Source organism: Dromaius novaehollandiae, unplaced genomic scaffold (genome assembly GCF_036370855.1).
Source record: "Dromaius novaehollandiae isolate bDroNov1 unplaced genomic scaffold, bDroNov1.hap1 HAP1_SCAFFOLD_27, whole genome shotgun sequence".
Classification (NCBI taxonomy): Eukaryota; Metazoa; Chordata; class Aves; order Casuariiformes; family Dromaiidae; genus Dromaius; species Dromaius novaehollandiae.
In genome coordinates, this window is record NW_026991415.1 from 4,033,597 (window position 1) to 4,103,494 (window position 69,898).

Below are 69,898 nucleotides of genomic sequence, written 5' to 3' on the forward strand. Positions count from 1 at the left end.
AGGAGAGACCATCTTCCGTCCTGACAGTCCTTTGACTGTTTCTCTGTGTTGTGCTGCCACGCTGGGAGCGGCCCTCAAGAAAGGCACAGCTATCTCATAGCAACTCTGTGATACCTGAGAGACAAATGAAGAAGCTGCAGAGATGCTGAGAGTATGGAGATGATGGTGGGAGACTGTATATGGGCATCTGAAAAGAGCTCTGTGTGTCATTGCCTAGAAGGGGGGTGTGGAGACCTCCCTCAGGTGCCCTGAGAAAGGGTGAGAAGGTTGGAGACCTGCACTTTGAAAGTGGACTCCTCTGCACTCAGCAGGGACTGGTTTCTTTTTGGGGTAACACCATCCACCAGCTGAAATGAGACTAACAGACAGACCAGCTGTCCTCACTCTGCAACAAGGAACAGTGGATGCTTTCCTCTCACGACTCACAGTAGAAATGCCAAGGATTTCTACCTTTGAGGAACACTCCCCGGGGGTGACATCTAAAAGAAAATAAAATAGCTACAAAATCCCTAAAACTCTGTTCCTCAAGCCTCATCCTTTAGAATTGGGAGTGAAGACTCCGAAAAGCTCTTCTACATGGTGAGTGGATTTCACCTGACAGGAACTGTGAATGTCAGGGATAGTCAAACCCGTTTCCCCGTTCCCACTACTGTACAGCAGGACTGACTCCTCTGGAGCCCTCAGGAAGAGGCCCCTGCTCCTCACAGCAGCACACTCAGCCAGTGCTAAGTGGAGCTCAAGCAAGGGAGCTGCACAAAGATCCTCTCGGTAGAGAGAGAGGCAAAGTGGGGGGTAGTATGAGATCTGCAATATTTGGGTTTTTTTTTTTTTTTTTTGCTTGAAAAGTCTCTCCTAATTTCTCAATGTCTTTTCTTCTTTGGACAGTCCCCCATGCCCCAAGGGAGCAGAATGTCCAACAGCAGCTCCCTCAACGAGTTCCTCCTCCTGGCATTTGCAGACACACGGGAGCTGCAGCTCTTGCACTTCTTGCTCTTCCTGGGCATCTACCTGGCTGCCCTCCTGGGCAACGGCCTCATCATCACAGCCGTAGCCTGCGACCACCACCTCCACACCCCCATGTACTTCTTCCTCCTCAACCTCTCTGTCCTCGACCTTGGCTCCATCTCCACCACTGTCCCCAAATCCATGGCCAATTCCCTGTGGGACACCAGGGCCATTTCCTACTCAGGATGTGCTGCCCAGGTCTTCCTCATTTTCTTCTTATTAGGAGGAGAGTATTCTCTCCTCACAGTCATGGCCTATGACCGCTTTGTTGCCATCTGCAGACCCCTGCACTATGGGACCATCATGGGCAGCAGAGCCTGTGTCCAAATGGCAGCAGCTGCCTGGGCCAGTGGGTTTCTCAATGCTCTCCTGCACACTGGGAACACATTTTCAATACCACTCTGCCAAGGCAACACAGTGGACCAGTTCTTCTGTGAAATCCCCCAGATCCTCAAGCTCTCCTGCTCAGACTCCTACCTCAGGGAACTTGGGCTTCTTGTGGTTAGTACCTGTTTAGCTTTGGGGTGTTTCATTTTCGTTGTGCTGTCCTACATGCAGATCTTCACTGCTGTGCTGAGGATCCCCTCTGAGCAGGGCCGGCACAAAGCCTTTTCCATGTGCCTCCCTCACCTGGCCGTGGTCTCCCTGTTCATCATCACCGGCCTGTTTGCCTACCTGAAGCCCTCCTCCCTCTCCTCCCCAGCTTTGGATCTGGTGGTGACTGTTCTGTACTCGGTGGTGCCTCCAGCAGTGAACCCCCTCATCTACAGCATGAGGAACAAGGAGCTCCAAGATGCCCTGAGGAAGGTGATTTCATGGACCTTTTTCAGCAGTGGTAACATTGCCACTTCTCTTCACAAATGACTCCTACGGTATCCCATACCAGGACTGAGCATTTTGCTTTCACTTTTTATTGTTTCTATTGTTACTATCAGTAGTAGTATTCCTATTCCTGTTGCTGCACAAATGCTTGGGTTCATTCCACTTTTACTGAGACTGCTCTCTCTCACCTGGTGCCCATGTAAAATTGTGTCCAGCACTGGGTCAGACCTGACTGTCTCACAGTATCTCTGCAATAAAGTAGGTTCTTTCTGGTGCAGTGCTTGAAGGCTGTCTCTTCTTCCAAAGCTGGTGTCAAGAATAGGCCCAAGGAAATCATGACCAAAGGGGCTGCTGCTGATGGGGTTCTCCATGGGTTCAGGAGCAAAAAGCTCATAGTCCTGTAATGATCTCTTAGAGACCAAGGGCTGGATTTAGGACTCACCCATCAGTGTCCAGTGACAGTGGAGGGGATGAATGGTCACAGATTTACATACCTAGAGCTGTGCCACATGTTAAGGCCCAGTGTCAGATGCCTGTCCTTCTGGAGGGGAAGCTGGAGGTGCCAGGAGAGCCCAGGGGATCTACTGGGACAGCTTGTGCCTGGCATGGGCAGTGAATGGAGCCGCACAAAGTGAGAAAGCCTCCAAGATTAAGTCACTTAAAGATAAAGCACTCAACCCAGGTATCCATGGGCAAAGGAGGCCTCTGCAATCCCAGGAGAGGCAGTGGGGACCCAGCTGATGTGGGGAAGGCAGACTGGAGAGTGATTCATGTCATCATCAATGAAATACCATGTGCTGAATCTAGAGGCAAACCTGGACACAAGCAGTAGCTTTGGAAATATTCCATAGTTCCTCCAAGCACCTGCCACATCTGCAGTCCCCTGGAGGGATTAGAGGCCATGGTCCCCATTTGGTTGGATCTGCCTCTGATCCTGACCAGCATGGCCAGTGCAGAGTCACCCTGTGGCCCTGGAGCCTCACAGCTTGCTCGCTCTGCAGAGCAGCACCGTTAGCTCAGGGCCCTGCAGGAGAGCAGGGACAGGGGTGTGGGAGTGGCCAGTGAGATCAGAGGAGGGGTTGGGATAGATGAGAAAAAAATTGGAATTGGGCTTGAAAGTGTCTTGGAGATAAAAATGCTGACATTTAATCCAAGACAAAGTTCAGAGTGTGAGTACACTAAAGCAAGCTCACGGTGCAGAAGCAGAAGTCCTTGCTGTCCTAGCTGTCCACATGGCCTAGGAAGTGTCTGAAGAAGGACTGATGCCCTCCCAGCTCATAGTGCCGTCATCCCTCCTGAAGAGATGCACCAAAAGGAAGGCTGGGACTCTGTCAGAGCTTGCGTTGAAGGAAGCAGGACCCAGAAGCCACATCAGTTTGCTGCTGTCCCTCAGGCCCTGTGCCCAGCACGTCCTTCAGACAATCTCACCTGCCCTGTGTGCTGGTCCTCACCCCAAATGTCGCATCCAGAAAGGGGCCCGTGCCTAGCTGGAGGACTGTGTGTCCAGCTGTGACCCTTGGGAGGATGAAGGACCCTCTCCTGGGTCCTCTCCAGGGCTGGCAGGGAGCATACAGAGGAGGTCCTGGGCCTATCTTCTTGACCTATAGACCATCCTTCTCCCATGAGAGCCCTCAAGCAGGGTGCCTCAGGGCAAAGATGCAGCAGAGCTTGTTACTGCATGAACAGAGAGAAGAAGCTGTCCCCGGAAACTCCTCACACACCCAGTCCCTGCTACCAGCCATTTCCAGCACTGGCCATTCCCTGTGGTCCTGCTGAGGGGTGATCTTTGAATATGACCAGCTCCATCTGCCTGCTGGGCTCAGCACCTGTATGGGGGGGAATGGCTGCCTCACCTGGCCCCTCTCCCTGGGCCCAGATCCCAGCAGTCCCCAGAGCATGGCCTTCTGCTAAGCCCAGGGGGACAGGATCAGGGCTGGGCAGGGGCTGGGGACTGGTGGGAGGCTGCTGGGCAGGAGGGCCATGGTGGCCAGGGCACCGAGGGCTGTCGTGGGGACCATGCTGGGGGGATATTTCGCTACTCCTGAATGCACTTGGTCCTGTGCAGTGCCTGCACAGTGGGGCAGTGGGGCCACGTGCAGGGCAGCAGGGCTGGGCCAGTGGAGGGATGAGGTGCAGACGGGAGCCATCACACCCCAGGCAGGCTAGCAGGGTTGGGGGTCTCTCAGGGGCTGCAGCCGCCAGCACTGTCCACCAGTACTCCCAGACCCAGCACAGGTGGTCAGTGCCAAGCACCGCAGCTCACAGTGCCCCCCGTCCTGTGCCACCATCCTCTCTCAGGAGCACCGCCAAGTGTGTCACTCCCTTCCCAGGTGTGGAGAGCAGCTGCTGCAGGTCTTCTCTTCTCACTCCTGCTGGTCCCAGCTCCTCCCTGGTGTCAACTCACAGGCTCTGCCCTGGGTCACGTCATGTCTCCATACACTCTCCTCTGAGACCACAGAGGGACCTGCAGCACATAGCTCTGCTTGGAGCTGGCCACCACAGCCCACCTGCACAGGGCCCAGAGAACCCAGTAAGGCTGTACTTGGAGGGGAAGCTGTGATTGTCCTTGGTCAAAGTAGATGGGATGGTCTGGCTGGGGCCAAGGGGAGCAAAGGACAAGAGTTAACAAGAAGATTCAGTAAAGCAAATTTCACAAGAGTTTAACAAAAAAAAAAAAGAAATAACCATGATAGCTGAGCAGCACTGGGACAGGGGCCCAGAGATTTTTAAAAATTCTCCTAGAGAAAGCACTCACCAACCTGATCTGACTGTAAAGTTAGACCATCTCAGAGCAGACTGTGGTCCTGGAGACCTCCAGCAGTCCTTCCCAACCCAAATCTTCCATGAGGAAGGGGCTGGAAAGTAGAGTCCTGGGCAGGGGACACTGTTGTCCAGTTGAGGCCTTGCTACATTTGTACTGCCTGGTCAACCCTGTGCTCAGAGTCACACAGTGAGTGAGTTCATCCTCAAAAGGAGTCTCTGCTCCATGGCAACAGGAGTCAAACCAGTGCAGGGAGACTGCAGAAAAGTTCTCAGGAACACGCCAGGCATTCAGCCCCTTCGACTGCTGAGGTGTCCCCAGACTGGTGCTTTGCATCCTGGGTCTTGAGGGCTGAAAAATCTTTAGAGCCAGGGCAGATCGGAGTCCCACCTCCTGGGCCCACGGGTTACAGGACATCAGCAGGGCTGTACTGGCTGCAGGGAGGGAATCACTGCCCAGGGCAGGAGCAGATCCCCTTCTGCCCTCCCCTCTCTCTTCACACCACAGAACAGAGATTGTGTTTCCCATATTGACCCTCCCCGATTGTCTGTATTCCCAGCTGGGGGGAACACAGTCTTCAGACCAGGGAAATGTAGGAGAGCCCAGTCTGACCTAGAGGAGCGGGGTCCCACCACACCTGCTGGGTGGCCAGGGCTGCAGGCTGCAGACCCCACGCTGTTCCCTGCAGACCTCCTGCCTGGGGCTGGAGGGTGCCCAGCAGCAAGGCAGGCATGCCTGCGGTTCTGGTGCCTTTGGGGTGGTGGCCTTTGGACCAGCCTCTGTCCGTAAGGGGCTCAGGAGCTTCTCCACCTCCATGTTAGTGGCAGAGTTAGTGTCCCAGGTGGTTCTCTCTGGAAAGCTGAGGATTTAATTCTCTGGAGAAAGGCAGAAAAGGAAACCCTTCTGTCCAGGGGACTTATACTGCCTCGTCAACCTTCTCCTGCCTTCTCCTGCTGTATCACCCCCAAAATCCTTTGGCAGGAGCCTTTTTTGGTTTCTGACCCTCTCTCTGACCCTGCTGTGAGCATCTGGTGGAACTACAGGCCTCCTGTGCCCCCTTCAACCTGAATTATCCTAAAAGCCTGTGACCTCAGGCCCCATTTCAAGCACAGAGCAATGGGACAAGAGTCATTTGTGCTTTTATGTGACCATCTAAAAGAAGGCAGGTGAACACCTCCTCCTCCCCGTTGACTGTAAGGCAGGCTGGGAGGCACTGCCACAGGCATATCTGCATTACCCCTGAAATTGTTTGCATCCACCTTTAACCACATAGCAGTCCTGAATCCCCTGAGTGGTGGAGGAAGAAATGCAGGCTTTTCTGCAGTGTGAGTTCTCTAGCTCTGTAGTTGCACCTCTAAGTAGATGGTGCCATCTTCTCCTTTCTTTCTTTCTTCCCTGAAGGTCAGCCTGGATGGGGATGAGAATGTGGAGGTTGGCTGTCACTGCAGTGACCGTGAGATGGTGGAGAGCTAAGAGGAATAACAGAATCACTGCCCTGGACTGCAGCAGAGAGGATTTCATCTTGTTCAGGATGATCCTTGTCAGGATTCCAGGGGTGATTGCCCTGGAGGGCAGAGGAGCCATGGAGCCCTCTTGGAGCTTCAGGGACAATGTGCTCAAAGCACAGGAACAAAAGAAAGTCTGCAGGAAAGTCCAGCAGGGCCTGGTCTGAGGCTGGCAAGGATGAAGAGGGACTTTGCAATTTAGGACTTGAAAAGGCAGAAGGAAGTGCACAGAAGGTTGGAAGGGCAATGGGCTACCCAGGAAGAAGACAAGGACACTGCCTGTGTTGGAAGGGATGGAGTTAGGCAAGCCAAAGCTCAGCTGGAGGCCTGCTTGGGCACCAGGACCCTGGGAAACAAAGCCGCCTCTCACTGCCGGAATAGTGTTAATTAGGGGGGTCTGGACTATCTCCTCCTCATCAGGACCTTGAGAAACAAAGCCTCCTCTCACTGCTGGGGCAGTGTTAATTGCTGTAGTCTGGAATTACCACGTCCTCCTCAGGACCTTGAGAGACAACGGTGGGACCCGAGGAATGAAGACACATCCGTCAGCAGAAACAGCAACAGTAGAGATAAGGAAAGAAACAGCCTGCCTAGGGACAGCGATTGTTGGGGACCAAGATTGAATGATGCTGTGTAGGACAGCAGAGAATCTCTAAGGCAGAAAGTAGTGATCTGGTAACTATGATTTGTGGCCAGAATGTGTGCACGTGAGTTGCCAGTGGTCATGTGCCTTCCTGCCTGTGTCAGCAGTCATGGTGTGCCTTCCTGCCTACGTGTCAGCAGCTGCGGTGGGCCTGTCCTGCTGGACTGTCCTGCCCGCCTGCCAGGCATCAGAAGATGTCTTCCTACCTATCACAAGATGCCACAATGCCTAGAAGATACTTGGAGGAGTGGCTGAGCCTGATGGCTATATAACCAGCCATTGTGTTTTCAATAAAGGCTTTCTTGCACCATTCTTCTTGTGGTCCATGTCGTCATATGCCACAGACAGGGTCTGGCATGGGGTGAGATCAGCTTTCTCCCTCTTGTCCCCTAAACTGTAGTCGCACTTCACTGACTGTGCAGGGAATGTAAAGGGCGTGTGGCTAGATGTTTTAAGGACTCCTTTAAAAGGTCACAGTAACACAGATATGTTGAGATTCGTGCAAATTTGGCCATCCAAAAATAGATGAAGCTGGTCCCCCTGCTTTCCTCATCAGTTCAGAGAGCCCGACACCTCAGAGTGAGACATGGTCTGTGCAAAGAGTGAGGGGTGGCACAGACAGCCATGGGCAGGGGGTGGTTTTCTGAGCACCAGGCTCGATGTGAGACACAAAAATATCTTGTTTAATGGTGCAGGCCTGATTATAGCAGAAATGCTTAGAAAAAGACATTAAAAATGAAACAAGAAAGAAATTAAGACAAAGATTTAAAGCAAATAAATACATTGTTATACTTTCCAGCTTTTCTTTTTTGTGTGTGTCCTTATTGTCTTCCTTGATTTGTTCTGTTTCAGTATACTAGTCTTCTGGGGGTGATTATGCATTATCTTTTTTTCTGAAAAGGAAAGTGATTTTTCAGAACTGAGGTGTGATGCAGTCATAGGGTCATGGATGTCTGAGGCCACTTCAGGTGCCCTGGTCCCCTCTGCCCAGCCTCCCTCTGCAGCTCCCAGGGGCTCCGGTCTCCCGCAGGTCCCCTGCAAGACCTGCTAGGCCCAGGCAGGTGCCTCAGAGACACCGGGGCCTCTCCAAGTGCCACTGGGTGCTTGTGGTTGGACACCTGAGCTCTGCCTGGAAAGGGGAAGAACTGTTCTCAACATTAAAAAAAAGAAAAACATATGAGAACATTTTCACCAGCTGAAAGGAGTGAATAATTCTAATTAAACATCTCTGTTTTCCCATGAGGACGTAATGGAAATTTTGAGGAAGGGTGTGAATCTCAGGAGAGGAAATGTTGATCTGCCCCTTAACTTGTGTTACCACTACTCTCTCTCTTATGCTGTGGCTTTAACCTCACTAATCTTTCACATATTTCTACATGCCCTGATTAAATTGGTCATTTCTAAAGTCAACTTGGCATCAGATGATCTGGGCATATGCACTTTCCATAGTTTTCCAGTCTTCCTCCTCCCCTTGCTCTTTATCATTCAGATACTTCTCAACTCTCCAGTCGCTGCTTTAAGCATCTGGGAGTCTAAAGCTTGCCTCATCTTTCAGCAGTCTAATTGTCTCTTCAACCAGCCTTCCCTATCTATTTGTGAAGAACATTTCAAGGAAGGTTATTCCTTGTAGACTGTGAACCTCACTGGAGGCAACTTGGACTTGACATACAGTTGAGGAGTGTGTTTTATTTCTTATGACACTGGATCATGTTCATTTTTCTTTGATCACAATTAAGACAAATCCTTCTGTGTCTGTTTGTAGTTAGTTCGGTAGGGAAAGCAGGCAGAAACCGATGCACATGAGCAGTAAGTAACCTTCTGCTACAGCCTTGAGTGGAAAAAGGTTAGATGTTACTAAGAGTGCTCTAAGTCCCCAGTGGCTGATGAGAGAACTGGCAGGACTGGGGAGCTGGGGAGGAGTATTTCCCATGGATGTCTGACCTCAAGGATGCTGCTTTTCCTACATGTCCAGACATCATTAGGAGACACCGTGGATCAATATCAGTTGGGGAACGCGGATATCACTCTAGTTTGTAAGCTGAAAAATAAGGAAAACTTTAAAAGCAGAAATTGGATTTTTTTATTATTATTTTGATGCTCATTGAAATCTTCCGCTTGTAAATAGACTCCTGAAACCTCTCCAATTAGCCACAGAAGAATTGAAGAGCTGAAGAAAATTATGGAAAGAGCCATTGGTCCTTAGGGTTTTTGCAGTTTAATGAGCCCCATGGTGTATTTGGTGCATGAATCTCCAATGCTGAGAGGAGACTGAACAAACCTCTCAGGAAGCTGAAGTCAGAAGCCAAGTTTCCAAGTTTCTTGCAGCGTTAATGGGTCCCACTGAGGGCCATTAACAAGAAATCCCCCACAGGGGCTGATTAGAGCACAAAGTTGGAGGCCCTGATTGCAGGTAGGCAAAGTCAATGTGCAGGTGGCTGTGATGCCAGGTCAACCTTGATGTATTGTACAAGCAGAATGGCCAAGGCCCAAAGCCAGCCCCGGGGTAGGGTCATCCTTTGTCTCACACTTTGCTAAGGACTCTTCCTGGGGGCAGTGTCAGGGTGTGGGGGTGTGTGCAATGCCTGGTGCAGAACAGCGGTACAGCACCTCCTGGGCTCCGTGGAGGTGAGGAGTCAGCAAGGCCACAGTGCTGTAAGGAAATGCGATCTTCTCATAGGCCTCTGTGGCAGAAACACTAGCCATAGCAAAGGGGACAAAGACCTCAGTTCTTCTGGAGGCTTTCAGCCTTGACATTGCCCTTGGTCATCTCCACCACAGGCTGTCCTAAGTTGTCCCAAAGCTGCACCTGTTTCCCTGCAGCCTGTAGACACCCAACCTGCTTCCCCACCTTGCTTTCACTGCAGGATCTCCCCACCTTTACTGACGTCCCTCTGTCCTTGCTGGCTGCTCCTTGAAACACAAAGCCAGAGGCTGATCATGGAATGCCTCTGGGTGTCCTGGTGCACCACAGCACTACCCTACGAGTGACATTCTTGTTACCTGAAGGGCAGCTGGAAATTCTCCAGATGCAGTTTGTGGCTCTTTCCCCTTCTCATGCTGCTTCCCACTACCAAGAAAAGCTCCACCATCTCTGAAACCACCCTTCAAGCAGTCACAGGCGACTACTGTATTGGCCTTAGCCTCCCCTTCAGCAGGCTAAAGAAGCCCAGGTCTCTCAACCTCTCCATACAGGCCATGTGCTTCAGGCCCCCAACCCCATCTTGACAGACCTCCTCTGGACCCTCTCCAGTTGCTCCCCATTCCTCCAGCACTGGGCAGCCCACACTGGGACACACTGTTCCAGACGTGGCCACAGCAGTGCTGAGTCAAGGGGGATAAGAAGTGCCCTTGCCTGTGTGGCCATGCTCTTCCTAATGAAGTCCTGTATGCAGCTGGCCTCGTTTGTGGTGAGCACGCATCACTGGCTCATATGGCATCCCTCATAACCTCCACGCCCTTCTCCTCGGGGTCACTCCTCTGCCGGTCAGGTCTCTGCCTGTCTTGATGCAAGCGTTGTTGGAGCTCTTCATGTGCTCACACATCTGCCTCCAGCTCCTGCATGATCAGGTGAGGGAGCACAGAGAACCCCTTCACCAGCAACCAAGCGCTGTCCCTCAAACCTGCCTCTGCCTCGGCCCTCCCCCAACCTCTCCACCCTCCTGGGCTGCCCCTTACCCTTCACTTGAGCACCTCACCATGCCAGCCTGCTGCTCCTCACCAGGAAGCTTCCTGTAGCACAAATAACCTCACCACCTACAGCCCAGCCCTGACACCTGCACCTGCGGTTCCCCCTCACCTGCCTCTCCTCTCTCCTCTCATCTCCACGTGCTTTCACTCCAAGACCCCACAGGCCATGCCCTTCCTCTACCTCCTGGGGACCAAATGCCTTTGAGCTAGGCTTACCAGACAGCTGGATGGTTAGAGGCTTTGAGGGAGGAGCATAGGGCTTAGGTTTCAGGCATCAGCGGAGGGTCTGGGCTTTGCAGGTAGCAGGATTAGGGAAAGCTTTTGGATGCTGGTTCAGTGTTGGGTTTAGGGTTTTGAGTATGGGCTAGATTTGTGGCAGAGGGGTTTGGGATTGGTTGGGGGTGAGGGCAAGAGCCTGGTCTAGCACTTCAAGGCAAGGGATCAGGGCCAGGGCTTACCTTCAGACACAGGGTAAGAAGTCACTTTCCCGTGCAGAGCAGCTGGCCCTTGCTGCTCCCTGACAATACTCCTGCTCCCAGAGCGGCTGTCTGTCCTGGCCAGGGGCACCACAGAGGGATGCTGGAGAAAGTCACGTGGTCTTCTGCAACTGCTAGGTCAAGCCATAGGGATAAATGTGATGAAAGGACCAAAGAGGGCAAAAGGACCGGTACCACATCTCTATGCACAGAAATGCTCACAGCCTGGATACAATCCAGAGGAACCAGAGCTGTGTGTGTGACACAGAATGGCAATCTTGTTGGAATAACTGAGCTGTGGTGGGACAGCTCCCATAGCTGGCCTGCTGTGATGGACAGGCACAAGGTCTTCAGGAAAGACATGCAGGGAGGGCAAGAAGGGAGAGATTATCACCTCTGTGAAGGAGCAGCCTGGATGCAAGGTGCTCTTCTATGGGAGGCTGTTGGAGGGCTTGTGGGGCAAGATCTGAGGAGAGACCAATAAGGGGGCATGGTGGTGGGATCTGTTACAGACCATCCAAACAGGGTGAGGAAGTAGATGTGATCTTCTTTTGAAAAATCTGAGAAAGTCTCTGGATCACAGATCCCGGTTCTCATATTTCCCTGACACCTGCTAGAAGGCAACCCTGTGGAGTTGTCCCGTTCTGGGCTGCCCAGTATAAGAGAGAGAAGGAGCTACTGGAGTGGGTCCAGCGAAGGGCTATCAAGATGATTAAGGAACTAGGGCATCTCTCATATGAGGAAAGGCTCAGAGAGCTGGGACTGTTCAGCCTGGAGAAGAGAAGACTGAGAGGGGATCTTATCAATGTGTATAAATATCTGAAGGGAGAGTGTACAGAGGGTGGGGCCAGACTCTTTTCAGTGGTGCCCAGCAACAGGACAAGAGGCAACGGGCACAAACTGAAACACAGGAAGCTCTGTCTGAACATAAGGAATAGCTTTTTTTTTTTTTTTTTTCCCTCTGTGAGGGTGACTGAGCACTGGAAGAGGTTGCCCAATGAGGTTGTGGAGTTTCCATCCTTAGAGATATTCAAAAGCCATCTGGATAGAGTCCTAGGCAACATGCTCCAGGTGACCCTGCTTGAGCAGGGGAGTTGGACTGGATGATCTCCAGAGGTACCTTCCAAACGAAACCATTCTGTGATTCTATGGGGCTCAAGCAGGAGGAGCAAGAATTCATGGAGTCACAGAGGAGTTTTGGTGGGAAGGGACCTCTGGAGGTCTCCAATCAAGCCTCCTGCACAAAGCAGGGCTGGATGGAACCTTCCAGTCCCATCTGGCCATTGCCGCACTGTGCCTGACCCCAGTCACCATCCCAAAACTTGCTCTGCTCCGCTTGTCCAGGCACTGCAGGGTGGCACTTGCTGTCAGTGGGTCACTGCCCTGCCTGCCTTGCTGGCACCCTCAGCTCCTGGCTCCCCTTCCCATATGAAGCAGCCCTGCTCTTGCTGCTCCCCAAAACATCCTCTTTGTAGTAGGACCCCCGTCACAAATGGTGCATAAACAGTACAGCTGTGATATAGAAAAACCTGCTCTCCCAACTATGCATCATAAAATCAGACCCAAGTTGCTGCCCTTGCTTTTTCATCCAGCTAAGACCCCGTGTGATACCAGGGTAGGGGGTCCAAATCCCAAGCATGCCTTACACCTTTCAATCGGCTGTCATGCAGGGGTTGTTGTGGGGATATATGGCCACCTTTTGTACACAGCATCCCTTCCCAAGGCTTTCTTGACTGTAGTACAGAGGCAGGTTGTGGCGGACTGATGAATGAATTTTTTGCCTTAAACATTTCTTGGTGCATGGGGTGCAGGCAGGCCACAACGACTGAGCTGCTGCGACCCCTGAAAAGGTCTCCCTGCGACCACCCGGGACACACCGAGCCTGCACTGAACGAGACCGCAATCGGGCAGAGACTTTGGGATCTGGACTGTAAATTATTGTCCGTTTTTAGAACAACTTCTATAAAACCTGCTTGGCATGAGTGGCTAAATTTGCTGAAGCCTTAGGCCGCACTCCCTAGTACAGTGAGAAAGGGCCCAGAGCTGCTGCAGGCGGGAATGATAAGGGAGTTACCAGCAATTTGCATTCCTGTGCACTGCTGAAACAGTGCTAATTGCTGAAGTTATCACCTTCTTTGTCAGGACCTTGAGAGCTAATGGCTGGACCTAAGAATGGAGACACACCTGTCAGCAGAAACGGCAACAGTAAACGGCCTACCTAGGGACAGTGATGAGACCCAATAAGGAGCAGGAGACCCCAGACCCAAATATTACTATTGGTCTGAACTACCACGTGAGGGGTGGGAAAACTTAATTTGAAAAAGCTATAATTGCCGAGGGATTTCTTTGTTCCCCCCCCCCCCCATCTCCTTCTCACTCCCTCTCTCGGCCCTCGCTCCTCGTCCCTCGTCGGAGGCACCCAGCTTGAGCTGTGATTCGAGCGGAGTCAGCGGAACATCATCGGCCTCGGAGTGGTGGTAGCTAGCTTCCTCTCTCCTTTTCCAACTTTTCTCTATCTTTTCCCCTTACCCTTGTTCCCTTTTTCCCTTCGCCTCCCCTTCGCCTTCCCCCCCCCACACACACGCCTTTTCTCCCCAATTCGTGGAAAATAAAGGTAAAAGGTTGTACGATATTTGACCGGTTTTAGCGTCTTAATCTCGTCCTTGGGATCGTAACGAAACCCTCCCGATATTGGATCGGGACATCTAATTGGCGTCACGGACAGGATCCCTTGAGACGAGAGTGTCGTACAACCTTATGGTGTGCTGAGCGAGTGTGTGTGAACGAGACGTACGAACAAGTACGAAGCGAGTGCGGAGTTCCGATCCGCGGTTCCGCTCTCCCGCGAGGGAAGCGGCCGGAGACGAACGAAGCGTAAGGAAGGAGTGAATGGTGAGATTTTTAGTATACTGGTTTGTGGTTTGGCTTCCTGAGGGCGTATAGGGGAAAACTGGATTTTAAGGTGTGACCCCCTCAGGACGATATCCCTTTTGTAGGACATTTTTGTACTAGTATACGGTTTGGCCTCCTGAGGGTGTATAGGGGAAACTTGGATTTTAAGGTGTGACCCCCTCAGGATGATATCCCCTTTGTAGGACATTTTTTGTAGTAGCTTACGGTTTGGCCTCCCGGGAGCGTATAGGGGAAACTTGGACTCATTTAAGGTTTGGCCCTCCCGGGACGAAATCCCCTTTGTAGGATATGGCCGCCCAGAAGGCAGGCGACTTTTGTGGAGAAATCGAGAAACTATATGACCTTTTGGAAATACACTGTTCTCGCCCCTCGCCCTCAGGACGAGACTGGGCACGGAACCATTGGTCCCAATTGCAAAGTGTAGTGGACCGGATAGCGGTCTTGCAAAAAGAAGCTAAAGTTAAGAGAGGAAAAGGGAAAGCTATTGTTTGCGCTGTGCTAGGAGCGTGCCTAGCAGCTGCGGTGGAGGACAGGCAGCGGGCACCTTGTCAGGCGGAGGCTGCGAATGCCGCGCTGCAAGCGGCGGTAACAGCCCTGCAAGAACAATTATGGGAAACCAAGCGGGCGCTGGAGGAGGAGAAACACCAGGGTCTGATATTGAAAGAGGAGCTAAGAAACCAGCTCCTGAGGGAGACAGACACCCTTGCCGAAGGTGAGGTGCTGCCTGAAGGAAAAAGGGTACGCCAAATTTACCCCCAAAGGGACCTAAAAAGACTAAAGGAGGCCGTAGACGACCCCCCCCATATGTGCCCACTAGTCAAAACAGAATATATATACGAGGATGATAGCGACAACCGCCCCCAGGTTGTTACCAAAGAAATCCCTTTCACAGCTACCGAATTGGCCAAGCTGCGAAAGGATTTTGCCAGAACGGCTAGGGAATCCGAAACCGAATACGTGTGGAGGGTATCCCTGTCGGGGGGGGACGGAATCCTGCTATCTGAAAAGGAGGCAGAGGGATATTGGGGCCCAGGCGTGTTCCTGACAACCGGCGATCGCCGAGCCCCGTGGTCCCTGACTCAGAGGGCCGCGTATTGGGCGGGGGGGCTGAACCCTTTGGAAAGGGGGGATCCCCTAGCTATAACAGGTTCCGTCGATCAGTTGCTGGAAAGTGTACAAAAGGCAGCTTGTCTGCAAATGATGTATGATCGGGAACTCAAGCCAAACCTGAGCTCTCCGATGTTATCGCCAGTAGATCCCGAGAGGATGACACCCCTAATAAGGGGACTTCCTGATTCCCTGAAACCTATTGGGATCCAATTGCAGGGGAGAATCCAAAATGTACCCCGCGAGGAGAGAATTGCGGCTGCCCTGGAGGGGATGGTAACCCCCGAGCATCAGCGGCTGGGAAAAAGGGTGTGGACCTGGGGGGAGGTAGCCCAGGAACTGATCAATTATGGGAGGAAATATGGGCCAGTCGGCCGGACTTATCAAAAAGCAGAAACTAGGGCCGTGCGGGCGGCAGAGCCAGCAAACAAGCCGCTGGCATTCTCTGGGAGGAGCCCAGACTTGGCCAGAAGAGAAAGATCCCTGACCCGGCAGGGACTATGGCAATTGGGGCTGCAAAAAGGCGTGCCCCGAGACTTGATGGACGGGCTCTCAACCAAAAAACTAGAGCTTCTGGTGCGAAGGTGGTCCGGACAGGGACCCCCGCCCAGACCGAAACAACCCCCCGCACCAGCGTTAAACGTGGGGGAGGAGTTCGAGGAGGATGAAAGGGCGGTGGGAAAACTAGCTCCTCCGCCCCCTCAGGGTGTGGGGGGAGGCGGAGGGCGGATGTTTATAAGACAGCTCACCTGCAATAACAAAGGAGACTTGTTAATCACCCTAGCGGTGGGGCCGAAGAGAAGGCCTGTAACTTTTTTAATTGACACAGGGGCCCAAATTACAGCGTTAACACGGAGTGAGGCGGAACGGTGTGGCATCTCGGTCCCCTCCAAACACCTAATAGTTTTAAGTGCTCTGGGGAAGACCCAGACGGTGCCCATGACCCCGGTAACATTGTGGTTCCCAGGGGAAGAGAGTCCTGTGGACACTATGGTGGCTGTGGGGCCTTTTCAAATGAACCTCTTAGGCATAGACGTCCTGAAGGGGAAACAGTGGCGGGATTCCCAGGGGAATTCGTGGTCTTTCGGCGTTCCTCAGGTCAGAAGACTGACCGGAGATTTCGGTGTGGCAGTGCGCTCGCTGCAAGCGACGCCTCCCCTCCCCCCTTCCCGGCTGACTAATGTAAAACCCTATCCGTTACCTTTGGGAACGAGAGAGGGAATTAGCCCAGTATTGGAGGACCTGAAAAAACAGGGAGTTGTGATCCCAGCACAGTCCCCCTTCAATTCCCCTGTATGGCCAGTTCGAAAACCAAATAAGTGGAGACTAACTGTAGACTATTGGCAATTAAATAACAATACAGGCCCATTGATGGCAGCTGTGCCAAACATTGCTGAATTAATAGTGACTATCCAGGAGCAGTCCCACCCTGTGATGGCAACAACTGATGTCAAAGACATGTTTTTTATGGTCCCTTTGCAGCCTGAGGACCAAGAGCGTTTTGCCTTCACGTGGGAGGGACAGCAATACACGTTCACCCGACTACCTCAGGGGTACAAGCACTCCCCTACGCTAGCCCATCATGCGCTAGCACAAGAGCTTGAAACTGTCCCCATACAGGCAGGAGTCAAAATTTATCAATACATAGATGATGTGCTCGTGGGAGGGAGCCGGGTAGAGGACGTTGAGAAAACGCAGTGCGACATTATTGCCCACCTAGAGCGGATAGGGCTGACAATTCCGCCCGAAAAGATCCAAACTCCCTCCAGCGAGGTAAAATTTCTGGGAATTTGGTGGAGGGGAGGGATGACCTGCATTCCCCCGGATACCCTATCCTCATTGGACTCAATTAAAATGCCGGAGTCCAAGAAGGACTTGCAACATGCTTTAGGGCTGCTTGTGTTTTGGAGGAAGCACATTCCCGATTTTTCAATTATTGCTAGGCCATTATATGACTTACTACGGAAAAGGGCTCACTGGGAGTGGACCTTGGTCCACGATGAGGCGTTGCAGCTGCTGGTCTTTGAGGCAAATGCTTACCAGGCCTTGGGGCCAATCCACCCCACCGACCCTATCCAGATTGAATGGGGGTTTGCCCGGACCGGACTCTCTATCCACCTGTGGCAGAAGGGACCAGAGGGGCCTACACGGCCCATCGGGTTTTATTCACGTAGCTTCAAAGACGCTGAAAAGCGGTATACTACATGGGAGAAGGGGCTGTTTGTAGTCAGCCTTGCTCTAAGGGAGGCTGAACGAACTATTCGAAAACAACCCCTAGTTCTCCGAGGGCCATTTAAGGTGACCAAAGCAGTCCTGGCAGGGACCTCGCCCCCTGACAGGGTGGCTCAGAGAGCCTCTGTACGAAAATGGTATGCACAAATAAAGCATTATTGTAAAATCTTCTCCGTAACAGAGGGAGCCACTAAAGTATTAAATATACAAGATGAGGCAGACTTGAATAAAGAAACCCCCCAACTTCCCTCTGTAATTCAAGTAGCTCCCACATTTTCCGATCAGATCCTAAATGCATGGTTCACAGATGCTTCCTCAAAGTGGGAAGGGAAAACCTGGAGATACCGGGCTGTGGTGCTCCAAGTGGGGACTAAGGAGCAGATCATTACAGAGGGAAAGGGCAGTGCGCAGGTGGGAGAGCTGGCTGCAGTGTGGAGCGTATCCCAATGCAAAAGCCAGGCTACTTCCCCTGTACACATCTACACGGACTCACATATGGTGTTCAAAGGCTGCCTGAAATGGCTTCCTTTTTGGGAGCAAAATGCCTGGGAGGTTAATAGAATAATAAATATATTCGGAGAGCAAAAGATGCTAGTGGGAAAACCTACAAGATTCACACAAAATGGATTATTCCCTCCTCCTGACCCGAGGAGCGAGTTTGTTCTTATTTATGTTTTCAAAGGTGGTGGTGTGACCAAGATGCATCTACTGCTCTGGACCATCCAGATTCAAGGATGCATCCATGAGGGCGACGAACGACCACTCCCTCTACCTTCCCCCCACCCATTTAATCCCTTCGAGAACAACGAGTTCGTGTTGCTGGCGAAAGCAGTAAGCCAAACTTTCAATTTAAGCCACTGCTGGGGTTGCAGAGGACCGATAGGGTTATCAAGCTGGCCATGGATGTCCACACCCCTCACCCCAGACCAGATCGTAAGCAATTACAGCGAAACCGCGGATGACACGTGGAACGACGGTGGGACCTGGCCAATTCAGTTCCCAGCCATGGGACAATATTGTTTAAATTGTACCCAGGAGGGAGGGATTGAAGTGGGGGAAAGTCAATGGACACTCACTTGTAAACTGCTCGATAAAGACAGGAATCTCCAGCTATGGATGTGGCTCAATGAAACGGGGCACAATTGGGGACTTGGGGGATACTGGTCAAACAAAAATGAAACTGTAACTCACCAACGACCCAATTATCCCCCTTACAAGCGAACCTGGGAATGGAAAGACACTTCTGGGGCTTGGTATTGTACCGGCCGAATAGGTGATGGGGCAACCACATTTTTCAGCCCTCTGGGTGACAGAGACACAACTTACTTTCAATTCCCACCAGGGATAAATGGGCCATTTGCTCAGGGCATCGGAGCTAAGAAGGGGCATTATTGGATCTGTGGACACACAGCATATAAATTTTTACCCGCGGGGTGGTCGGGAATTTGTTACATAGGGATTATCAGACCATTGTTTTTCCTTTTACCAGAAACAGGCGGACCTCGGTTAGGCATAAAGGTATATGATAACCTCGGGGACAGAAGGGTTGCCCGTAAGACGCGATCCATTAAGGTAGATTTGGGTGGGATGCAAAAATGGGGAAATGAGTGGCCTCCTGAACAAATAATTCAACATTATGGGCCTGCAACCTGGGATCCTAATGAACTAATATCGGGGGTGAGAGAACCAATTTACAACCTAAAAGTGGCTCTAGAAATTATTACCAACAAAACCGCTGATGCAATAGATCTTTTAACTCTCCAGTCCCAACAGATGCACACGGCAATCCTTCAGCACCGCATGGTTTTAGACTATCTGTTAGCTGAAGAGGGAGGGGTGTGTGGGAAATTAAATATTTCCAACTGTTGTTTAGAAATAGATGATGTAGGCAAGGTAGTTCTCCAGTTAACCAAAGATATTAGAAAAATAGCCCACGTCCCCGTCCAAACCTGGAACGGCTGGAGTGGCAATTTGTGGTCCTGGTTACCAGAGGCACCATGGGTGAAACAGTTCATATTGTATTTGTTAGGTGCAATTGCCGCTTTAATGTTTTTTACCTTGTGTAATTCCTTGCTTTGTTCAATTAATCCGACATGTTGTGTCAAATATGCAATTTGTTCCTACCACACCCTGAAGGAGGAAATTGCATATTGACATCCATACCGCATTTGTCAGCTGTTATACCTGTTGTAACAATCACTTACCTTCGTTAACTCAATTTTGATGTCTATTCTGTGAAGTTAAATGTTGCTAAAATTGTTAAAGCATGAACTTGCATTGGGCAACACCTCTGTTTAATCACTGTTAAGCACCTTTTACCCGAACCTATATCCTTCCTTTTACTCTTCCCACGACGTGTTCTACACTTTCTATACTTCCTTCTGATCTCTATCTCATATCACCACTGTGAACAAAGGCTATGAAGACTTCAGGAAGGAGACATACCAATCAATGTTTAAGTCACGGGGTGGTGTGGCGGACTGATGAATGAATTTTTTGCCTTAAACATTTCTTGGTGCATGGGGTGCAGGCAGGCCACAACGACTGAGCTGCTGCGACCCCTGAAAAGGTCTCCCTGCGACCACCCGGGACACACCGAGCCTGCACTGAATGAGACCGCAATCGGGCAGAGACTTTGGGATCTGGACTGTAAATTATTGTCCGTTTTTAGAACAACTTCTATAAAACCTGCTTGGCATGAGTGGCTAAATTTGCTGAAGCCTTAGGCCGCACTCCCTAGTACAGTGAGAAAGGGCCCAGAGCTGCTGCAGGCGGGAATGATAAGGGAGTTACCAGCAATTTGCATTCCTGTGCACTGCTGAAACAGTGCTAATTGCTGAAGTTATCACCTTCTTTGTCAGGACCTTGAGAGCTAATGGCTGGACCTAAGAATGGAGACACACCTGTCAGCAGAAACGGCAACAGTAAACGGCCTACCTAGGGACAGTGATGAGACCCAATAAGGAGCAGGAGACCCCAGACCCAAATATTACTATTGGTCTGAACTACCACGTGAGGGGTGGGAAAACTTAATTTGAAAAAGCTATAATTGCCGAGGGATTTCTTTGTTCCCCCCCCCCCCATCTCCTTCTCACTCCCTCTCTCGGCCCTCGCTCCTCGTCCCTCGTCGGAGGCACCCAGCTTGAGCTGTGATTCGAGCGGAGTCAGCGGAACATCATCGGCCTCGGAGTGGTGGTAGCTAGCTTCCTCTCTCCTTTTCCAACTTTTCTCTATCTTTTCCCCTTACCCTTGTTCCCTTTTTCCCTTCGCCTCCCCTTCGCCTTCCCCCCCCCCCACACACGCCTTTTCTCCCCAATTCGTGGAAAATAAAGGTAAAAGGTTGTACGATATTTGACCGGTTTTAGCGTCTTAATCTCGTCCTTGGGATCGTAACGAAACCCTCCCGATATTGGATCGGGACACAGGTCAGCAGGACAGGGACAGGGTCAGGTCAGGACCCAAGAGGTGCAGGGCCAGCCACAGCCATGTCCACAGTGTAGTTCAGGCACAGCCCAAGGACAAGGGCAGCAGCTCCCTGGCAAGGGCATGAGGCCCCACAATGAGGCCAGTCACTCTCTGTCTCCCCTGCTCTTGTGCCCAGCAGATCCCCCTCCCTGTCTGCCTGCAGCCCCTCCATGCCCACCCCACTGCCCAGCACAGCACCAGAGCCCTGGCCCTGCAGCCCCTCCAGCAGCTCCTGCTGCCCCAGGGACAGAGCAGCCTGCCCTGAGGTGGTGACCAGAGAAACCTGGTTCTCCTCGTTTCCTCTCTCTGAATGCTGCCCTGCTTTTCTCCTGGGACATCCCCGCTTCCCAGAGAGCCTTTCCCCAGGTCAGTGTGTCAAATCACACTGGGACTCTGAGGCTGTTCCCTGGAGCCTATGGAGTTCACAAGCAGAAGAGCAGGCCCTTTTGTAGTCAAATCCCTTGGGTGTATTTTTGGCTCGAGCTTCAGAAGAAAGGCCAGACTTCATCAATGTCACTGATGAGCCCCCCTTTTATTATAGGAAATGTTATTCTGGAGGCCAGGTCTGGCACAAGAGTGTCCATTGTCAGGTCCTGCCTGTACTCACAGGATGCATGCACATGGAAATACAACCATATCACCACTGCATTGCAAGAACACTTAGGCCATATACCTGCACCAGATCAAGGCAGGACGGTGTGACAACGAGGAGAACAGCCCAGAGAAGAGAAACGCTACCGCTGTTGGTGGCTGTGTCTCCAAGAAAGCTGTAGCCACCCACACAAAGGCTACAGTGAGGAAGTGCCTGCTGGGCAGGCAGTCCTGAGGAGCAGAGGGTCTGTCTCCAAAGACTACATCCAAATTCTCCTCCCTTCCACTCCCACTCCACTTTGAGTGTTGAAGCACTGTAGAGAGAAGGACCAACCCACGTTGACAGGCAACAGCCACCCTTGCAGGAGAGGGCTGCGAGATCACACCCAGACTGTGGCTAGGAGAGCTGAGCTCTCCTAATGGACACCGGACTCATGGTCTCACCCTGTCAATACTCATCTGAGCCTGACTCTGTGCCCTTGAGCTCCCTTGGTGTCAGTGCCAAAAGAGACACTGCAAAGGGAAACTCTCATTGCACTAAGGGCATCTGAGGGAGCTCAGACTAGCAGGCTCTGAGGCTCCCCCACCTCTGCTGAAGAAGGGGGAAGCCTGGCTTCCTGCTTCAACACAGTCTCTGGGTCAGATTTAAATGAGAGATTTCTGAGAAGATGTGACATGAACAGGATATTTTTCTTTGTTTTTTAATGTAGATGTAAAGGAGAAAAGTAAGAAAGAAATAAATGCACATCTCACAGCCTTGATGCCAGATATCCTGGCAAGTGAATGAATGTGGGACAGTTATTGGTGCTGACCATGTACACGTTGGATCAGTTTCTTCAGTGCCTCCTTCAGCTCCTTGTTCCTCATGCTGTAGATGAGGGGGTTCACTGCTGGAGGCACCACTGCATATAGAACAGCCACCACCAGATCCAGAGATGGGGAGGAGAGGGAGGGGGGCTTCAGGTGTGCAAACGTGCCAGTGCCAACAAAGAGGGAGACCACGGCCAGGTGCGGGAGGCACATGGAAAAGGCTTTGTGTCGTCCCTGCTCAGAGGGGATCCTCAGCACAGCAGTGAAGATCTGCATGTAGGACACCACAATGAAAATGAAACACCCAAAGACTAAACAAAGACTAACCAGAAGAAGGCCAACTTCCCTGAGGTAGGCATCTGAGCAGGAGAGCTTGAGGATCTGGGGAACTTCACAGAAGAACTGGTCCACTGTGTTGCCTTGGCAGAGTGGTATTGAAAATGTGTTCCCAGTGTGCAGCAGAGCATTGAGAAAACTACTGGCCCAGGCAGCTGCTGCCATTTGGACACAGGCTCTGCTGCCCATTAGGTTCCCGTAGTGCAGGGGTCTGCAGATGGCAACATAGCGGTCATAGGCCATGACTGTGAGGAGAGAAAACTCAGTTGAACATAAGAAAAAGAAGAAAAAGACCTGGGCAGCACATCCCGAGTAGGAAATGGCCCTGGTGTCCCACAGGGAATTGGCCATGGATTTGGGGACAGTGACAGAGATGGAGCCGAGGTCGAGGAGGGAGAGGTTGAGGAGGAAGAAGTACATGGGGGTGTGGAGGTGGTGGTCGCAGGCTATGGCTGTGATGATGAGGCCGTTGCCCAGGAGGGCAGCCAGGTAGATGCCCAGGAACAGCACGTAGTGCAAGAGCTGCAGCTCCTGTGTGTCTGCAAACGCCAGTAGGAGGAACTCGTTGAGGGAGCTTCCGTTGGCCATTTGGTCCCACTGGGCTTTGGGGACTGTCTAAGGAGGAAAAGACATTGGCAAGGTAGGAGAGACCTTCCTAGGAAAAAAAAATAACATTTCTCTTTGAAAACACCAAGTTGCCTCTCTCTTTTTTGGGGAAGATCGTTGGGCAGGTAGGTACCCTGCTTGAGCTCTGGTTTTTGCTGCCTGAGTGTGCTGTGAGGAGCAGAAGCCTCTGCCCATGGGCCACAGAGGAGTCAGTCCTTCTGCACAGTAGTCGGAACATGGCAACGGGGATAAACAGCTCTGGTACTCATAATTGCTATCAAATGAAATCTATTCATTATGTGGAATGGCTTTTCAGTGTGTTCACTACCTGCTCTAAAGAATGAGAATTGAGGAACAGTGTTTTAGGGAATTTTTAATAATGTTTTTTTTTTCTCTCTTAGATGTCCTTGTCACACATGGGGAGTGTTGCTCAAAGGCAGAAATTCTACTGTGAGTCTTGAAAAAGAAAAAAAAGGATTCATTGCCACTTGGTACAGAGCGAGGATAGCTTGTCTGTCTATCAGCCTTGTTCGCAGCTGTCCTGTACTGACACCACTTTGAGCTGGAGGATGATCACTCTCATATGTTGCCCTAAAAAGGAATCAGCTACTGCTGAGAGCGGAGAAGTCCAATTTCAAAGTGCAAATCTCCAAATTTCTCTCCCTTTCTCCAGGCACCAGAGGGAGGTCTCCACACTCCCCTTCTAGCCAAGGACACACAGGGCTCTTTTCAGCTGCCCATTTACAACCTCCCACCACCATTTCCATGCTCTTCACATCTCTATAACTTCTTCACTGGTCTCTCAGATATCACAGAGATGGTATGAGATAGCTGTGCCTTGCTGGAGGGCAGCTCGCAGCCTGGCAGGACACCACAGGGAAACAGTCAAAGGCCTGTTAGGACTGAAGATGGGCTCTCCTTAAGGGACAGTCAGCTCAATTCCCAACCCCACGGACTGCAATTCCTGGAGCCACACTGGTCAAAAGTGGGCTGGGGCAACAGCACTCCCATGCAGACCCCTCTCTTGCACGACATGCAGCCTTGGTGCCTGAACTGCAGCTGAAGACCCCGACCCCAGGGAGCCCGAGAGAAAAACAGGAGCAGCATGGAGAGGAGGGGAAACAAGGAGCAGCACCAAGATCTTACTGCCAAGGGAGGCAAGGAGAGAGAGACAGACAGGTGCTCGGAAAAGCCTGTACCTTACCCAGCTGGGCATGCTGCCTCACAGACAGTGACATTGCAGGGCAATCGCTCCCTTTGTGGCAGGAGAGATGCCCCTCTCCTCTGCCAGAGGTCTGGCTGCCGAGGAGGCAGCTCATGCCCTGGACTCCATGGCTGTCAGGGCAGAGGCTCTGCTGGGTGGGAGAAGAGACATGAGGGGCTTGCTCAGAAGAAGTGTCTGCATCAGAGGGACTGACCATGACTTGCCCAAATCCATCCTCTCATTGTGATTCTGTTAGCAGTTCCCTCTCATTCCCTGCATATCTCTGCTGCCTGGAGCAGTCCCTGCTGGAAGCTCTTTCTCTGTCCCAACATCTTTTCCCGGTCATCCTCTGTGTGCTCAGTTCTGCCCTACTGAAACCTCCCGGGACAGGGCACAGGCCAGAGGCACCTCTGTGTTTGCAGGTCCTAAGAAGCAGGTGACACAAACCTTGACTAGCGCAGAGAAGGTGATGCTGGTGCTGTCTGCAGGCAGAGGTGGGAGTGGAGCAGCTTACTGAGGTTTCTCACACCTACTGATCCCTGAGAGGGAAGGTTTGGGAGTTGCAATTCCTTACCAAAGCTTTTTTCTCCCTGCCAAAATCTGGAAATTGAAAGTGCAGACATTGAGAGGAAAGCTCCTTCCCTTTCAAGTAGCCTTTTCTTCACTTTCCTCTAAAAAGACTCCTCAGAAATGTCCTATGCATAAGCTAGAGCTGTGAGCAGCCCTGATCCGGGCAGCACCCTCTCAACAGCAGAATGAACCTGTCCTGATGAGGGGCACACTTCCCACCCAGAGCTTCTCCCCACAGTGCAGTGGGGAGTTTCCTGGGCAGGCTGAGTGCTGACCCTTGCAGGCAGCAGAGTCACTGCCCCAGGCACACAGCACCCAGGAGCACAGGGACACTGCTCTGAATTACAGCCCTGGGCAGACCTGTGTGCACAGCCCAGCTTCATACACCACAGCCATTCCTGAGAAAGGTAACAGGCTGCCCTGTCAATCTGATGTTGTGGCTGGGAATCTCTGCTCTGAAGCATCTCATCCTACTCTGAGTGGGATCCTTAAAAAGACAGTCATGCGATGGGATAGCTGTAGAAGACCCCTCCAGGAACCTCCATAGCATTGCCCTACAGCCAGATACTTACCGTGTCAAGGGCTGTGAAGATTTCTCCCACAAGCAGCTCTCCTCTGTCCTCCCACTCCACACTGCCTTGCACTTCTCTCTGCCTTCTCTCAGCTCGTGTCAGCAGCAGCAGGCAGTGCTGAAGCCCTGCTGCTCTTGGCAGAGGAGCTGCTCCCGCACACAACTGTCTCAGTGCTGCCAGGTTGCCATGAGCTCCTCCTGTTTCATTAGCCTGGCCCCACTTGGGAACAGTAGCCCAGCTGAAGGTGTGATTTTGTTTGTCCTTTGTACTCCTCCTCCTGGGAAATGCTCACTAAAGTAGACTAAAATAATCACTGATGGTCCCTCTCTAAACACTGAAGAGACACTGATTCCAGGACTGTAATTTGTCTCATCAGAGGAGGGTTATCTACAAGAGGTTTAAATGTCCCCCTCTGGAAGGCCCTGTTCCGGTCCGTTAACTAGGCAGGACACGTAGACAGGGACAAGAAGGGAGGTCATTTACCCAGGGTTCAGGTATTGATTCAAATGAGTCAATCTGGGCATTTCATGCCAGGTGAAAAACCCCTCGTCTGGAGTGGGATTCAGCAAACTCCCATGAACTCCACAAACACACACGAGGTGGGACTCCCCTTGCCCAAGCTGAAGTGCGCACAACACAGATGTCTGCACACAAGATCCTACCATTATAATCACTGGAGATGGAGGGTGGCAGGCAGTTGCTCACACGCGAACCCTTGGTGACATTTGAAGGGACAGAGGTGGTCCAGGGCACATGCCAGTGTCTGCTTGCTCTGGAGGAGGAACCTGCATCCTTCTAGAGCATCAGGTGGAGGCTAAGTGAGGAATATCCTTGGCCATCTCCAATGACACTAGAGGCCTACTATTACAACTAAAGCGCCACTCACTCTGATGCTGAGACACAAGCAGATCCGTACAGTGCAAACAGCTAATGTAATTCAGTGCAGACACTGGATTCAGTGACATAAAGATAGGCTATACGTAGGGCCATGTCTGATGCATGGCATGTCCAGCACAACCACATGTCTCTAGCAGATACAGCAGGGGACCTACAGGAAAACCATGCTCTTTTGGAGTGGCAAGGGCTCCAGGGCATCTTGGGTTCCCTACCTGTGCTCAAACCGCTGAATCCCACAGCTGCCTTGAGGCAAAGTCTATCCCATCTACATCCAAGCATGCTGCATAAATGAGAGGCACATCACACCAAGGTCTCCACTCTAGTCTCTGAACTCTCAAACACTTCTAGCTTTCCTCCTCCTGAACTTCTTCTCACCCCCAGATGATATGAGCAGGGACTGTGCTAATGAGGTGGCTGGATCCACGGTGACTGGATCACAGGCTGTCCAGGCCCAGGAACACCTTCCCTGGCACCTTGTCCTTCCTGGAGATCATTTCAACCCCATCACAGGGCCCAAGGTGCTACAGAGTCAGTTCAGGCAGCAAATCCCTCTCCTGCCATTTCTGCATGGCCCAGCTCTGTTTCTGCCTGGCCTTGGGCATTGCAGGGTTTGCTCTCTTAGTGGGAACCTCCTTTCACCATTGCATTGCCACTTGCTATTTGCTCTATATGACCAGGAGCACAACCAGGAGGTTGAGGGGCATGATGATCCCCTCTTGAGTCAGTATTCATTAGACCATGTATACTGCATCTATCTTTGGGTCCCCAGAAAAAGAAAGGGGTTGATAACTGGGAATGAGTTTGGTGGAGGATCCTCCAGATAATCAGGGAGCTGGAGCACTTCCTCTGTGAGGAAATGGGGCTTGTTCAACCTGGAGAAGAGATGGCTTTGGAGAGACCTCATAACAGCCTTCCAGTGGCTACAAGGAGGTCATCAAGATGATGGAGCCAGGGTCTTCACCAGGGTGCATGGCGGCAGGACAAGAGGCAATGGGCATAAGTTGAAAGAAGAGATGTTCAAGCAGTGGACAAGGAAAAGCTTCGCCACTAAGAGGACGGTCAAGCATTGGAGCGCGTTGCTCAGAGAGGCTGTGCAGTCTCCTCCCTTGGAGGTTTCCAAGGGCAGGCTGAATCAAGCCACAGCAACCTCATCTGACCACAGAGGTGACCTTGCTGTGAGCAAGGAGATTGGGCTAGAGACCTCCTGAGGTCCCTTCCACCCTGGAGGAGTTCCATGATTTTTCCCCCTCTGGGTCTTCGCTCTTTGATGTCGAGGAAAACACAAAGGTTTCCTGTGACAGTGGAAGTAGATCAGCTTTATTGTCCTCCTCCAGTCAGATGTGTTCCGATACAAGGCTTTTTGGCAGGAATCCCCAAAGAGCCCTGATCAATCCTTTATTTCACTTTTAATTTCCTTCCCACCCCCTCCAAGTTTGTGTCTTTTACCATCCTGATCCCCTGCTATACAACCAGCCCACCCCTGCTTACCCTTTCCCCAGTGGCACTGCTTTGTTTTGTTTCATTTTGTTTGGTTCTGTTTTTGACAGAGAGGAGCTTCAGTCCAGAAGGGTCTTGAGAAACTTGGGGGATTCAGACAACAGACACCTCATGGAGGTTTGCATGGAGGCATCAAGTCCTGCACCTAGAGGGGAATAACCGCATCCGTAAGGATAGGTTGAGGGCCTTGGGCTTCTTCATCCTGCTGGAGTGGAGGTGAAGGGCAGTAGAGCAGAACCCTGTGACTGCTTAAAGGGTAGTTTCAGAGATGATGGAGCTTTTCTTGGTAGTGGGAAACAGCATGAGAAGGGGAAAGAGCCACAAACTGCAGCTTGTAGGGTTCAGATGTAACATTAGGAAAAGGAATTGTCACTTGAAGAGTAGTGCTGCGGTGCTACAGGTGCCACAGAGAGGGTCGGTGATCAGCCCCTGGCTTTGTGTTTTGAGAAGAAGCGTGAGACATCAGAGAGACATCAGTAAAGGTGGGTAGATCGCAAGGTGAGAGCGAGGTGAGGAAGCAGGTTGGGTGTCTACAGGCTGTTGGGAAAGAGATGCAGGTACAGCACAGCACAAGACAGTCTAACTAGGGAAAATGTGGGCCCACTGCTGAATGGGGTGGGTGCCCTGGTGACGCAGGATACAGAGAGCTCAGTCCAGTCTTGTTCAACTTCTTCATCGGTGACCTGGATGAAGGGACAGAGTGCACCCTCAGCATGTTTGCTGATGGGACAAACCTGGAAGGAATGGCTGATACACCAGAAGGCTGTGCTGCCATTCAGAGGGTCCTTGACAGGCTGGAGAGATGGGCAGAGAGGAACCTCATGAACTTCAGCAAAGGGAAGTGCAGGGTCCTGCACCTGCGGAGGAATAACCCCACACACCAGGACAGGTTGGGGGTTGACCTGCTGGAAAGCCGCTCTGTGCAGAAGGACCTGGGAGTCCTGGTGGACAAGTTAACCCTGAGCCAGCAAGGTGCCCTTGTGGCCAAGAAGGCCAATGGTATCCTGGGCTGCATTAGGCAGAGTGTTGCCAGCAGGGTGAGGGAGGTGATCCTCCCCCTCTCCTCAGCCTTGGTGAGGCCACAGCTGGAATACTGTGCCCAGTTCTGGGCTCCCCAGTACAAGAGAGACATGGAACTACCGGAGCGAGTCCAGCGTAGGGCTACAAAGATGATTAGGGGACTGGAGCATCTCTCCTATGAGGAAAGGCTGAAAGAGCTGGGCCTCTTTAGCCTGGAGGGGAGAATACTCAGAAGACTGAGAGGGGATCTTATCAATGTCTACAAATATCTGAAGGGAGGGTGGCAAGAGGGTGGGGCCAGACTCTTCTCAGTGGTGCCCAGCGAAAGGACAAGAGGTAACGGGCACAAACTGAAACACAGGAAGTTCCATCTGAATATGAGGAAAACTTTCTTTGCTGTGAGGGTGACTCAGCACTGCCACAGGCTGCCCAGAGAGACTGTGGAGTCCCCTCACCAACAGGCAGAGGAGCAGGGGCATATCAGAGAGTTTTGTGTAACGAGATGGGAAGAGCGTCCTTCCTCCTTGTCTGGAGAGGTGAGCCAAGGGCAAGGGGACAAGCAAGATGGAGGACTGATGGACCACCATCAACCCAGACCACAGTTCCTTGCTCCCAGCGCTCCTGCAGCACTCCACTGAGGGTAAGGGCTTTGGGAGCTCCTTCCTGAGGGGTCACACAGAGACTGTTAACTGCGAAAAGAGCTGTGGATCCCAGGCTGTGGGGGTGGCTGCACAGACAGCCCTGCTGTAGGGTCCCGATGGGACTGAAGGAGTGAGAGGATGCTGCCCTGCCCTGCCCAGGGACAGCAGGACGCTGCCCCCAGGCTCCGTCGCCCCAGCCATGCCCAGGGCCCCCGCACGGGTGCCAGGGCCGGCACCAGCAGCAGCCCCGGGGCTGCTCCCCCGTCCCCAGCATGGCCCCAGGGCGCAGGACAGCCAGGAGCCCCACAGGGCCCCTGCAGCAGAGCCCAGCCCCTGCGGGGCAGCAGCCGGGCCCTGGGGCCTTGCACTGCTGAGGCACATGGCGCCAGGCTGCCCCCAGGACCCGCTGCGCCCCGCCACGCCCCACGCTGCTGCCCACAACATGGCGCCCAACCGTGAGGGGGGAGGGGGGAGGGGAGGGGAGGGGCAGAGCTGGTGACCAGGGCAGCAGACTGCAACGTTTCCCTAGCAACACCCCAGTGCTGCCTCCTATTGGCTGGTGTGAGGAGGAGGGAGGGCTGAACTTGACTGATGTTTCTGTCAGCCAGTCAGAGTGGAGCATGCAGAAAAGCCCAGCCCTGGAAGCAGGGTGGGAGCAAAGTGGGAGTGAGGCGGGGGATGACAGCGGGTGTGAGTGGGGCTGCTGGGGCTGCGGAGGCGTCCTGATGGCAGCGGGTGCCCTCCCGCCGGGGCGGGGGCAGCGGTGCTGCCCCGGGGCTGCTTTCCTCCCGGAGCTGCAGCAGGAGCTGGTGGGGCCGGGAGTGCAGGACAAAGCGCCCTGGCCCCGGGGCAGCTGCCCTGTGATCCAGACGTGCCGGCTGCCCACAAGCAGCTGGGCCAGGGTGGCTGGGGGGGGTTGGGGGCAGGAAGCTTTGCCCCTGCCCTGGGTCGCAGACCCCTTGTCCAGCCTTTCCCAGAGCTGCTGCTTTGGGGGCAGTAACTGCTTCATAGCGGGTGTTTCGCTGCCCAGTGAGCGTTGCGAGGTCCCGGGGTGAGTCCGGGCAGCTGCTCAGGAGCTGGCTGAGCCTTGGGGGAGGCAGGGGAGCTGCAGGCGGCAAAAGCCGCGTGGCCGGGCTGTGGGCAGGGAGGTCACGGCTGTCTGCGAGAGCTGGGCCAGGAGATCCCCAGTGTCAAATCAGCTCTTGGTCAGGAGCTGCCAGGCCAGCAGGAGGCCCGTGGCTCGGCTGTTGAGATGAGGTCACTTCTGCTGGAGTACCTGGCAGGCCAGCTCAGGAAGAAGGCATGGATATTGATTGTGAGGTCATTTGTGACTGATGAACTGACTGGATAGCAGCAGAGTTGTGGGTGGAAAGGTGACTGTGAGGTTACTTCCAGGTGAACAGTAGATAGGGCAGCAGCAGGTCCATGTCTGGGACATGTGCTTTGGAGCTCACTTCTGCCTGAGCAGCTGATAAGCCAGGATTTGGCTCATGGCTGGGGAAGTTATCGTGAGGTAGCTGCTGTCTCAGAGGCTTTTGGGCCAGTGACAGGCACATGGCTGTGAAGGGGACTGTGAGGTCATCTCCTTCTGAGTCCCTGATAGGCCAGCAGCAGGCCCCTGCCTGGAAAGGTCCTTGTGAGGTCACTGCAGACAGAGCAGCTGGCAGGCCAGCAGCTGGCACCTGGTTGGGAACTGACTCGGAGGTCCCTCCTGTCCCAGCAGCCTCCAGAGCTGCAGCAGGCGCCTGGCTGTAAAGGTGCCTGTGAGGTGCCTTCTGGGTGAGAAGCCGATAGGCCAGCAGCAGGCTGTGAAGTGGGGAATGTGCTGGTGAGGTCAGTTGTGTGTCTGTCTGTGATAGGCCAGTAACAGGCCCCTTGCTGGGAATGGACTTTGAGGTCATTTCCTCCAGAGCAGCTGGCAGGCCAGCAGCAGGCCCGTGGCAGGGACAGTGTTTGTGAGCTCACGTCTGTCTCAGTGCCTGACAGACTGTGTGGAGGCACATTGCTGGGAGGGTTGCTGGGAGGTCACTTCTCTCTTCAAGGTTCACACTTGGCTAATGGCTTGGGTATTTGCTTGTGAGGGACTTGTGAGTCCCTGATAGGCCAGCAGCAGGCAGATGGGTGTGGAAGTTGATAGTGAGGTCTCTTTGGCAGAGTAAGTGGTAGGGCAGCAGAGTGTTGGTGGCTAGGGATGTTATTTTGAGGAAACTTGTGTCTCTAAAGCCACAGGCCATCAGCAGGCCCCTGGTGGGGACATGCACTTGTGAGGTCACTTCTGTCTGAGCAACTGCCAGGCCAGCAGCTGTTGGTGGTGAGGTGACTTCTGGGTGTGGTGAGTGTTCCCAGAGAAGAGACTGACACCTGCAGAGCTCTACAGCAATATAGAAATGCAAGTATGTGCAAAGCTGATAGGCAGCACTTGACTCCTGTGTGGGGTCAGTGGCTGTGAGGTCATGTCTGCCTGAGTACCTGATAGGCCACCAACAGGCACAGGGCTAGGATGTAGGTTTTGGGGTCACTCCTGTCTCTGCAGGTGATTGGCCAGCAGCAGGCACATGACTTGGATGTTGATTGTGAGGTGCCTTCTGCCCAGTGACCTGACTGGATAGCAGCAGGCACGTAGCTGGGTCGCGTCCATCAGGAAGCTGAAAGGCTGGCAGCTGATGCGTGGGCTTGGATGTTGTTTCTGAGGTTCTTTGTACCTGATCAGCTGATGGGCCACTGAGAGGCTGATGGGTGGCAAAGTTATGATGAGGTGAATTATGTCTTGGAGGTTCCTAAGCTACTAGGAGGACCCTGGCTGTGAAGATGACAGTGATGTCACTTCTGTCTCTGAAGATGATGGTCCGGCAGCAGGCACTGGGTGTGGAAGTGCCTGTGAGGTCACCTCTGTCTGTGCAGCTGAGAGGCCAGCAGCAAGTGTACAGCTTGGATGTTCATTGTGCAGTCACTTAAGGTGTAGCAGCTGATAGGCCAGTACCAAGTACATGGCAGTGAAGGTGACTGCGATGCCACTGCAGCATCAGCTCTTGGTAGGTCAGCAGGAGGCACATGGCTTGGATGTTGACTGTGAAGTCACCTCTGCCATAGTACCTGACTGGACAACAGCAGGCAAATAGCTGGGTCATGTCCATCAGAGAAGCAGAAGGGCCTACAGCAGGCACCTGGGCTGGACAGATGGTTGTGAGGTGACTTCTTTCTGAGCAGCAATAGGTCAGCCTTTGGCTCAGGCCAAAGATAATTGTTTGTGAGGTCACTTGTGCTGGAGAATGTGATAGGCAAGCAGCAGGCTCACAGCAGGAGGATGTGCTTCTGAGGTCACTTGTGCCTGAGGCTCTGATTAGACAGCAGGCACAGAGCCTGCTGACGCAGAGCCTGCAGGCACAGAGCCATCGCCCTGCTGGCAACACTCTTCCCAGTGCAGCCCAGGAAGCCATTGGCTTTTTTTTGCCATGAGGACATGTTGCTGCCTCATGCTGCTTCATGTTGTCTACCAGCACCCCCAGGTCCTTCTCTGCAAAGCTGCTTTCCAGATGGTCAGCACCCAGTGTGCATAGGGTTACTCTTTTGCGTGTGCAAGATGTTGCATTTCCCTTTGTGGAGCTTCATGAGGTTCCTCTGTGCCCATTTCTCCAGCCTGCCGAGGTCCCTCTGAATGGCAGTGCAGACAGCTGTTGTATCATGGCTGTATTGTGGGAGAAGATTGTGTCTCAGAAGCTTGTAAGCCCTTAGGAGGCACATGACCATGCAGGTGACTGTGAGGTGACTTCTGTGTCTGCAGGTGATGGGCCAGGAGCAAGCACAGGAGTTGGAAACTGTCTGTGAGGTCACTTCTGCCTGAGTGCCTGATAGGCCAGCAGCAGGCACATGGCTTGCATTGTGATTGTGAGGTCACTTGTGTCTGAGTACCTGACTGGAGAGCAGCTGGCACATAGCTGGGTCATGTCCCTCTGAGAAGCTGACCTGCCAGCAGCAGGCAATTAGGGTTGGAAGATGATGGTGAGAGTACTGATTTCTGAGGGGCTGATAGGCTCCAAAGCTCAAAGGCCCATCTGAGGCACATGGCCACAAAGGTGACGGTGAGGTCACTTCTGTCTCTGCCAGTGATGGGCAAGGAGCAGCAGTCTGTGAGGTGACTTGTGTCTCATTAGCTGGGGTGTGATTTTTCTACCTGCGTGGTTTGCACCTCAAAGTAGGTGGTTCCATCCTCTCCAGTCTTTCTTTCCTGAAGCTCAGACATGTACGTTTTGCAATCAGGGGAGCTGAATCCCACCCATGACTGTTAAGCCCGTGCCCTGTGTTCATCCAGAGGACAGCAGGGAGGGTTTTCTCCTGTTGGCTTGCTCCCATGCCACAGGAGCTCTTCAGCTGGGATTTGTCTCCCCTTGTTTTGGACAACCACCATGGGGAGGTCCGTCCACTCTTGCTCATGCAGGCTTCTCTTACAGCTGACAGAGGGTCTCAACCCTCATCCGGGGTAATTCATCCTTGCAGCACCATGAACTCACCTGGCTCCTCCATCCTCTCGGCCTCTGGGAGCCTGATCCGCCCAGGCACAGCCTGGCTATTAGCTCACTCCTGGACTCTTCTTTGGAGGTGAACCCCCTCTGAGGTGAAATCCCAAGTGTGGTTCTGAGGCTAATTTGGACAAAGGCTCCGTCTTGGCACTGAGGTGTGGAAAAAAACAAGTGAGGTTCAGTTCCTTCTAGAGTGGTCCAGGCGTGTCCCAGCAGGCCTTGCACAGTTAAACTCACCCACCCGTCATCAAACTGTACCTTAGAGCACGCAGTGTGACTCCTTCTTGGTATCACACTATATAAAACCCCTTGCAGGTGGTAGTAATCATCATGCAAAACTCTGGGCACACTGAGCTGCCAAAGCAAACTTGCAGATGATGCCTGTGCTGTCCCTGGGCTGCAGGGGCGGCACCCTGGGCTCGGAGGAGATCTAGGCGAGGAGCTGTGCGCTGCTCGGTGGCAGGTCGGCTGCAGAGGGGCGAGTCCTGAGCAGGGTGGCCGTGAGCCGTGCCTGCCTGCCTGCCGGCCGCGGGCTGGTGGGGTGGCTGCAGCAGAGGTGCCCTCACAATCAGCACCCAGATGGGTCCCTGTCACCTGCATCACCCCCTCCCCTCCCCAGGGCTGTCACTGCTGCTGGGTGGGCTCTCTGAGGTGCTGGGTGACATCACAAAGCCTGCTGGCCAGCACATCTGCTGAGGGCCAATCAGGCAGCTGCAGTGGAAGTGACCTCACAATCAACACTGCAGCCGTGTCCCCTTTGCCTTCCTCTCCCCATGCTCTGCAGATGCAGAAGAAAGGAAAGAGAGGCAGAAGAAGAGATAGGCAGTACGTCTATTTGAATGCAGTCGTTCCTCAGAACAAAGTTTCTCCATGCAGAGTGCTGGTAGGAAATGTATCAGAAATGAATAACTCTATATAAATATAAAATAAATAATACAAAAAGAAATAAGAAATCCATTCCAATTGATAAAAAAATTTGAAATTGTGGAGATGAGGATTTTTTTCAGCTCTTGCATAGAGTTATTTTTCAAATAGGTGTTACCTTATGACTAAAAGTTTGTGTTCAGGCCCTTATTCATCTGCCCACATACAGAGGTGATTGCTGCCTGAGATGCCCTGGGGTGGCTGTGTGCCCATGGGGAGCTGGGAAATGTGACCCAGGACCTATGGGAACCTTTCTGGAGCATTAGGTGGTCACCAGGAGAAGTGTCTCCAGGCCTCTCAGTGAGACAACTTATTTCTCTCCCTTGACTAGAAAGGGAAGTCCAGACACTTGCGTTAGACATAGACATGTGCACTAAAATGGCCTGACACTGGGGGAGATCAGCCTCATCTCTGCTGTCACCTCAGGTGGAGTAGCACGTCATTTACCGTGCAGGGAAGGAAACGGGAGTGTGGCTAGATGATTAGGGACTCCTTTCAGACATCACTCTAACACAGCTATGTTGAGGTTTGTGCAGATTTGGCCATGCAGAGATACAGCGTTTCACTGAGGCTGGTCACCCTGCTTTCCTCTATCAGTTGAGAGAGCACGACACCTCAGAGTGTGACTCGCTCTGCGCAAAGAGTGAGGAGTGGCTTGGACAGCCCTGGGCTGGGGGTGGTTTTGGTGCACTGGACTCTGTGCGAGACACAAAAATATCTGTGTTAATGGTGCAGGCCTGATTATAACAGAAGAGTCTAGAAAAAGTCAATACAAAATGAAATGAGGAAGAAATGAAGGAAATGATCCAAAGCAATGGAATGTTTGGTTACAGTTTCCAGGTTTAAAGCTTCTTTTTGTTTCTATGCTCCTTCTTTGCTTTGTTTTCTTTTCTTTAATATAGTGGTCTTTTATGGGGATTTTGTGGTTTTTCTCTGTTTTGTTTTTTTGGTTTTCAGAAGGAAAGTCATATTCAGAGCTGGGGTGGGATGCAATCACAGCATCACAGACATCTGGTGCCGTTGTAGGTGCCCTGGTCCCCTCTGCCCAGCCTCCCTCTGCAGTTCTGAGGGGCTCTGGTCTCCCACAGGTCCCCTGTGAGAGCTGCCAGGCCCAGGCAGGTGCCTCAGACACACCGGGGCCTCTCCAATTTTCCCTGGATGCTTGTGGTTGGACACCTGAGCTCTGCCTGGAAAGGGGAAGAACTGTTCTCAACATTTAAAAAATATGAACACACTGTCAACAGCTCAAATGATTGGCTAATCTTAAGGTCAATGTTTTCCCATGATGAAAGAGTGGAAATTTTGAGGAAGGGTATTAATCTCAGGAGAAAAGAATTGATCTGTCCCTGACAACTTGCGTTACTGCTCTATCATGCTGTGGATGGCATCTCAGGAATCTTTCACTTATTCCCCCACGTCCTGATTCAAGTGATCATTTCTAAAGTCCCCTTTGCATCAGACTATCTGGACATATGCACTTTCCATAGTTCTCCAGGTTTCCTCCTCTCCTTATTCTTTATTCATTCAGATACTCAGCTCTCTAGCTCTGCTCTGAGCTTCAGGGGGTCTGAAGCTTGCCTCGTCTTTCAGGAGTCTAATTGTCTCTTTGCCCAGCTCCTTAGCTGTATTTCCATCTAGCTCTATTTCTCCTACCTAAAACATTTCAAGGAAGGTTGTTGCTTGTGGAAAGTGGACCTCACTGGAGGCAGCTTGGACTTAACATACACTATAGGAGTGTATTTTACTTTTTAGTAAACCTGATCATATTTTATTTTTCTTTGTTTGCAATTAAGACGAATCCTCCCATGTCTGCAGCTAGTTCTCTAAGGCAAGTAGGTGGGAATTGGTGCATAGGAGCTGTAACATTCAGCTACAGCCTTGAGTGGAAAACTGTTAGATTTTAGCAAGAGTGCTGCAAGTCCCCAGTGGCTGAAGAGAGAAATGGCAGGGCTGGGGAGGTGGGAGGAAGCTTTCATTACATGTCTCCTATCAAAACTACTGCTTTTCCTCCATGTCCAGACCTCATTAGGAGACACTCTGGATCAATACCAGTTGGAGAATGTGGAGAACACTTATTCTGCAACATGAAGAATAAAGAAAGCTTAAAAAGCAGACAAATCTTGCAGATTTGTGGCTGTTTCCCCTTCTCCTGCTGATGGCACTTCTGCCTCTGTTCCTTAGAGGCCGCTGTCAGGCACAGATTGGTCAGGCACAATTTGCCCTCGATGACTTCATGCTGGCTGTTCCTGACCCCTTCATGTGGCTGGAACTAGCTCCAGGAAGATTTGCTCCCCAGGGACTGAGGTGAAACTGACCAGCCCATCACTCCCCAGATCCTCTTTCCTGTCCTTCTTGAAGATGGATGTGATGTTTGGCAGGCAGGAGGGGAGGGCCAGGGGCCGGGCAGTGGCTGTGGGGCTGTGCCAGCTCCTGCTGCATCACTGGTCCCTGCAGTGTGGAGAAGAGGGACAGAGGACGAGGCAGCACGGGGGTGGTGGCAGGTTGGCAGGGGCAGGTGGGCAGGGGCCAGTGGGGGCTGCAGTGAGGGGTTGTGCCCGTGCCACCCTCCCAGCAGGACGGGGACATACAAGGAGGGTGCTCTGCCTGTTGTGGTGCTCAGGGCAGCTCCCCAAGGAGCACAGCTTTGCCTGAGGGACCTCTTGGTCCTTGGCATCTGTTCCAGCACAGCTGGAGCAAGAACAAGAGCTCGTGGGCCAGACCCACATCCCCCTGGCACAGTCCCTGCGACAGCCTTCTGTGCCCCGTCCCCCACAGCCCTCCTGCTTTGGCAGCCTCCACAGTTCCTGCACCTTGCCCAGCCCTGGCCATGTCCCACGCAGGTGTTAGCACACAGCCGTCCCCAGGGCCTGCTGGGGTCTGGGCCAGGACAGAGGCTGCCTAGGCCTGGCTCTTCCCCTCGATACAGGCACTGAGCCCAGCAGGAACGAGCTGGCTGCACAGCAAGACTCGCCCGTAAAGCTGGGGTGTGCAGCCAGGGCTGCAAATGGCCTCCACTCTTCTGCGCCTGGCATGTCTTGCTTCCCCTCCACGAGACCTGGCTCTGCCCCACAGACCCACCGGTGTGTGTCCTCACCCAGGGAGTGCATCAGTGCTGGCCTGCCTGGCCACTCCTGGAGCCTCCCCTGTGCTCCCCGCAGGGCCCCGAGCTGGCGGTGCTGCTCTGCAGAGCGAGCGGGTTGTGGTGCCCCAGGGCCACGGGGTGACTCTGCACTGGCCGTGGTGGTTGGGGTGAGAAGCAGACCCACCTGGACGGGCATCATTGCACCTGACAACCCCCTACCAAGGGGTCTGTGGTGTGGATGATGCTCTGAGCAATCACAGGGCATTTCAAATGGCTCAGGCTGTGTTCAGGTGTGTCCCGAGATCCAGACCAGGCTTGGTCAATGAAGGTGACATGAAGCACTCTGCAGGCTCCCTTCCCTCTGCCTGCAGGGTCCCCACTGTGGGCATCTGTCACCAGCCCTGTCACAGGGCAGACAGTCCCAGGCAGACACCGCTTGACCATTCAGCACCTCCAGGACCACTGGGCACCCACAAGTGAGAGCTGAATGCAGCCCTTCTTCCCTAACACAGCACCCCATGAGCTCATCGCCTTGAGCCCCTGGAGAGCCCTGGAAAAGCAACAGTCCTTTTCAGGGTGAAAGTCCTTGAGTGAACTCTTGGCCCTAGTTCTGGAAGAAAAAATGAACTTTCAAGCTCAGCGCTGAGGAAATCCCCTTTTATTAGAGACCGGCCAGCTCTGACACAGAGACAGACGCATTCACAGAAGGCCTCTGGGTCAGACAGGCTGGGTTCCTGCTGCTGGAGAAGTGGGATCAATTCAAATACTTCTGTACAAGCATGATTATCACAGATACAATGCCCAAAGCACAAGAGTTGTCTGAGACAAATTCAAGTCTCTTACGAAGAGGGACGGGCAAGTTATTGCTGCTGAAACAGTACCAGTTGAATCAGTTTCCTCAGTGCCTCCTTGAGCTCCTTGTTCCTCATGCTGTAGATGAGGGGGTTCACTGCTGGAGGCACCACCGAGTACAGAACAGTCACCACCAGATCCAGAGCTCGGGGGGAGAGGGAGGGGGGCTTCAGGTAGGCAAACAGGCCAGTGCTGACAAACAGGGAGACCACGGCCAGGTGCGGGAGGCACATGGAAAAGGCTTTGTGCCGGTCCCGCTCAGAGGGGATCCTCAGCACAGCAGTGAAGATCTGCACGTAGGACACCACAATGAAAATGGAACACCCAAACATTAAACAGGCAGTAACCACAATAACCCCAACTTCCCTGAGGTAGGAGTCTGAACAGGAGAGCTTGAGGATCTGGGGAATTTCACAGAAGAACTGGTCCACTGTGTTGCCTTGGCAGAGGGGTATGGAAAATGTGTTAGCAGTGTGCAGGAGAGCATTGAGAAAACCACTGGCCCAGGCAGCTGCTGCCATTTTGACACAAGCTCTGCTGTCCATGATGGTCCCGTAGTGCAGGGGTTTGCAGATGGCCACAAAGCGGTCATAGGCCATGACAGTGAGGAGAGAATACTCTCCTCCTAACAAGAAGGCAACCAGGAATACCTGGGCAGTACATCCTGAGTAGGAAATGGCCCTGGTGTTGTTCAGGGAATTGGCCATGGATTTGGGGACAGTGGTGGAGATGGAGCCAAGGTCGAGGAGGGAGAGGTTGAGGAGGAAGAAGTACATGGGGGTGTGGAGGCGGTGGTCGCAGGCTACGGCTGTGATGATGAGGCCGTTGCCCAGGAGGGCAGCCAGGTAGATGCCCAGGAAGAGCGAGAAGTGCAAGAGCTGCAGCTTCCGTGTGTCTGCGAACCCCAGGAAGAGGAACTCAGTGAGGAAGCTGCTGTTGGACATTTGCTGCGTCTGGGCTTTGGAGGACTGTGCAGGGAGGAAAAGATATTGACAAGTTAGGACTGACTTGGAACAAAACCCACAGCATTTCTCAGAGCAACTCCCCACATGTCCTTTCTCCTTACCAGGAAGATCTTCCTTCACCTTCTCTACTTGTGCTCTAGTCTGTGCTTTCTGAGTCAACCACGAGGAGCAAGGTCCTCTGTCCATGGGCTCCAGAGGAGTCAGCCCTGCTTGTTACACACACACTCAGAATCAAATCTCCAAAACAGCATGGTCAGTCATTGTGCAGTGACAAAGTGTCCTTGCAGGGCTGTCAGCGGGATTGGGTGAGACTCCTGAACCCCTGGTTGGCTCAGTTCTACTCCAGTGGGCTGGGGACCCACGTGACTACCCAGCACATGCATAATTCATTGCTGTTGATACACCTTAACTGCAGAGTATGTGACAATCACTGCAGGAACACTTTGTATTTGACTCTTTACAAATGTCCTAGCTGTGCACAAGCTGATCACTTTTGTAGGAAGGAGACTTCGGGACACCCCATCCAGGATGTTTATCAACACATTTCAGCATACAAAATTGGACTAGACACAGCAGGATTTGCCACGGGGGCGGGGCGGGGGGTGGGGGGAGGGATTTCTAGAACCTATAGAAACCCCGGCCTGCAGGGCTGCCATAACTCTCAGTCAAATACTTAACTGCCTAGGTCCAGTCAAAATCACTTAGTTTCAAGGTGGTCCATTGTCTCATGACAACCTGTTCTCCCATCTGTGCAGATGACTGGCCAGGGAATTCTTGGGCCAGGCAAGGAGCTAATGACTGAAGTGCTCTGGGTGTGCACACAAGTGTAGCCCTGGTACCCAGCCAAACCAGAAGTATGACTCCAGAACAAAACTGATTTTTCATATCTGAAACTCATCTGTAACTTCCGTTCCTTAGCTCTCACCATGTGCTCTGTCACACTGGGTACATGGAGATAGCAAACAGCAACATGTAGCTGGGGGTTAGGGGAGGGCAGTTTCTGGGGATGGATGCCCTGAGTTGAGTGAGGGGGATTTCATACTTTGAGCCTGTGGGAATACTCTCCAAGTCCTGCAGGGAAAGATGACATTAGCATCCAGCCCATCAGCCTCCGAAAGAGAAGAACCCTGGGAGGAATTCATCTCCTCCTCTTTCACCCTTCTGAGCAGAGGTGTCTGTATCCAAGTCAGTCACCACCAGCTCCCACTTGGTGTGAGGGAGGAAAACAGGCACATGAAGGCAGGGGTTACAGGACCCATTGCAGAGGTCCCCGTTCCACTAAGATAGATCCTATCCTCACATCAGTTTAGCACCTGCACCACATCTGCAGCCACAATAGGGGTTGTGGGGCAGGGGATACAGACAAGCTGTGCGTCCACATCCTCTCTCTGATTAAGCCTACTCATAATGGGGAAGGGGTCTGCAACCTCTTCACAACCCATGCTCCAGGAGAAGGGCTGCAGCAGAGGGGCTTACTCAGCACACACAGGGCACATCTACTGAAGGGTTAGAAATCCTTGGCTTTTTCCATTACCAGAGAATTGTGAGTGGCAAAAGTGTTTGGGGTAGTGCATTGTCCAAAGGAGGATGTCTCCTTAGGGAGACTTGGTGCATTCCCCAGCCCTACAGACTGCATTGCCCAAAGACCCACAGGCTAGGAGGGGTCTCGGACCCCTCACTCCCATGCAAACACCTCCAGATGGGCACGCAGGAAAGCCTGCATCTTACTCAGCTGTGCACATCCCCCTGCAGAGGAAGTTTTGCTCTCAGCCCCTCTGTCAGGCAGTGGTAAAATGGGCACAGACAGGAGAGACGCACATCTGCTCTCCTGGAGCCTGGACTGCAAAGGAGGTGACTCCTGCCCTGGATGCTGTGGCCTGGAGGGCAGAGGCTCTGCTGGGTGGCAGAGGAGACACAGGGGCTGGCTCAGGGGAAGGCATCTGCATTGCAGAAGCTGTCAGGGAATTGCCCACATCCACCCTCCCACAGCCTTTCCTGTGAGAAGTTTCTTCTCTTTCATGCATCATCCCGCTGCTGCCTGGCACTGTCCCAGGGGCAGCTACCTTCAGGTTTGCAGGTGCCAAGCAGCAGCTGATATCAAGCCTAAGGAGGCTAATAAAGATTATGGTGGTGCTGCGTGTAGGCAGAGGGGTGGCTGGAGGGATTTGCTGAGGTTCCTTGCAGACCTTTTGATCTCTCAGTGCAACAGTTTAGGAGTCGCAGTTTCTTGTCTAAACAACTCTGTTTCCATTCCAGCTGTGTCAAGATGGGGAGATTAAGCACAGACTCGGAAAGCTCTGAACTTTGCAGGTTTGACCAGCATATACTTTGCTCTTGAAAAGTCCCCTTCAGAAAATGTCCTCGGGGTGAGCTGGAGCTGAGAGGAGTCCTGAGCCATGCAGCACCCTCTTAATAGGAGAATGAACCTGCCCTGATGCGGGTTGCTCCTTCCACCCATAGCTTCTCCCTGCAGCACCACAGGGTGCTGGTGCAGGCTGAGTGCTGACCCTCGCAGGCAGCAGACTCGCTGCTCCAGGCACACAGCACCCTGGGGTGCAGGGACACTGCTCTGAAATGCAGCATTGGGCAGACCTGGGTGTCCTCCCTGGCTTCACACCCCTGCACCACCCCCTGAAGAATGTAGCTGTGATGCCCTGTCAATGTGATGGTGTGGCTGGGAATCTCTGCTCTAAAGCACCACCTGCTCCAAACAGGAGAAGCTGGCAGAGCCACCCTGACAGACCCTATCAGCTGTGGAAGGTGCCAGCTTCAGAAGAACCCTCCAGGAAGCACAGCAGCATTGCCCTGCAGCCAGAGGCTTACTGTGTCAAGGGCAGTGAAGATTTCTGCTCACAGTGAACTCTCAGCTGTCCTCCCATTCCCAACTACCTTTAAGTTCAGAGTAGCTTATCTCATCCCGGCCCCTGCAGGCAGTGCCCTGAGTCTTGCTGCTCCTTTAAGAGCAGCTGCACCAGGACAGAGCTGTCTCTCTGCAGCGCTTGCCAGGTTGCCACGGGCTGCTGCAGTCCCAGGAGCCAGGCCCAGCAAAGACGTGACTTTCTCTGTGCCCTGTGCCCTGTGCCAACCTTCAAGAAGTTCCCGGGGCTCCAGGGCTGACATGTCCTGAAAGACCGTGTGGTGACCCCTGGAAAATGCCCATTCAAGTAGACTAAAATAATCATTGATGGTCCCTCCCTAAACAGGGGAGAGAGACCGAGTTCAGCATTTCAGTTTGTCTCATCACAAGATGGTTATCTGGGAGAGGTGGAAATGTCCCACTCTGGAAGGGCCTGCTCCCATCCCATAAGAAGACAGCACACCTAGGCAGCAACAAGAAGGGAGTTCATTTATTCATGCCTTAGCAATTGGTTTAGAGGTGTCAAGCTAGGCATTAAATACTGATTCGGAAGCTCCTGGGATGCAGGAGGATTCAGTTCCCTCTCATGCCCTCCACAGACTCACAGGATGGGATTCCCCTTGCCCAGGTTTTGGAGTGCATAATGTGACTGTCTGCTCCTTATCTAAGCTCCCATTGTAATCAATGGAGATGGAGGGTGGGAGTCAGTTGTTCATACACAAAAAGCTTCTGACATTGGAAGTGTCAGAGGTGGTCCAAGACATGTACCAGTGTCTCCTTGCTCTGATGTAACAGCTCTGAAACCCACATCTTCCTGGGGCATCAGCTGCCAGGTGGAGAATCTCCTGGGCCATTTGAAATGACACCAGCTGCCTACTACTGCAAGAGCTCCACTCACCCTGAAGCTGAGACCTGTGCAGATCCTGATGTTGCAAACAGCTGATGTAATTCAGTGCAGACACTTGGTTTAATGCAATGACAACAGGCCTGCAGGGCCATGTCACCTGCACGGGGTGTCCAGCACGACCACCATGCTTCTAGCAGATACAGCTCAGGACCTACAGGAAAATCATGCCACTCTGGAGTGGTAGCTGGACAAACACCCCAGGGCATCTCGGGTTTCCTACCTCTTCCCAAACAAGGGATTCTCAGAACTGCTTTTAGGCAAAGTCCATCCCACCTACATGCAAGCATGCTGCAAAGATGGAAGGCACATCACACCAAGGTCTCCACACATACTCCTACACTCTCAAATCCATCTAGTTCTCCTCTCCCTAAAGCTTTTCTCACCCCCCAGTTATGTGAACAGGGACTGTACTAATGATGCAGCTACAGCGTGGCTACACTGCAGGCTGTTCAGGCCCAAGGATGTTCTCAGTGGCACCTTGTCCTTCCTGGACATCCGGTAACTTCTATCACAGGCCCCAAGGAGCTGTAAAGTCATCTTGGGTACAAAACACTTCTCCTGCCATGGCTGCATGACCCAGCTCTGTTTCTCCCTGGCCTTGGCTACTGCAGGGTTTGCTCTCTTCGTGGGTGCCTCATATCATCATTACATTGCCATTTGCTAGCTACACCAGCAGGTCTCTGTGCTGAAGTGGGGCTTCTGCCTACACGGTGTCCTTGGCTCTGGGGAACAGGTTTCACAGCAACAACGCTGCACTCAGCCCTGGTGCCACAGCTGAGATTCTGCAGCCCAAATATACACAAATGCACATAGACTGGTCCACGAACAGGAGGAAGGGGAGATGCACAAACTGTTGCAGAACTACAAAAGCAACCTGAGGAAGTCTGTGCATCACAGACCCTGCTTCTTCTAGGGGGACTTTAATCTCCCTGACATTCATTGGGAGGGCAATGCATCAGGGTGCAGAGTCCAGGAGGATTCTGGAGGGTGTGGAGGACAACTTCCCAGCACAGCCAAGCCAGATATGTCACCAAGGATGACACTTTCCTGGACCTGGAACCTGAAAACAAGGAAGAACTGACCAGGGATGTGATGATAATCAGTGTCAGCCTTGCCTGCAGTGGCCACGAGGTGGTGCAGCTCCTGCTTCTGAGGGGAGTGAGGAAGAAGATCATCAGAGTCGAGACTCTGGATGTCAGAAGAGCAGACCTGGGCCTACTGGGGAGACTGGTGGAGGAATCCCTTGGGAGGCAGCTCTGAAGGGCAAAGGAACGCAGGAAAGTTGGCAGATCTTTAAGGCAGCATGCTCCAAGCTCGAGAATGGCCCATACTGATACCCAGGAGAACAAGCAGACATCTCAGGAGACAGGCTGTCTAAATGCACAACTGAACAACAGTACAAAAAAGGCAGCACACAGGCATGGGCAGCAGGCAGAGCCTGCTGGAAGAATTCAGAAATATTGTCCAGGGAAGTAGAGAAGTGGTGAGGAAAGCCACAGCTCCTCTAGGATCAATGGTTGTAAGGGATGTCACGGGCATGAAGATGATCTGCTATTGCTTCACTGACAGTAAAAGCTTAAAACAAAAGTGGGCACCTGGCTGAATGCAGCCAGGAATCTGGTAAGAGCAGATGCAGAGAGGTGTGGGGAACTCAATCCCTTGGATCCAGTCTCCACCAAGAAGGTGTCCCAGGCCATTGTGTCTATACTAAGGACTCCCAAGGAGAAAAACAACCTGCAATGAAAGAGGGTTGAGTCAGGAATTATTTGCAAGAGCACGAATCTATGGGATTGGACGGGCCGCAGCCAAGGAAGCTGAGAGAGCTGCCCCTATCTAGCAAGGCCTCTCCATCATCTTGGAAAGCTGTGGAGGCTCAGGAAGGTCCCAATGCCTGCAGAAAGGCAAATACTGCATCCATCTTCAAAGAAGGCCAAAAGGACAATGCGGGGAGCTACAGGCTGTTTGGCTTCACTTTGATCAGGAGAATGTTATGCAGAAAGTCATCTCTGGTCTCATTTCTGGGTAAATGAAGGAAAAGAAGGTGACAGGGAACAGTCAGCATAGATTTACTGAGGCTAAACCATGCCTTACCAATGTGATGGCCTTCTATGTTAGAAGAGCTGTATTTGTGGACGGACAGAGAACCGTGAACGTCAGTTACCTTGACTTTAGGAAGGCTTTTGACACTTTCTTCCACAGATTACTTGCACACCAATTAGAACTTTGTGATCTGAATGGGTAGACAACCAATTGGCCAGATGGGGTAGACAGCCAATTGGTTGGATGATGAGGCTCTGAGGGTGGTGGTGAATGGGTAGTACTCTTCCTGGAGGCCAGAAGAGAAATGGAGCACCACAGGGTCTCCACTGGGGGCTGTCCTACTTATCACCTTTATGAATGACCTGGAGGGGACAACTTTCATCCTGTTTGTAGATGACCTCAAACTGCGTGGGACCAGTCTTATGCTTGAGGGCTGCCTTTGAGAGGGATCTAGACAGGCAGGAGGGAAGAGCTGTCAGGAATCTCATGACATTCAGCAAGGACAAATGCCAGGTTGCTGCACCTGGGACAGACCAACACCCTGCAGAGAGACAGGCTGGGGACTGGGTGGCCATGCAGCAGCTCTGCTGAAATGGACATGAGGATTTTGGCAGACAGAAGGCAAAATGTGAGACAGCAATGTGCTTGGGCAGCAAAGAAGGCCAACAGCATCCTGCTCTGTATGAATAGGAGCATGGCCAGGAGGTCAAAGGAAGTGCTTATGCTGTTCTTCTCAGCACTTGTTAGGCAACATGTACAACACTGCATCCAGTTTTTGGCCCCTCTTACAAAGAGGTCCTCAGGAAGACAAAGAAAGGCTCTCCATAATGGTGCATGGCAGAAGGATGAGAGACAACAGCTATAGGTTGAAACCAGAGAGGAACAGGCTGGAGAGAAGGACAAACTTCTCCACTGAGAGGACGGTCAAGCATTGGAACATGTTGCCCAGAGCAGCTGTGCCATCTCTATCCCTGGAGGTTCTCAAGACTGGATCGAGCCCTCAGCAACCTGGCCTGACCCCAAAGCTGACCCTGCAGTGAGCACAGGGTTGGGCTAGAGGCCTCCTGAGGTCCTGTCCAGCCTGAAAGACTCTGTGATTCCTTCCTCTCTGAGTCAATTCTTGTCAGTGTTAGGGGAGGCACTAAGCTCTCATGACCATGGAAGTAAGTCAGACACAAGCATGACCAGTTCAACTGGCTTTCCTGTCCTGCCCCCTTTAGAGATGTTCAGAGGCAGGGCTGCTTCACAGACAGCCCTGATCACTCCTTTGCTTCACCCTTTATTATGTTTCTGTCTCCTTTACTCCTTCCAAGTTCTACCCTCTTACCAGCCTCATAACCTCCCGTACAAACTGCCCACCTCTCTTTACCCTCTCCCCACAGACCCTCACTGTGCTTGCTTTGTGCCCTCACTAGGCATTGCTGGGATGGTTGCCAAGGTAATTCTACCTAGGTCAGCAATTCCATTAAACCAGTACCTCCTTCTAGTACTTGAAGTGTCCTGCAATTCCTTCTGCTACTGTCTTCTTAGAGGCATCCCAACTCAAGGTGAGCCATCTGCACTCCCATGTTAACAGCTGCTGCACTGAGCTTCAGTCTGGGGGACCTTGAGAACCTTGGGGATTCAGCCAACAGAAACCTCATGACATTTTACAAAGAGAAGGGGCAAGTCCTGCACATGGGGAAGAATAACCCCGTGTATCAGGGCAGTTTGGGATGTGAGCAGCTGGGGAATGGCCTGAGGAGAAGGCCTGGGTATTGCAAGGGATGCCATAGGGGCCAGTGGTGCATGCTCACTGTGAATAAGGCCAGTCATCAACAGGGCTGCATTAGGAGGAGCATGGCTTCCCAGACAACAGCAGTTATTATCCCCCTCGACTCAGCACTGGTGTGTCCGATTCCCAGGCTTCCTGGAACTTTTCTTGGTAGTGGGAAACAGCATGGGAAGGGGAAACAACCTCAGACCTGCAGCTTGGGAAGTTCAGACTGGCCAGTAACATAAAAATAAATTACCTGAAGGGCAGTGCTGTGGTGCAACAGGTCACCCAGAGGGAGTGTGTGATCAGCCCATGGCCTTGTGTTTCAAGGAACAGCCAGTGAGGATGAAAGACATCAATGAAGGGAGAGAGAACCCAGGGTGAGAGCCAGGTGGGGAAGCAGGCTGGGTGTCTACAGTCTGCAGGGACACAGGAGCAGGTGTGGGACAGTGTAGGTCGGCCTGTGGTGGAGATGGCCGAGGGTGCTGCAAAGGCTGAAGGGCCCTGACAGAACTGAAGTCTTTGTCCTATAGCTGTTGTCTTTGCTACCAAGGCCTACCAGGAGACACTGGGTCCTCGTTGTCCCCTTGTCCTCCCAGGGACCCCAGGAGATGTCTTGTCATTGTCCTGCACTCAGCACTGCACACCCCCACCCGCACACTGCCCCCAGTAACAGCCCTGGGCAATGCATGAGGGAAAGCATCTCCCTTCCCAGGGTCTCAGTGTCAATGCTTGGATGTTTTGCTTGAAAAACACACCAAGGGTTAACATGGTATCAGAGCCACCTGCACATTTCCTTTGCCTACCTGTAATCAGTGATTACAATTTTCTGCTCTAATCAGCACCCAGTGAGTCTTTGCTGGTAATGGCCCTCAGTGGGGTCTATTAACGCTCTACAAAAGTTTGGGATTTTCTTCTGACTTTGGCTTGAACATTTTGCTCCATCTCCTCGCAATAGCTGAGGTTCATGGACTCAGCACCAAATACACCTTGGGGCTCATTACAATACAAAAAGCCAGGATGAACCACCTCTCTCCCTGTAATTTTCTTCAAGTAATGCATGGCTAATTGGCTTCAGCAGTGTAGTGGAATGATAGTGACTTCAGTTAGAACATAGTGTAAAGGTATTTCTGCTTTTTAAGGTTTTTATGATTAGTATGCTTTTTCAGCTTTCACAATAAGTGACAGCAACATTCTCCAAATGACATAGATCCAGAGTGTCTCCTAAGGAAATGCGGACATGCAGGAAAAGCAGTGTCCCAGAGGTCAGACACAGCATGGACAATCATCCTCCCCATCTCCCCACCCCTGCCTTTTCCCACATCAGCCACCTGGGACTTGCATCACTCCTGTTAAAGTCTAACCTTTCTCCACTGAAGTCTACAACTGAATGTTGCAGCTCATATGCCCCAGTTCCCACCTGCTTTCCTCAGAGAACAAGCTGCAAACAGACACAGAAGAATAATTTTTCTTAACTGCAAGCCAGAGAGAAAAAAAAAGGCATGATGCAGTTTCCTAAAAATAATTACACTCCTCAACTGTATGCTAAGTCTGAGCTGCCTCCAATGAGGTCCCCTTTCCACAAGGGATAGCCTGGCTAGAAATGTTTTGGAGAGATAGGAAATGCTAGATAGAAACAGAATGAAGGACTTGCCCAGAGGAACAAACTACTGAAAGACGGAGCAAGCTTTAAACTCCCCAAAGCGCAAATCAGCAGTGTGGTATGGGAATGAACAAAGAGTAATGGAAGGAGTTGCAATGTTACAGTATCCAGACAGCGTGCTGTAAAGGGGATGTTAGAAATTGTTAATGTAGTCGGGACATGTGGAAACAGGAGAGCCATACAGCTCCTGGGGGTCCTGCACCATACCAGGGGCTGTGCTGCTCTTGGGCATCTTGGAGCAGGTTCTGTTTCTGTACAAAAGTCTGGAAAAGCCTTGAGGCAAGCCCCTAGAGAAGAGGGGTTTTCCTGAGTGTGAAAAGCAACCCAGGCAGGACTCAGGCATGTCAAGGGAAACCCATCCCACCCACACCAAACCCATTGCCCTCCCCAGAGACCTTCCCAACACCTCGGGCCAGGAGCAGGAGGCAGTGTGGGGCATGGCCACGTCCCAGACTAGCCTCCATGAGGCATGCAGCTCCACGACATGTCCCAGCTTCAAGTGAGCTCTCTAAAGCAACACTTCCCATGGCCCTGCTGCACTGGCAAGACTTTGGGCAGACACCCAGGAGACAGGGCAGAGAAAGGGCAGAGACCTCAGGGTGCACAGCTGGGCTCACAGCATCACAGAGGCGGTGCCACACACTGAATAAGCAACCCAAAGAAGTAAATGAGTCCTTCCTTTGGCAGTGACTTGGAAAGCCCCATCTCTGACAGTATTCTAGGGGGATGGAGCCTCCCTTCTGCAAGAGTCACCCTGGGATTGTGCAAAGACTAGGAAGAGCAGGAAGGTTGGTTGTAGGGCTGTTCTCAAGCTTCAGCAGCTGCAGAGGTGGGAGCTGGTCACCTCACAAACTTCTGAATGAGCCCAAATGCAGGTCCTGAGGCACTGCACCACCTTCCAGGCTCTGCACCGGAGCCTGGACAGCAGCCCTGCAGTGTGTGGGCATGTCCTGAGAGTCCCATGGTCAAAACTGTGGGAGATGCAGGGTGCCAGGGCTGTAAAGCTCCCCAGGAGAGCTTGGGTGGCAGCTGGGTATGTGCAGGGTGCCAGAGGCTTTAGCGACCCCCAGGCAAGAAGCACTGCTTTGAGGGGACACTGAAAATCCCAAGGCCCAGCTGAGGCTCAGACATGAGAAATGGCTTTCCTAGGCTCAGGGAAGGCTCAGCTGGAAGGACAGCTGGGCAAAATGCGTGGGAAATGGGAAAACTTCCCCGGATTTGCTCCCTAGCCTGGCCCTCCAGATGATAGGTGTTAAGGGCACATTGGCTCTTCTCTGGCCTATCATCTTCACCTTAAGCACCACAGATGGAGAAACCTTGTCGAGGACTTTTAAAACAAAGAGCCTGCTTTGGTGCCTAAACGAGGAAGGCTCTGTCCTGTCCCATATTGTCCTACATCCTACTTCAACAAAAAGACCGACCAACAGCAAACTAGTTTTGAAGCTCACCAGAGCCTCTCAGCCTGTGGCCACACTTTGTGCTGTTTCATCCTGCATGACTTTGATCCTGGCTTTGAAAAATGCCAAACCTTAAACAAGCCCTGAAGCTCCAGCTTCCTGCACAGGTCTGCCCAGGGCAGAGACCTGTCAGTGCAGGGGTGCAGAAGTGACTTCTCCAGTGCCCCATTTTAGATGTTTCACAGCCTTTAGCACCATCTGGAGACAACCCTGAGGGATTTATCAGCAAGTTCTGGAAACTAACGGGGGTGAAGGAAGATGACTGCTTTCCAGGACACAAGGGGAAATCTCTCTGCTCTGTCTCTGGCTGTGCCATCTCCATGGCAGTGACCTCCTGAGCCCCCTGATGACATGAGCTGAGGTCACAGTGGGATGTGCTGCATCACAGGGAGGTCTCCCTGGTGCTGCCACAGCAGTGTCCTCATTTGCCTGCGAGACCTGGGCAATGCTGGGCACTGCTCATGTGCTCCCCACTGCTGTCCTTCAGAGCTGCTCCATGACAAAGAGGAGGGACAGGAGGCAGCGGGGCCATGTTGGAGCTGCTGACTGACAGGCAGAGGAGCAGGGACATGTTAGGGAGGGGTTTTGCATGGCAAGATGGGAAGAGCATCCTTCCTCCCCATCTGGAGACACACGCTGATGAGAAGGGGACAAGCGAGATGGAGGGCTGCTGGACCGACACCATCTGCCCAGACCACAGTTCCTTGTTCCCTGTGCTGCTGGGGTTCTCCACCAAGGGTAAGGGCTTCGGGAGCTCCTTCCCGAGGTGTCACAAAGAGACTGTTAACTGCAAAAAATGGCTGTGGGTCTTGGGTTGCAGGGGTGGCTGGACAGGGCTGGGGGCTGTCACAAGGGCCCTGCCTGAGGGTCCCGTCTGGCTCAGGGGACAATGTGGCAGCCAGGACTCCTGGGTCCTGGGGCTGCAGCTGCCCTGAGCCCCATGGTTCTAAGGAGTGGGTCCCCCTTGGGGAACTGGCTCTGGCAGGAAAGGGGTCCTGTGTCCTGGAGGCTGCAGTGTCCTGCAGCTCCCATGGGGCTCTCAGGAGCCTGCTGGAAATGCGCATATGAGAAATGGGTGCTCCACCTTGTAATAAACCCTGGGCATGTACTAGAAGAACCTTGGTTCCTTCACCCTGGATCCCCTTTGCTGCCAACTTGGCAGAGCATGTTTTGGGCTCAGAGATGTTGTCCTCAGATGGCCACAGCCCCGTCCTCCTGCAAACTGGGGTCAGACCTCTGCACCCCAAAGACAGCCTGTTTGGGGGAGCAGCTTGGGAACAGGTGGGGGTGCCATCACCACCCCACAAGTCCCTGCTGACCCCAAGCCTGTTTCTCTGAGCTGTGGGGGGCAGTGGTGGGGGCAGCCCAGCAGGGCCATCACCCCCGCCTCCTCCCAGCCCCACACCTCTGCTGCCCAGCACCGGCAGGCCCAGAGCTGCTCTGGCCCTGGCTGCCCGAGAGCCCCGGGGCTCCTCAGCCCTGTGGAGCGACGCGCCAGGGCCCAGCCCAGCCCCGCAGAGAGCAGCCCCTGCCTGGCCATGGCCCAGCCCTGCCAGGTGCAGCGCGAGGGCTGCTGAGCCCCAGGGCTGCTGTCCACAACATGGTGCCCCACCGTGGGGAGGTGGGAAGGGAGGGGAAGGAAGGGGAGTGGAGGGGCTGCCCGCCAGGTCACACAGGGCCACAGAGTTGCCATGGCATCGCCCCAGTGCTGCCCTCCCATTGGACAGCAAGGGGAGGAGGGCAGGCTGGCCTTGACTGATGGCTCTGTCAGCCAATGGGAGTGCAGCAGGCTGCTGGGGGCCTCGCCAGGGCCCTGCCCCAGGCTCCCTTTTGGCCTGAACAGGGCATTCCCAGGGCTCGCAGAGAGGCTGTCCCCGCGGGTCCCGCCGGGCCCCAGCCGCTGCGGCTGCTCCGTGCCTCTTGCTGGGCCGCAGCGCTGCAGCCCTGGCAGCAGCCGGGAGGGTGTTTGCAGAGCAGCTCTGTGCTGGCAGCTGCTGGGCTCCTGCAGGGCCTGGGCAGCTGCTGGGCGGCCAGTGCTGCCTTGGCCGGTGCCATTAGCCCTGTTCCCAGGCCGGGCTGCAGAGCTGCTGAATCCCGGCTCTGCTGGTTCCACCCGCTGAGATGCCCTGGCCGCAGTCCTTCCCCGTGTCTCAGAGTGTCAGGGCCCCAAGCAGGAGAGTGCTTGTTGTCCTGGGGGTGTGGAGGATTTGCTGGGGGTGTTCAGCACTGGGGCAGGAACCAGACTGGGGAGTTGCGGGAAGGCTTCTCCCTCTGCCTGGGCCATGAGGCCCTGCTGTCTCCAGCTCCATGGTCGCTGCTCCCATGCAATCCTCCTGTTAGGAGATGTTGCCAAGAATTACTTGCAGGCCTTCCTCCAATTCCTAGGTTTGAGGGGCTGGATGATACATAGGCAGGAGCTGATGTTCTCTTGGGGCAGTAACTGGTGCACTGTGGGTGTTTTGCTGCACTGTGATCATTGTGAGGCCCCGGGGTGAGTCCAGGCGGCCGCTCAGGAGCTGGCTGAGCCTTGGGGGAGGCAGGGGCAGCTGCAGGCGGCAATAGCTGCGTGGCCGGGCTGTGGGCAGGGAGGTCACGGCTGTCTGTGAGAGCTGGGCCAGGAGATCCCCAGTGTCACATCAGCTCTTGGTCAGTAGCTGCCAGGCCAGCAGGAGGCCCGTGGCTCGGCTGTTGATGATGAGGTCACTTCTGCTGGAGTAGCTGATAGGCCAGCAGCAGGAGCAAGGCTTGGATGTTGATCATGAGGTCACTTGTGACTGATGAACTGGTTGGGTAGCAGCAGGGCTGTGGCTGGAAAGGTGATGTGAGGTCACTTCCAGCTGAGCAGTTGGTGGGGCAGCAGCAGGTCCATGGCGGGGACAATGTGCTTTGGAGCTCACTTCTGCCTGAGCAGCTGATAAGCCAGGATTTGGCTGATGGCTGGGGAAGTTATCGTGAGGTAACTGCTCTCTCAGATGTTATAGTCCAGTGAGAGGCACATGGCTGTGAAGGGGACTGTGAGGTCATCTCCTTCTGAGTCCCTGATAGGCCAGCAGCAGGCCCTGCCTGGGAAGTCCCTTGTGAGGTCACTGCAGACAGAGCAGCTGGCAGGCAGCAGCTGGCACCTGGTTGGGAACTGACTCGGAGGTCCCTCCTGTCCTAGCAGCCTCTGGGGCTGCAGCAGGCGCCTGGCTGTAAAGGTGCCTGTGAGGTGCCTTCTGGGTGAGAAGCTGATAGGCCAGCAGCAGGCTGTGAAGTGGGGAATGTGCTGGTGAGGTCAGCTGTGTCTCGGTATGTGATAGGCCAGTAGCAGGCCCATTGCTGGGAATGGATTTTGAGGTCATTTCCTCCAGAGCAGCAGGGAGGCCAGCAGCAGGCCCGTGATGAAATGTTTTTGAGCTCACGTCTGTCTCAGTGCCTGGTAGGCTGTGTGGAGGCACATTGCTGGGAGAGTCGCTGTGAGGCCACTTGTCTCTGCAGGGCTAGCACTTGGCTAATGACTTGGGCATTTGCTTGTGAGGTCACTTGTGCCTGAGTCCCTGATAGGCCAGCAGCAGGCAGACAGGTGAGGTCTCCTGGGTCAGAGTACCTGGCAGGGCAGCAGCATGTTCATGGCTGGTGATGTTATTTCAAGGAACCTTCTGCCTCTGAAGCCCATAGGCCATCAGCAGGCACCTGCTGGGGGTATGGACTTGTGAGGTCACTTCTGTCTGAGCAGCTGCTAGGCCAGGAGAAGGCCCATGGCTTGGATGTTGGTGATGAGGTCACTTCTGGGTTTGGTGAGTGTGCCGGGAGGAGGGATTGACACCTGCAGGGCTCTACAGCACTATATGGAGATGCAACTAGTGAAGTGCTGCCCTGGCCGTTGGCATTAGCCCTGCTCCCAGGCCGGGCTGCAGAGCTGCTGAATCCCGGCTCTGCTGGTTCCCCTGCTGAGATGCCCTGGCCGCAGTCCTTCCCCGTGTCTCAGAGTGTCAGGGCCCCAAGCAGGAGAGTGCTTGTTGTCCTGGGGGTGTGGAGGATTTGCTGGGTGTGTTCAGCACTGGGGCAGGAACCAGACTGGTGAATTGCGGGAAGGCTTCTCCCTCTGCCTGGGACATGAGGCCCTGCTGTCTCCAGCTCCATGGTCACTGCTCCCATGCAATCCTCCTGGTAGGAGATGTTGCCTAGAATCACTTGCAGGCCTTTCCCTAATTCCTGTAACAGGCATGTGGCTGTGGTGGTGCCTGAGAGGTCATCTCTTTCTGTGTCCCTGATAGGCCAGCATCAGGCACACAGCTTGGAAATCCCTTGTGAGGTCATTGCTGACAGAGTACCTGGAAGGCCAGCAGCTTGCACATGACTTGGAATTTACTCTGAGGTCACTCCTGTCCCAGCAGCACATAGGCCTGCCGCAGGCACCTGGCTGTCAACGTAGACATGGAATTTGACTTTGTGCATCCTCCTAAGTTCAGGCTTACAACCCTCAGCTAGTCGATGAGGGAGTCCAGCCGGAATGTTTATGTTGCTAAGTGAGTTAAGAGCAGGTGTGAGTGTTGACAGAAGTAATCTCTGATTTCCAGTGTGTGTGCGCTACAGAAAATTCTGCCCCATGAAAACACCAGGCAGCTTCTGAGATTTTTCTCCCAGATCTGAAGGATATCTCTGTTGCTTGATTCCTGGAGGTGGGAAGTGAGCAGGCCCAAGGCAGTGACTGGCTGTTCAGAGGAACTGCCTGTTCCAAGCCTCCAGAGGACTAGAAGCAAATGGAAGGCTAAAGATTTGGTCCTTGTGTGTTTGGGGCCCTTGGGGGTGCCCTGGCTGCTGCCATGTGTGGTCATGTGCCCTCTTTCCATGATGTCTAGCTGCATGTTGGCAGGCAACCCTCTGTGGGGCAAGGGCCAAGGGTTTGGGGTGTCACAGTGGTGGGGTACCTTGTGGTGGGGACAGACGATGGTCTCAGGGTCTTGGTGCTGCGCGCAGGAAGAGGTGTCTGGAGAGAGCAGAGCTGTGCGTGGGGAGTGCCGCCAGGCTGGGGAGATGGGGAGCCCTTGGAGGGGAGGAGGTGACTTGGCTCACAGGGCCCAGGCGGTCCTGATGGCAAGAGCCAGGGATGCTGGCAGCCTGCTGCCTTCTGTGTACTGAGGTTCAGGCCTTGAGTTTCCTCAGCTCTTGCCAGGATCTGCAAGCAGGATCCAGACTAAAGGCCAGGGAGTGTTTCTCCTTGCTCTGAGATGCAAACCAAGCCTGCTTTTACCCTCCTTTCCTTTCATTTGCTTTTCCTAGTGAAAGATTTCCCCTGCAGCAGTTTGCTGCGGGAGGAGAAGGCCATGGGAGTTGCTCATTGCCGGCTGGGCATTAGTATGCTGGCAGCTCTTTGGAGGAGTGAAGGCCTTGTGGAGAGGTGGTCTTTTGCGACAGGCAGGTATGTTCTTGGGAGATGACTCTGAAGGCAGGACGATCCCTTCCTGTGCGCAATCCCCTAGACAACTAGTCCCTTTGAATAGGCAAATCAAGGCAAGGGTGCTCTGCAACAGATGCGCAGCCCAGGTCTCTCTTCCTTGCAGTTGCAGTCTCTGCAAGTTCTTCCACTGTCCTGCTGTAGTGTGACCTTCCTGTGCTGCAGCAGGGAAATGAGAGAGCAGCCCACGTGCAGGCATGGGTCTGCTAGGTTTGGTGTTACTAGGTGCTGACACAGGCAAGGTGCTGTTTTTTTGCCTGAGCTTTGGGTGGGTGTGAGGAGCCCCACTTAGGTCTAGAAGCATTGCTGCGAGTAGCTGGAGCCAAGGGAGTGATGGTGAGCACAGCCCTCCTCCAAGGAGGCTGCCGGCTTTTGGGCAGGCCTTGTGGACCCTGTGTGCTGGAAGCACTTGACCCTTGGAGTTTTCTACCTGAGCGCTTTTAGAGTTTTGCCTCATTTTTTGAGGAGAAAGTCTTAGAGCTTTTGCATTGTGACCTCTTCCCTCCCCACCCCTGACTCCTCCTCTCTGAGCCCCTGATGGGGTAGTCTCCCTGCAGCCCTGAAAATTCCAGGTGCCAATGAGTGGAGCACTGCCATATCCTTCTGGCTTGGCTCAAGGCTTTGCCTGGGAGAGAAGCCCCAGCTCTTGGTGAGACAGTGAAATGCAGATGCTTGAGAGCAGCGGAAGCCTTGTGCCATTTTCCTGGTTGGAAGCCTGCTTGTCTAGGACTGGTGCCCTGGCCCTGTGCGAGCTGGTCCGTGTGTCTGTGTGCCACCATATGTTCATTTTTGAGCCCCCTGAGCAAGGCCTGGGAGAGGATGAGTGGTGCCAAGAGCTTTGGCCTCCCTCCTTGAGGCCCAAAAGGGCACCTGATTAGGGAGGCCTCTTGGCTGACTGCTGAGGGAAGCTGATACAAAAGAGAGTTGGCTGGCAATTCTCTATGCGGCGAGGGGCAGAAGTGGACAATCACAGTGGTGGGATGCCCTGTGCTGGCGAGGAGTGGTGGCCCCTGGCTCTTGGTGTTTGGAATGGGAAAAGGTGTCTGGAGAGAGCAGTGCTGTGCATGGGGGGTGCTGCCAGGCTGGGGGGGTGGGGAGCCCTTGGAGGTGAGGAGGTGACTTGGCTCGCAGGGCCCAGGCTGCCCTGGTGGCGAGAGCCAGGGATGCTGGCAGCCTGCTGCCTTCTGTGCACTGAGGTTCAGGCCTTGAGTTTCCTCAGCTCCTGCCAGGATCTCCAGCCAGATATGACATGACTATGAAATACATAGAAATATGGAGCTTAGAGTATTTGGAGTACAAGAGGTCATCTTTTTTCACCTTTTTTCACCCACACGGTTAACAAGGAAATGGTCTTGCCACAGTGGAGCACTCAGAGGCACTCTTTCAAGTGGCAGTGCCACAGTCATTAGCCTTTAAAGAGGGCAAATTAAGGAAACTTCCAAAGACAAAGTATTTCTTCAGAAAATAATAGGCCTTTAAAAATACTTCTCCCAGATGCGCAGTGACTACAGTGAGTCATGATGCTCAAGCACTTGCCTGCAAGTCAGCAGGAAATACTTCAGGGGTCATAGCTGAGAACCAGCTTGCAAAGCTGAAGTTGTTTTGTGCAGATAACTTGCAAGGCCCCTCAGAATTAGGTTCCTCACTTTTCCATGTGCTCCTCTCTGCTCTAAGGGAGTCATTTCTGACCTGACAGTTCAGGTGTCCAGCTCAGCTGAGCACATTTTGCAATGTGTCCCTGAGCTGGTTGAGGCCTGCAGGTTCTGAAGCTCCTGCCTGATGAGCTCGGGCACAGCCTGGGTCTTAGCTCACTCATGGACTCTTCTTTGCAAGTGAGCCCCCTGTGAGATGAAATCCCAAGTGTGGATCTGAGGCTGATTTGGACAAAGGTGCCCTCTTGGCAGTGAGGTGTGGATAAAGGCAAGTGAGGGTCAGTTCCTTCTAGAGTGGTCCAAGGCTGTCCCAGGAGGCCTTGCACAATTCATCTCACCCACCCATCATCAAACTGCACATTGGAGCCTGCAGCATGACTCCTTCTTGGTAGCACACTATAAAAAAGCCTTCTGGCTGGTAATAATCCATCATGTGCTGCTTTGGGAAGGTTGAGCTGCCAAAGGAAGCCTCCAGATAATGTCCACGGTGTCTCTGGGACATGGGGGCAGCATGCTGGGCTCAGAGAAGACCTAGGGGAGGAGCTGTGCACTGCTCGGTAGCAGGTCCACTCCAGAGGGGCTAGTCCTGAGCAGGGTGGCCATGAGCCGTGCCTGCCTGCCTTCAGCCATGGGCTGGTGGGGTGGCTGCAGCAGAGGTGCCCTCACAGTCAGCACCCAGATGGGTCCCTCTCACCTGCATCATCCCCTCCCCTCCCCAGGGCTGTCATTGCTGCTGGGTGGGCTCTCTGAGGTGCTGGGTGGCATCACAATGCCTGCTGGCCAGCACATCTGCTGAGGGCCAATCAGGCAGCTGCAGAGGAAGTGACCTCACAATCACCACTGCAGCCATGTCCCCTTTGCCTGCCTCTCCCCATCCACCTGCCCATATATCATCTCTGCTGGGATGAGTGGTGGTGTGAGTGGTGTGGCTCTTCTTGTCCTCAGAATGGCTCCTACGAGCACACAGCCCGTGAGGTTCCTGTACAAGAAGTGACCTCACCAGCAAAGCTGTAGATGTGTCACTTCTATGTTTTTCTCTCCTGCTTTTTATCGGAGTTGTCCATGCTTCTGGGCCCCACATTCAGGATCCCATCCATGTCCCTTTACTGGCACCTCCCTCTCCCCTGTCTCCGTGGAATTACACACACATGGTGGGACAGCTCACATGGCAGGATGAAACTGGGCTGCTGAGGAAGGCAGGCTGGGGTGGTGAGGAGGTGCAGGTGTGCTCTGTGCAAAGGGGTGGCTGGAGTGCACAGGGCTTTGCCTTGGAGCAGGTGATGAGCCAGTGGAGACCTTGTAGTAAGGAGAAGATGACAGAGCAGCCTGGGTGACATTCGGGTAGGTGTTTCAGCTAATTCAGGATCTGCTTGGCAGGATCCAACAGGAGACTTCCCTGGAGGGCAGAGGGGCCATGAGGCCTCTGTAAAGACAGAGTAGGCAGAGGAAGAGAGGACAGAGAGGCAGAGGAAGGGAGAGGAGACATGCCAATTTGAATGCAGTAGTTTCTCAGAACAAAGTTTGTACATTCAGAGTGTTGCCAGGAAGTGTATCATGAAGAAGAACATATATATAAACATGTGAACTCACGTAGAATAATTTCTGTAGTGCATTCATATGTTGCTGCCAATCAAAAAAAGAGAAAATAGTCATTAGAATTGATAAAGAATATTTGAAGTTCTGAAAAAATATATTTTTTTCAGTTCTATTTTCAGTTCTTTTTCAGTTTCAGTAATAGCATAGAGCTATTTTTTGTATAGATTTCAGCAGTGACAAGAACTTTACATAAAGGCTCTTATAGACACATACAAACGCCACTGCTGCCTGAGATGCTCTGTGTGGCTGTGTTCCCATGTGGTGCTGGGAAATGTGACCCAGGAACCGTGAGAACCTCTCTGGAGCATTAGCTGGTCACCAGGAGAAGCATCTCCAGATCTCTCAGTGGGAGGTCTATTTCCATTGACTAGAAAGGGAAGTCCAGACAACTGGGTTAGCCAGAGACATCTGCCCTGAAGGGGTCTGGCATCGAGTGAGCTAATCCCCATCCCTGTTGTCATCTCAAATGGAGTCACACTTCATGCGCATGCAGGGAGTGAAAAGGGAGAGTGGCTAGATGTGTAGGGACTCCTTTAAGACATCACTGTATCACAGGTACATTGAGATTGGTGCAAATTAGGCCATGGATAAATAGGGCATTTTCACTGAAGCTGATCAGCCTGCTTTCCTCTATCAGCTGTGACTGTGCAACACCTCATGGTGTGACTCGCTGTCTGCAAGGAACGAGGAGCTGCAAGGATGATCCTGGGCAGGGAGTGGTTTGAGGGTACTAGACTTGTGCGAGACAGAAAGATACCATTATTAATAGTGTAGGCCTTATTATGAAAGAAATCCTTAGAAACAGTCAGTAGAAATGAAAGAAGAAAGAAATTTAAAAAATTATCTAAAGCAAAAAAAAGTTTCTTTACACTTTTCAGCTTTTGAAACTTCTGTGTGTTCTTATTGCCCTGGGAAAGTGATGTTTCAGAGCTGGGGTGGGATGCAGTCACAGGGTCATAGATGACTGGTGCCACTGCAGGTGCCCTGGTCCCCTCTGCCCAGCCTCCCTCTGCAGCTCCCAGGGGCTCCGGTCTCCCACAGGTCCCCTGTGAGAGCTGCCAGGCCCAGGCAGGTGCCTCAGACACACCGGGGCCTCTCCAAGTGCCACTGGATGCTTGTGGTTGGACAGCTGAGCTCTGCCTGGAAAGATGAAGAACTGTTTTCAACATTTCAAAAATATGAGCTCACTTTCATCAGCTCAGATGATTGGCTAATTTTAATGTCAATGTTCTCCTATGGTGAAATAGTGGAAATCTTCAGGAAGGGTTCTTCAGGAATCTTTAGGAATTAGTTTTACTGAGTATTGGGATGGACCATCCCTGTGCATGGCAGATGCTGTCCTTAAAGACCTGATGGCTTTGCTGAGCTCCTGGGCCCTTCAGAGCTGTCGCCCATGGGTTCCCCCACCAGGCCCCTGAACAGGCCCAAGTCTGCTCCTCTGGAGTCCAGGGTCTGCGCTCTGCTACTATCCTTCCTCACTCCGCTCAGGAGCTGGAACTCTACTTTTTCATGGTCACTACAGGCAAGGCAGACACTGCCTATCCCATCCCTGATCAGTTCCTCCCTGTTTGAAATTTCCAGATACAAGAAAGTACCAGGAGTATTGTCCCATCATGCACCTGTGCTAAGAAGTTGTCCCTGATACCATCCAGAAACTGCCTGGCCTGCTTGCACTCTGCTGCTTGCCCTTCCAGTGAATGTCTGGGACATGAAAATCACCACCACCACCACCCTAAGAACCAGGACCCATGATCCACAGACTTGTTCACATTGCTTAAAGGAGACTGCAACCAAGCGCCCACGCAAAGCCTTGCTTCTTCCATGGAAGAGCTCCACACATCTGAGCTGCCCCTTCACACAAAGGGCATCCCCCTTCCTCATTGTCCCTGACAGTCTCTGCTGAAGAGCTTGTACTCTACCAGCACAGCCCTCCAGTCATGTGGGTGATCCCACCACGTTTGTTCTTCCAGTGATGTTGCAGTCCTGTGACAGCTTGTGCTCCTGGCTGTGCCCCAGGCTGCAGGCATTTGCATCTATTTGGGCTACAGAGCCTCAGCTGTGGCAGAGAGAACAGATTGGTCATGGTGAAACCTGTTACCAAGAGCCAAGGACACCGTGTGTACAGTGGTCCCACTTCAGAGAAGAGACATGCTGGAATAGATTGCAGATGGCAATGTAATGGTGAAAGGAGGTTCCCACTAAGAGAGCAAACCCTGCAGTGCCCAAGGCAGGGAGAAAGAGAGCTGGGCTGTGCCGGAATGTCAGGAGAGGGGTTTGCTGCCTGAGCTGACTCTGCAGCACTGTGGGGCCTGTGACAGAGGTGGACTGATCTCCAGGCAGGAGAAGGTGCCAGTGAAGAAAGTCCCTGGGCCTGAACAGCCTGTGATCCAGCCACCCTGAGGTCATCATTAGCCCATTCCCTGTTCATGACATCCAGGGGTGAGAAGAGGTTCAGGGGGAGGAGAGCAAGAGGGTTTGAGAGTGCAGAGAGTAGAGCAGAGACCTTGGTGTGATGTGCCTCCCATTTATGCAGCACACTTGAATGTAGCCGAGATGGACTTGGCCTAAAGGCAATGGTGGGATCCAGTTGTTTGGGCACAGGTAGGAAACCTGAGAGGCCCTGGGGCATTTGCCCAGCACCACTTCTAAGGGGCATGGTTTTCCTGCAGGTGCCATGCTGTATGTGCTAGAGACATGTGGTTGTGCTGGACAGGTATGTGACATGGTCCCTGCCTATGGCCTGTCTTTATGTCATTAAATCACATGTCTGCACTGAATTCTGTTAGCTTTTGGGACTGCAGAGGTCTGCCTGTGTCTCTGCTTCATAGTGAGTGGAGCTCTAGTAGTAGCAGTAGGCATCTAGTGTCATTCCAGAAGGCCAAGGAAACTCCCCACCTGGCCCCCACCTGATGCTCCAGAAGGATGCGGGTCTCATAGTCACTTAGCCAGAGCAAGCAGACACTGGCACATGCCTAGGACCACGTCTATCTCTTCAACTGTTGCCAGGTGTTTGTGTGTGGGCAAATGACTCCCACCCTCCATCTCCAGTGATTGCAATGGGAGCTTAGACAAGGAGCTCCCATGCAGACCTCTATGTTGTGCTCACTTCAGTTTTGGCAAGGGGAATGCCACCTCCTCTGTGTCTGTGGAGTTCACAGGAGGGAGCTGAATCCCACTCCAGCCCAGGGGCTTCTAAACCAGCATGTGATGTCCAAATTGACTCACCTGAATCAACACCTGAAACATGTGTCAATGAGCTCCCTTCTTGTCCCTGTCTAGGTGTCCTGCCTAGTTAAGAGACGGGAAGAGGGGCTTCCAGAGTGGGACATTTCCACCTATCATAGATAGTCACCCTCTGATGAGACAAGTTGCAATGTTGGAATCAGTTTCTCTGCACTCTTTAGAAAAGGACAATAGGTGATTATTTTAGTTTATTGCAGTGAACATTTCCCAGGAGGAGGGAGCACAAGGGACAGAGAAATTCACGCCTTCAGCTGGGCCTCTGCTCCTGAGTGGGGTCAGGCTCCTGGGATGGAGGGAGCTCATGGCAACCTGGCAGCACTGCCCAGACACAGCTGTGTGCAGGAGCAGCTCCTCTGCAAAGAGCAGCAGGGCTGCGGGCACTGCCTGCTGCTGCTGACATGAGATGAGAGAAGACAGGGAGAAGTGCAAGGCAGTGTGGAGCGGGAGGACAGAGGAGAGCTTGTTGTGGGAGAAATCTTCACAGCCCCTGGCACGGTAAGTCTCTGGCTGTAGAGAAATATTATTGAGGTTCCTGGAGGGGTCTTCTGAACCCATCCCATACCATGGCTGATAGGCTTTTTAAGAATTGCTCTCCCTGTTCTTCTAGTGCATAAGAGAAGGAGATCCTTTAGTGCAGGGATTCCCTGCCTCAGCATCAAAGGGACAGGGCAGCTGCTCCCTTCTCCCAGGGGCAGCTGCGTGGGGGTGAAGCCTGGGTGTGCCCTCAGGTCTGTGCAGGGCTGTAATCCAGAGAAGTTCAGAGCAGTGATTCTGCCGCCTGTGAGGGTCAGCACTCAGCCTGCCCAGGGAGCTCCCCACGGTGCTGCAGGACAAAGCTCTGGGTGAGAGGAGCGACCCCCACCCAGCAGGGCAGGTTAATTCTCCCGCTGAGAGGGTGCTGTGTGGATCAGGTCTGCTCACAACTCTAGCTCATGCACAGGAGATGTCTGAGGAGTCTTTCAAGAGGAATATCAAGAGAAGGGGTACTTGAAAGAGAAGCAGCTTTCCTTCTGGTATCTGCACTTTGAGTTCCCTAATTTTGGCAGGGAGAAAAAAAGAAAGAGTTCTCTGTTTTGTCAAGGAACTGGGACTCCTAAACCTTTACTCTGAGAGATTAATAGGTCTGTGAGAAATCTCATCAAGCTGCTTTAGCCTCACCTTAGTCTACAGACAGCATTAGCATCACCTGTGTGGCCTCATAGGAGTTTATCTGATCTGCTGCTTAGGACGTGCATGCAGAGAGATGCCCCTGGCAAGTGCCCTGTCCTGGGGGGCTTCTGTAGGGCAGAACTGAGCACAGAGAGGGTGGGAAGGGGTCTGGGAGCACTGACTGGGAAAAGATGTTGGGACAAAGAAAGAGCTGCCAGCAGGGACAGCTCCAGGCAGCAGAGATGGTCAGGGAATGAGAGGGAACTGCTAACAGAATCATCATGGGAGAATGGATTTAGGCAAGTCATGGTCAGTACTTTTGATGCTGACATCTTCCTCTGAGCGAGTCCCCCATGTCTCCTCTCCCACCCAGCCGAGCCTCTGCCCTGAAAGATATGGAGTCAAGGGCATGAGCCATCTCCTCTGCAGCCAGACAGAGGTCTGGCTGAGGAGAGGGGCCTCTCTCTTGCCACGGGCCAATTTCATGCTGTCTGACAAAGCAGCTGAGAGTGACTGCCCTGCAATGTCACCATCCATGAAGTGGCATGCCCACCTGAGTAAGGCTTTCCTAAGTGCCCGTATGTCTCTCTTTTTCCTTGCCTCCCTTGGCAACAGGATCATGGGGTTGCTCATTCTTTCTCCTCCTGTCCATGCTGCTCCTGTTCTTGCTCTCAGGTCTCAGGGGTGGGGTTCAGACAGCAGCGCTGCAAGTTGTGCAACAGAGGGATCTGCATGGCAGTGAGGTTTCCCCAGCCCCCTTCTGACCTGTGGAGCTCTGGAGTTGGGAAATGAGCTGACTCTCCCTTAAGGAGGGCCTGTCTTCAGTCCTAATGGTCCTTTGACCATTTCCTTTTTGGGTCCTGTTGGGCTGCAAGCTGCCCTCTAGAAAGGCACTGCTGTCTCATAGCACCTCTGTGATATCTGAGAGACAAATGAAGAAGCTGCAGAGATGCTGAGAGTATGGAGATGGTGGTGGGAGGCTGTATATGGGCATCTGAAAAGAGCCCTGTGTGTCCTTGGCTAGAAGGGGAGTGTGGAGACCTCCCTCAGGTGCCCTGAGAAGGGTTTAGAAGTTTGGAGACCTGCACTTTGAAAGTGGACTCCTCTGCACTCAGTAGGGACTGGCTTCTTTTTAGGGTAACATCATCCTCCAGCTCAAAGAGGTGAGAGTGCAGGACAGCTGGGAATGAGACTAATAGACAGACGAGATGTCCTCACTCTGCAACAAGGAACAGTGGATGCTCTCCTCTCACGACTCACAGTAGAAATGCCAAGGATTTCTACCTTTGAGGAACACTCGCCAGGGGTGACATCTAAAAGAAAATAAAATAGCTACAAAATCCCTAAAACTCTGTTCCTCAAACCTCATCCTTTACAACTGGGAGTGAAGACACTGAAAAGCTCTTCTACATCACTAGTGGATTTCACTTGGCAGGAACTGTGAATGCCAGGTCTAGTCACCCCCATTGCCCCGTTCCCACTGCTGTACAGCTGCACTGACTCCTCTGGAGTCCACGGGCAGAGGCCCCTGCTCCTCACAGCACACTCAGCCAGTGCAAAGTGGAGCTCGAGCAACGGAGCTGCACAAAGATCCTCTTGGTAAAGAGAAGCAAAGTGGGGGGTTGTATGAGAACTGGAACATTCTGGGGATTGTTTTTTTTCTTGACAATTCTCTCCTAACTTGTCAATGTCTTTTCCTTTTCGACAGTCCCCCATGCCTAGAGATAGCAAAAAGTCCAACGGCAGCTCCCTCAATGAGTTCCTCCTCCTGGCATTCACAGGCACACGGGAGCTGCAGCTCTTGCACTTCTCGCTCTTCCTGGGCATCTACCTGGCTGCCCTCCTGGGCAACAGCCTCATCATCACAGCCGTAGCCTGCGACCACCACCTCCACACCCCCATGTATTTGTTCCTCCTCAACCTCTCCCTCCTTGACCTTGGCTCCATCTCCACCACTGTCCCCAAATCCATGGCCAATTCCCTGTGGGACTCAACAGCCATTTCCTACTCAGGATGTGCTGCACAGGTCTTCCTGGTTCTATTCTTGCTTGGAGCAGAGTATTCTCTTCTCACAGTCATGGCCTATGACCGCTATGTTGCCATCTGCAAACCCCTGCACTACGGGACCATCATGGGCAGCAGAGCTTGTGTCAAAATGGCAGCAGCTGCCTGGGCCAGTGGTTTTCTCAATGCTCTCCTGCACACTGCTAACACATTTTCAATACCACTCTGCCAAGGCAACACAGTGGACCAGTTCTTCTGTGAAATCCCCCAGATCCTCAAGCTCTCCTGCTCAGACTCCTACCTCAGAGAAGTCGGGCTTACCATGGTTAGTCTTTCTTTAGTCTTTGGGTGTTTCATTTTCATTGTGGTGTCCTACGTGCAGATCTTCACTGCTGTGCTGAGGATCCCCTCTGAGCAAGGACGACACAAAGCCTTTTCCATGTGCCTCCCGCACCTGGCCGTGGTCTCCCTGTTTGTCAGCACTGGCCTGTTTGCCTACCTGAAGCCCCCCTCCATCTCCTCCCCAGCTGTGGATCTGGTGGTGGCTGTTCTGTACTCAGTGGTGCCTCCAGCAGTGAACCCCCTCATCTACAGCATGAGGAACAAGGAGCTCAAGGAGGCACTGAGGAAAGTGATTTCATGGACATTTTTCAGCAGTGGTAAAATTGCCATTGCTCTCCACAAATGACTCCCACGGTATCTCAGACTAGGACTGAGCATTGTTTGTTCACTTTAGTTTTATTATGATTATTGTTACTATTATTACTAGTATTCCTATTCCTGTTGCTGCACAAATGCTTGGGTTCATTCCACCTTCACTGAGACTGCTCTCTCTCACTTGGTACCTATATAACATTGTGTCTTACACTGAGTCAGAGCTGACTCCCTCACAGTATCTCTGTAATAAAGTAGGTTCTTTGTGGTGCAGTGCTTGAAGGCTGGCTTTTCTTTCTAAACTGGTATTAAGAATATGCCCAAGGAATTGCACTACAGAAGGGCCTACTGCACAGGGTTCTCCATGGATTCAGGAGCAAAAAGCTCATAATCATGCAATGATCTCTTAGAGACCAAGGGCTGGCTTTAGGACTCCCCCATCGGTGTCCAGTGACAGTGGAGGCGATGAATGGTCACAATTTCACATACCCAGAGCTGTGCCACATTTTAAGGCCCAGTGTCAGATGCCTGTCCTTCTGGAGGGGAAGCTGAAGCTGCCAGGAGAGCACAGGGGATCTCCTGGGACAGCGTGTGCCTGGGGTGGGCAGTGAGGGGAACCTCACAAAGGGAGAGGTCCTCCAAGGTGGAGTCACCTAAAGGTAAAGTGCTAAACCCAGGTATCCATGGGCAAAGGAGGCCTCCGCAATCCCAGCAGAGGCAGTGAGGAGCCAGCTGGCACAGGAAAGGGAGACTGGAGAGCCCTCTGTGTCACCCTCTGTGAAATACCAGGGCCAGGATCTAGAGGCACACCTGGACACAACTAGCACCCTTGGAAATGCTCCATAGTCTTTCCAAGCACCTGCCACATCTGCATCCCCCTGGAGGGATTAGAAGCCATGATCCTCATTTGGTTGGGTGTGCTTTCCACCCTGACCAGCACGGCCAGTGCAGGGTCACCCTGTGGACCCATGACTTCACAGCCTGCTTGCTTTGCAGAGCAGCACCATCAGCTCAGGGTCCTGTGGCAGAACAGGGGAGGGGTGTGGGAATGGCCAGCAAGATCAGAGGAGGAGTTGGGAGAGGTGAGAAGGAAGTGGAACTGAGCTTGAAAGTGTCTTGGAGAGAAGAATGCCAACTTTTAATCCAAGAAAAAAAGGTTCAGAGTGTGGGTACACTACAGGGAGCTCATGGTGCAGAGCCAGAAGTCCTTGCTGTCCTAGCTGTCCACATGGCCTGGGAAGTGGCTGAAGAAGGATTAATGCTCCCCACCCACCCAGCTCATCGTGCCATCATCCCTCCTGACGGGTGGCACCAAAATGAAGGCTGGGACTCCTTGTCAGAGCTTGCATTGAAGGAAGCCGGACCCAGGAGCCACATTGGTTTGCTGCTCTCTCTCAGGCGCTGTCCCCAGCACATGTCCTTGAGACAATCTCCCTCACCCTGCATGCTGGTCCTTACCCCAAAAGTCACATCCAGAAAAGGGTCCATGCCCAGCTGGAGGACTGTGCATCCAACTGTGACCCCCGGGAGGCGAGCCCTCTCCTGGGTCCTCTGCAGGTCAGGCAGGGAGCATGCAGAGGAGGTCCTGGGGCCGTCCACTCAGCCTGTAGAGCATCCTCCTCCCATGGGAGACCTCAAGCAGGGTGCTTCAGGGCAAAGATCCAGCCCAGCTGCTTGTTGCATGAACAGGGAGGAGAAGCTGTCCCAGGAAACTCCTCACACACCCAGTCCCTGGTACGAGCCATCTCCAGCACTGGCCATTCCCCATGGTCCTGGTGAGGGGTGATCTTTGAATGTGAGCAGCTCCGTCTGCCTGCTGGACTCAGCACCTGTGTGGGGGGAATGGCCATCCCACTTGGCCCCTCTCCCTGGGCCCAGACCCCAGCAGACCGTGGAACATGGCCTTCTGCTAACCCTGGGTGGACAGGATCAGGGCTGGGCAGGGGCCGATGACTGGTGGGAGGCTGCAGAGCAGGAGAGCTTTGGGGGACAGGGCGCCGAAGACTGTCATGGGAACCATGCTGGGGGGACATTTCCCCACCCTGAACGCACCCTGTCCTGTGCGGTGCCTGCACAGTGGGGCCATGGGGGTCACACGGAGGGCAGCAGGGCTGGGCCAGCACAGGGACAGGAGGGAGAGAGGAGCCACGACACTCCAGGAGCTCCCGACAGTCCTGGAGGGGAACCACTGCTGCTAGCAGAGTCGGGGATTTCTCGAGGGCTGCAGCCACCGGCACAGGCTGCCAGGACTCCCAGACCCAGCACAGGTGGTTGGAGCCCAGTAACGCAGCTCATGGGGCCTTCAATCCTGTGTCACTGCCCTCTCTCAGGCGCACTGCTGGGTGTCACTCCCTGCACAGGCAGGGAGAGGAGCTGCTGGAGGTCTTGTGTTCTCACCCCTGCTGATCTCGGCTCTGCCCTGGTGTCAGCCCACAGGCTCTGCCCTGGGTCATGTTATGTCTCCATACCCTCTCCTCGGAGACCATGTAGGGACCTGCAGCACATAGCTCTGCTTGGAGCTGGCCACCATGGCCCACCTGCACAGGGCCCAGAGAACCCAGTAAGGCTATGTTTGGAGGTGAGGCTGTGATTGTCCTCGGCCAAAGTAGATGGGATGGTCTGGCTGGCAGCCAGGAGAGGAAAGGACAAGAGACAGCAAGGAGAAGATGCAATAAGGGAAATGTCATATGAGTTTATGGAAAAAAATGAAGAAATAACCATGGTAGTTGAGCAGCACTGAGTCAGGGGCCAGGAGGTCTTTCAAAACTCTCCCAGAGAAAGCACTCACCAACCTGATCTAAATGTAGTTAGCTCAGCTCAGAGCAGGTTGTGGTCCTGGAGATCTCCAGCAGTCCCTCCCAACCCAAAGCCTCCAGGAGGAAGGGGCTGGAAGGAGGAGTCCTGAGCAGGGGACACTGTTGTGGGGTTGAGGTCTTGCTGGTATTTGTACTGCCTGGTCAGCCCTGCCCTCAGAGTCACACAGGGAGTGAGTTCATCCTCAAAAGGAGTCTCTGCTCCATGGGCAACAGGAGTGAAACCAGTACAGGGAGACTGCAGAAGAGTTCTCAGGAACACGCCAGGCATTCAGCCCCTTTGACTGCTGAGGTGTCCCCAGACTGGTGCTTTGCATCCTGGGTCTTGAGGGCTGAGGAATCTTTAGAGCCAGGGCAGATTGGAGTCCCACCTCCTGGGCCCACAGGTTACAGGGCATCAGCAGGGCTGTACTGGCTGCAGGGAGGGAATCACTGCCCAGGGCAGGAGCAGATCCCCCTCTGCCCTCCCCTCTCTCTTCACACCACAGAACAGAGATTGTGTTTCCCATATTGACCCTCCCCGATTGGCTGTATTCCCAGCTGGGGGGAACACAGTCTTCAGACTAGGGAAATGCAGGAGAGCCCAGTCTGACCTAGAGGAGTGGGGTCCCGCCACACCTGCTGGGTGGCCAGGGCTGCAGGCTGCAGACCCCACGCTGTTCCCCACAGACCTCCTGCCTGGGGCTGGAGGGTGCCCAGCAGCAAGGCAGGCATGCCTGGGGGTCTGGTGCCATTGGGGTGGTGGCCTTTGGACCAGCCTCTGTCTGTAAGGAGCTCAGGAGCTTCTCTGCCTCCATGTTAGTGGCAAAGTCAGTGTCCCAGGTGGTTCTCTCTGGAAAGCTGAGGATTTAATTCTCTGGAGAAAGGCAGAAAGGGAAACCCTTCTGTCCAGGGGACTTATACTGCCTCGTCAACCTTCTCCTGCCTTCTCCTGCTGTATCACCCCCAAAATCCTTTGGCAGGAGCCTTT

At 53.1% G+C, this 69,898-nt stretch overlaps 3 protein-coding genes across 3 annotated transcripts in view; 1 reads left to right on the forward strand and 2 right to left on the reverse strand.

Annotated features, from left to right (window-relative positions):
* Window positions 1-22,005: 22,005 nt before the first annotated feature.
* LOC135326321 (olfactory receptor 14A16-like) lies at window positions 22,006-22,941 on the reverse strand. Its single transcript, XM_064504202.1, has one exon. The coding sequence runs from the start codon at window positions 22,939-22,941 to the stop codon at window positions 22,006-22,008; it is 936 nt and encodes a 311-aa protein (XP_064360272.1).
* Window positions 22,942-38,743: 15,802 nt separating this feature from the next.
* Window positions 38,744-39,520, reverse strand: LOC135326322 (olfactory receptor 14A16-like; the record flags this gene model as incomplete). The annotated part of the gene is made up of 1 exon (XM_064504203.1): window positions 38,744-39,520. A coding segment is annotated over one exon (777 nt), but the record flags the coding sequence as incomplete, so codon positions are not given.
* Window positions 39,521-65,534: 26,014 nt separating this feature from the next.
* The window catches only part of LOC135326323 (olfactory receptor 14J1-like), a 4,463-nt gene continuing 99 nt past the window's right edge, over window positions 65,535-69,898 (forward strand). Inside the window, exons 1-2 of the mRNA XM_064504204.1 lie at window positions 65,535-66,032; window positions 67,514-67,672. Coding sequence (XP_064360274.1) covers window positions 65,535-66,032; window positions 67,514-67,672 — 657 coding nt within the window. The remainder of the gene's footprint in view (window positions 66,033-67,513; window positions 67,673-69,898) is intronic.

Excerpts from the sequence above, each read along its gene's own strand:
- LOC135326321 (XM_064504202.1), bottom strand. The coding sequence starts at position 22,941 with ATGGCCAACGGAAGCTCCCTCAACGAGTTCCTCCTACTGGCGTTTGCA.